The following is a 72,089-nucleotide window of genomic DNA, read 5'->3' as shown; positions in this document are numbered from 1 at the left end:
AAAACGACAACAAGCGTGCATACTCGTCCCTTTTTTGTGTGCATCTTGGAAACACTTCTGTCGAGCCTCTGGGCCATTTTCAGCACGTTTGTGTGTTTGGTTCGTTGTTTGTATTTGCAGCACGTTTTCTAACATGCTGCACGTGCCGACAGATGATAAACATATCCTGTAATTTCTCTGGTTTGTCTTTCCGCATGTTTCCTTCAATTGCTGTGAGGATTTATTCTTTATAAGAGTTGGTTTCTGTTTTTCCAAAAAACCCTTCCCCAAACCAAAATGAGTGCAAACACACGGGCCAGTATTCTTCCCCTGCTGCTCAAACCTCAAGGGACGCAAACAATGACTACCTTTTTAATAATTAAAGATAATAACATCCATGAGCCATGACTTCATCTAATCACCTTTGAATGAAGAACAACGTAGAGAGAAATACAAACGTCTCAGTGCTGTTTTCCTTTTTCCAGTTTTATGAGAATCCTCCAGGCTGCAGTGAAAACATTTTACCTCCCCTGGACTCGTTAATAATGAGTCCTAACTGTTGTTCTGGGTGGATGAGAGGTCACTGTCATTACACTGATGAGGAACTCGCAGTGTTTCCGTTCTTTTTTTTACTGAGTTGGTGCAATTAAACCGGACCCCCTGGATGAATTGCTCATTACGTTCCAGGTTTTGCTCGTGGCGTTTTGGACACAGAGGCACAGATGGTATGTTGAGAGATCCTGTATTTTATTCAGCTACTTTTCAAGGTATTCAGTGTGCAATTAATACCTTGTAAACAAACAGGGACGCTACTGCTTCTCTGTAACGCTACACTCAGCAGCACAGGCCTTATACTTTTCCTTCTTATTGAATACTGTAGGTAGCTAGGCTGCGACATGCTGTCAGTGAGTGAGATAGTTCAGTCGATGAGTTTGTACAGCAAATGTTCCCACGTTATGATGACATGAGGGGCTGTGGCTCAGTGGTAGAGTCCACCTCAGCTCCTGCAGCCACATGTCGACCCAAGTTGCTTCCTCTGCGGCGTATTAAATGTGTATGGATGGATTAGTTATTTCTGATGGACTCAGTGTGTGAATGTGTAGGTGTGACCTGCGCTGCAAAAGTGCTTTGAGTAGATCAGAAGACTAGAAAAGAGCTCAAATCCATTGCACGTTCTGAGTACAAAAATATGCTTATTGGCCAAATTTTTTGGGGGGGCTTTTAGTGGCCTTTTTAACGGAGAGATATGACAGTGGATAGAGCCGGAAAATCAGGGAGAGAGAGTGGGGAAAGGTGAAGGATGTTCACTGTCAGTAACTGAAGAGGCTGCTGAATGATTCTGTATTCAACACAAATTTAAAAATGATTCCATTTCAAATATCATCGATTTTTGGCAACTTGTCAAGAAAACATTGACTCATTCTGTCAACAGAAAACGTCAGTGGGTCGGCATTATGATTCCCCCCAAAACTGATTTGCTGTTTGCAAGTTACCTTTGGGAAATAGTTTATCTGAGACGAGGCTGCAAGGTTGCACAAAATGTGAATCATGTAAGAGCAATTTTTGTTTTTGTTGACATTTTGCAGAATGCTCTACCTTTGTTGTCTTGCTGATTTTACTCTATACCGTCTTAGCTTCTGACTTGTCTTTTCCTTATAGGCTTTAAATGTGCTTTTGATGTTACAGGAGGTTAAACAAACACTCTCAGCTTTATATACGTTTGTCTCCACAGCAGATTTTTCGGTGTCCTCACACAGTTACATCAGCAGCAGTTTGAGCCTGAAGAAGAAAAAAAAGACCTCCTGACACCGCAGACTGCTCAGACGGATCCATAACAATACAGTCACAAAAGCAGGGGATTGATCTTTGTAAACTTTGGAACAATTTACCTGTGCGGATGACGTCTTTGGACTCAATCTGTAGTCAATCATTTCTTCTATTATCGACCTCAGTGCAGAGTTGGCTGCAGAATAAAGGTGAAGTTATGACCTTGGATGTAAGCGGAGAGTCTATTTAACACCTCTGTGACACAGTTTTTGCAGGGCCGTTGTGTAAGAGGGTTGAGCAAGCTTTAAAAAATAAGAAAATTGGTTTATTGGGAAACATTTGCAGCACTAAAAGATCTATAAAAGATTCAGTTTGGTTTGATAATTCGAGGTAGCATGCGTTCATCTTTCTTTTCATGTGATTTTTAGTCTGATTTTGCTCCTTCCCTTTCCCACTCGTTTCTCTGCATTTGAGGTACATCTGTTGCACCACAGGACGCCTCACGTCCTTTCATACTAATCTCAGGGTTCGTATCTGCCTCCTGGTACTTACCTCATCACCTGTTCTGTCACTTCACAGAGGCAGAGGACAAGGTGAGCCCGCTGGGAGACAAAAGCAGACATTGTTCAAACCTGTCCCAGAAACATCCCCACGACACAAAAAGAGGCTCAGCGGCTGACATGCAGAGTCTTTAAAGCTAAGAGTTTACACACAAGCCAGGTGTGGAGGAAGAGTCAGAGCAGGTTAGAGAGTTCAGCTCACGCTTTGAACTTCTCTGTGATGTCAGCGTCTGCAGGAACAGATGCTGACACACAAAGCTGGATGGAGATTTGATTGACAAGTGTCAACCTTCAAACAGTTTCCAAAACTCAGACTGGAGAACTAACCTCCAGGTTGAAAAATATCAGAAGTTTGGGTTGTAGTTTCTCATGGAGGAGTTGGTGGCGGGTCCTGAGGTCCTGAAGTCAACCTGACTTCTGATTGTGCTAGGTATTTATGCTCTCCAACTTCCAGGTCAAAGCCTGGCACGGGGGCGATGGAGCATGCTCAAAACGCTCTGTCCAGTTTTTGGGTCTGATTGAGGTGTATGAGTCAACCACATTTATCAATCTGTGATTGTCCAACTTTGAGAGAAATTTGATTTAGCACTATTTCAGTCAGACAAACATGTTTACATGCATTTTAAAAGTCCAGTTTTAGCCGGACTGACACAATAAATCGACTTTTTCTACCTGCATGTAAACGCATTGACTTAGCAAACATTAGCGTGAGTGCTAAGTGACAAAGACAAAAAACCTCGTTACTCAGAGATGAAATATAAAATCAGTCTGGACAGAGATGTCGGTATTTCAGGCTGTGTAATGAAGGTTAATGTTGTCAAACATGAGCGATGTTCTGCTCCTTTGCATAAACTAAATTCATCTTCTTCATGTGCGTGTGAATCCTTAGAGGAATCTGATCTCTGTTCTTGTGGCTGCAGCGTTTTGATGAGGCAGCACCTTGTACTCTGAACATGCTGTATTGTTTCAGATGTTACACTTATTGTGTGTTTTACTCAGTGTTGTGTGTGTGTATGTGTGTGTGTGTGTGTCTCTGGGGGATTCAGAGGGTCCAGTTCTGTTTCTCACCGCAGGCTCAGAGGTGTGTTCGTTGGCAGGAGCTGATTCTGCTGCGTTGGCGCTCGTGTCTCACAGAGATTTGTCTTTTGTGCTGCGACAGAGCGAGGGAGTGATGGTGTGAGTAATCCTGCACCGTGATGAGTAACGGGTTGAATACAGCGAAGCAGCCTGAGGAGATAAAGGAGGCGACACGGGTACAACAGAAGAGAGGACTCGACCCAGACGAGTCAGCTGTGACATCAGTAGATCGATCAGTCGTTATTTGTCTAGCGCCAATTCCTAACAAATGTTATCCCAAGACACAGCAGGAAAAAAACCTTACTCGTTATTATGTTACAAAAGTGATATGGGATAGAGATGGGATCAGATGCAGGAAGGAGGGGGAGGGGGGGTCCGTAGCAGCAGGCTGTCCCCACCAGTAGAGTCCAGGATGAAGAAATTTAGGACACGTTCAAACAAGAATGGTCGATGACAAGTCCACCCTTTTGTTGCGTTTTGGCCGTTTGTTTCCACAACAACAGCGTTGTGGTGCCTTAAGAAGTTTTGAAAACTGGTTCCAGAGTGCAAACTTTTAAAAATGACACCATTTTCCATCAATGTGTAAAGTGAAAATGGCGCTGTTCCTCTGTAAAGGGAAGCTTTTCCACACGTGCATAGCCATGCCCGAGTAGGTGGACTACAACAAAAATGGCCGACTCCTGAGTTTATCTGTGAATATGTCAACATGCATGACTCCCAGTCCACATATTGAATAATTGACTCGCTTTGCAGTTTAGGGTCACTCTGAGTCACGACCTCGCCTCATCTCCCGTCCACACAAACGTTTGTGCGTTAACCGTCTTGTATGTTTACACCTTAACGCCCTGTAGAAGGAAGAGTTTGTGCACATGTATGTGTTGTTTCATTAGAAAGTCACACCCCAACTACTCGTCCGGCATGTTTACTACAGCACCTTTTGTCATTTTGGTGAATCTGTGTGAACAGCAGGAAAACAATTTTCCAGTGTGGATCATTCTCGTGTAAACGTGGCCTAAGAAGGTTTGAAATTTGCATTCAAATCAAAATTCAACAATTCATCAAGTGTGGTGTGTCTCATGTTCAGGGTCAGATTTTCTGACAAATATGAGCAGAAATGCAAAAAAAATAATCTAGTAAACGGTCAACTCTGCAAATCAAACCGACTTTTAGACGTGGCTGAAGCAGAAAGTTCTCAGAGCAAAGATTTCTCAGGCTCACCCTGAACCGCTGACCGACATGACAGATTCCTCATACACTCACGTCCAAACCCACCCGACCAAGCAACCCCACACCCACACTCTCTTTCTCTCTCTCACACACACACCCTCTCTCTCTTATCTCTCTCTCTCTCTCACACAGACACTCTCACACTTTGTCACACACATATACCTTTTCACCCACACACTCTTTCTTTCTTACTCCCTATCACATACAAGATGACGACAGCAGAAGAAGTCACCTCATGTTTTTATGAGGACAGTCGGTCACAGTCCGGATGCTGAGTTCAGAGTACTCTGTAAAAGAAACAGTTATGTGAATTCCTGCAAACAGGAGGACTCGTGTGAAATCTCAGTTAGGGAAACATCAAAGTATTAAAAAAAAGTTGCAGTAAAAAAAATAAAAACCTGAATGCATTTAGGACCTCTGTTTTTCAATGATTCTTTTGTTATTTCCTGATGAAATGCTCGATATATGTTTGAATCTATCCATTAGAAATCTAAAAAACAACAAACACTGGAAATCCTTATGTCTATTTTAATGTTGAACCAGTACAAAAAAACATTTTGAGTTTGCAATTTTACATACCAATACTCTGTCCCTATGTGCACTTACACTCCAGCCCTGTTTGTGCTGTGCAAAACAGTTGTAACGATTCCAGATTCATAAACTTTGGTATGCTTCTTGTAAAAATCAAAATGCAATTTAGACAATGTGCAGGAGTGTGCATTCAACTATTAATGGATTCATAAGCACTCGTCTTGTGAAATAGATCAATTCTTTTTTTAAGTTTTGGATACTATAGATCATTAAAGTAGAAGAGTTTGTTTTATTTTAAAACAGAACTTTTCGACAACCTCAGTCGGTTCACATGTGGACGCTTGCACAAGTCATGCTCGCATTTTCTGTGCATGATATGAGACTAGATATGAAATAACAAAAATCAAAAACCTTTTTGACGCACACGTCGAGCTGGCGTCTCACCTTTTGTTTTGGATTCTTTATCCGCCGTCTTAACCATAACATACAGCGATAATGCCTCAGGCTGGATGACCTCCCCGTCTCATATTTCCAGTTAAAACTCCATCCTCACCTCTGACCTTGACCCTGTGACTTCTGCAGCTGCAGCCAGGTGGACATCCCCCCCCCGCTCCCCCTCCGCCTGATGTGTGCGTGTAATGAAAGGATCGTTCTGCATGTGTGTCAGTTTGAGTTTACTAGCTCAGGTGATGGAGGTGTGCAGGTCAGGGACAAGCTGTTTGTTTGGACTTTTAGTGTTTTTGTCTGCTGGGAAAAAACAGTAAGCAGCAGTTTACACACTTCCCCTTTAATTAAGCTCTAATTTGTAGCATCTGCATGTTCTCATAAAGTTTGGGGCTGTTATGTAAATTCAGCTTATGAAACACGAGCAGCTTGTTCTTTTCTTCACTCCACGCCCTGACGAGAGGATCGAATGGAGGGCGAGCTATTCCCTGGTGGCAGCGTTTGATAACTAGGATCAGGAGATGTTGATGGATGAGTAACACTGACACACAAAGGTGGAGCTGCTGGCGGGTTGGTGACACCATCTGTCATGTTTTACTGGATGCCACCACAAGCGACTGAGTGACAGGTGATGTTTTACATCTGCATACAAGGCATGAAGCCAAAAAGCACCTCAGGGTTCCCACGCTCTTTAAACAGCTTCAATATTCAACTTCAACATGAGAGTGGAACAAAGCTTCAAGCTGTTTTAAGATTTTACTGAGAATAGTTCTTTAAGAATACATAAATCGACAAGTTTAGATCAGCTGTTTTGTCTTTTTCTTGCGACAGCATCCCTGTATTTTAAAATAATATAGCCCTATAAACCTAATTTCTTTCCTTATAAAAGAGCGCAGTGCATCATGCAAAGATGTTACTCATTAACCTCGTGAATCAGTCTCTAGTCTTCCATGTGAACGGAGGAGTCTCTGAGGTAACCAGGATCTCAAGACGGATTTAAAAGAGTTAGAATACATTGGAGTTGGAGCTAGAGTGCGAAACAAAAATACAACCATCACATGTCATGTAGCCAATAATCCGAGACACCTTCATCTCATGTCCTCATGTTCATTTTTGTGCATCGCTTCCACTTAGTTACAGAAGATGAGACTGGTATCTACATTGACGATTTTAGACTTACTTCTGAAGCGCTGCCCCCTCCCCTTGATCTTCTGAAGCGCTGCCCCCTCCCCTTGATCATACATATGTGGTCATAAATGAACTCCAGGAGGCTGAGCGATTTCATGAGCTCATCTCCACAATCTCTCCTCTCCTCTAAACAGGAGAAAACTGAAAATCTTGAAGGCGAGTCTGTGCAGGAATTTCATTGATGCAAAATGCTTTTTGAATTATCCTTAAATTGCAAAGAAGAAGATACTGAAAAGATGCACAAGTGATGGTGCCATACATACTGTTCTCTGTGAATCCCCCTGAAAGTAGTAAAAGCTTCTTGTGTCAAGGTTAGAGTGAGAAACGTCCTGTCCTCTGGCCTCGTCTGAGCTGGTCTGACAGAGGGATGTAAATTATGTTTTATTTGATATCTAATGTCACGACAGCGTGACAACAGAACAAACTGAGTCCCTTAAGGCTCGGTTTTAAGTGGTCCACAATGATGTATTATTAAAAGCCACAGCCATGAGCTTTTCCTAAAACCACCTAAAAATGTTTTGGTGCCTAAACCTAAAACCGAGAGCAGTCACAGTTTGGTTAAGTTTGGGTACCAAAAGTGCTTCATCGGCACTGGGGAATGATCGTGGAGAGTCAGCAAAAAGTTGCACAGGACTCAGCCCCACATGTTCCTGTGTGTCATGTTCTCCCTACAAACAACATGATCAATAAAGTCGACTTCTGTATATGAGAAAAACAAATCAAACACGGAAGTTTCAGCTGAAAACTCATGTAGTGCATCCTGTTTCTTCCATTCATGCAGGGCCGGGCCGGGCTGCAGGTTCATCAAGTTCACTCAGACGTCCCTCTGCACAGCAACGTTTTCCAGATCCTCCTGGGGGATTCTGAGGCCTTCCCAGGCCAGATGGAATATATAATCCCACCAGCTAGCTCTGAGTCTACCCCCAAGGTCTCTGCACAGTTTGATGTATCCGTCCACAGGTGAGGGTTGGAACATACATCGATTGGTAAATCGAAAGCTTTTCAGACAGGCTCAGATGCCTCTTCACCACATTACTCCTGATAAAGCGTCAGATTTCATCCTACATTATATGAAGTTGTTAATACGTTCTGCTAAATATGTTGGAAAAAAACATGCAGGAGCAGCCACAAAAAGTCTTGAACGTGTTTGACTCTCTGTTCATCTCATTTGAATCACTGTTTCCACATCCTTCTCCTGTTACCTTGGGTGACCTAAAGAGAACAATAAAAGCAGGAATCTTTCTTTACCTGTGTCCAGCGGATCTTTGACAGGAAACCAATTAAATACCCTGATTGGAAATGATGGTTGGCGAGCTGATGTTTCTGCTGTGGAAGTCCCAGAATAAACAGACCATCACTCACTGGCAGTCAGACGACCTCTACAAACATTTGTTTTGAAGTCAGTTTAAACTGGGCTACATCTCTGTTAGCTGACCTCAAGTGGCTCTTACATGTCCCACATATCCTCTAAAATAGTCCCTCGGTCTGGACTCCGCACTGAGGCACAGGTCGGACAGAGAAGAGGGAGCATTCAGACAGACTCTGAGGACACAGAGGGAGAGGATTAGTCCTCCGAGACGTTACGTCCTCAGGTTTACTGGAGGAGCGTCAGGGGAGGAGAGCACAGAGAGGACACCGGCTCGCTTTGATGTTTGAGCGCCGAGCAGCCGTCTGGAAACAGATCATAGAGTTTATGTAACTCTCAGTCACCTCATTTAACTCGGCCTGAGAGGAGAGAGGAGGAGGACGAGGCTGGAGGTGACTGTGAGGACCAGCGGTTAAATACCTCTGGGACTTCTCCTCCAGCTGTTTCACTTTCTTATGCAACATTTGCAAGAAGGCAACAATGCTCTAACTTCAGCTTAGAAGTTGCCCACTTGAGGACTCTAGCCTCTGAACATGAGGAGCACAAACTAACCACTAGGTCACCAGCGCTCCCAAAAAATGACACATTCTTGTGAGTGAAATCAAAAAGCAGGTCTGGGTGGATAATAAACAAGTTGCACACTAGATTTATTATTTTAGCCCTGACCCTGATCTTCCACAAACTAAACCAGGCTGTTTCACTTCTTCTGTGATGAATGCTGTGAAACAAATGTAATAGGGACGGGGACATGGTACAATCCATAGAAGAGACAAGGAAAGGTTAGAATAAAGTTGTTTTACCGACGACACGATCACTGTTCTTTAATTTTTTCATACTTGACTCAGAAATGTGATTTGAAATAGATTTCTCTTTTCAAACAAGATTTTTTTCATTCACACAAAGTAAGATGGGAAATAAGTTTTTATTTTTTTTAGAATAGAGGAGCCAGTGTGAGCAGACGCACTGTGGGTGGAGAGCAAAGCATCATGGGATTTCATCACCACAGTGTTTCACTGTAGCTCTGTTGTGACTAACAATGAAAACTGTTTGTAGAGCAGAGGAGTGGGACAGAGACGAGACGGGGCCTCCAACTCAACTCACATCAGAACTACAGATTTATTCTATCAGTTGACAATTATTAGTGTTAGCGATGGATGAGAATCAACACACACCATGAGCACAAAAGCTTCTGTACATTTCAGCTGCCACAACATAAAGTCTGTCTATACTCCTCAGTCCTAAATGCATGGTTCTCTCTGCCACTTTTTTTGTGGGGCCTCTGGTGCCCGGCAGCCTGCCTGAAGGACTACAGCCCTCACACATGGGGTACCAACCACCAGGCCACCAGTGCCCCGGCACCTGCCAAGTTGATACCTTCTTCTTATCTTCATTACGGCTTTCTTCTCAGCATTTTTGTTTCGGGCTGATGTAAACATGCTAAAGAAAATCGACCCCCAAACGGCATTATTTAGGTGTGTTGGTCCCACTTTGAGAAATTTGTCTTAGTACGATTTCAACAAGGCTAACACCTTTTTTTAACATCCTGTAAATGCACTGAGTATGATTCATATCTCACTCCAAGTCCTACAAACACAGATTAGGAGACTTCTGTTTTTTTGGCTGATTCACTTGAAACAATAAAATACAAGTTTAGCACGACTTACACAAGAAGACATCCATTTGTTTCAGCACCTGGAAATGACTCCACTCGGCTTCAATCCCCTTCAGGAAGAAAAGAACGAGAGACTGGAGGTGTCAAAGTCACAACATCAATCCTGGAGGGCAGGATTTCAGCCGACGCAGATCTTCCTGAACTCCTAACACAGGTTTGGACGAGCAGCTGACGCGGAGATCAGGCAGATGGATCAAGGATCGGCGGCTGTGATTATGATAATCAGCGCCTGTTTGGGTTACAGATCTCCGTCCTTTTTGGGGTGAGGGGACCACACAGCTCGGAGGAAATGCCTCCAGGGGGATACGAGGTTACAGATTTCCTCAGACAAAGATCTGTGTGGTCTGTTCCAAACATTGGATGTATACGTCTGAATATTCTACTTCCTGCTCGTACCGCTCAGTGTTTTGTCTGAGGAGCGTGACAGATGGCGTGTTTTAAAAAAGCAGAAAAGGAAATTTAAAACACTGGATTCTCTTCTCTTACCGATGTGTAGACAATTCAATCCTTCATGTTTTCCAAATGCACCTCTTTTATTTATGTTTTAAGTTGTATATTGTTACTGGAGTGCAGCTGTTGGTCTTTGTTTTTTGGGGAGTTGTTTCACATTTCTAACATTTGTGATGTAACAAATTTAACTTTTTCTAAAGCTGTATTCACACTAAGTGAGGCCAGATCAAACCTTAAAGATTTCATTTTAACCTCATGTTTCGACTATGCACAAAGAAAAAGGTAAGAAAGAAATTAAGTCATAAAAGACGCACCAAGGTCAATTTACAACAGTCAGGACTTTAATCAGATGAGTTATTTTTGCCAAAACAATGTTTCAGCGCTCCAAAGCTGCGTTCACAGATACCAGTGTCACTGAAAACAAGGATAAATCACATCAAAATCGCTGTTTTTATGAGGCCGCGTCCTGGCTGCCCTCATCTTGTATACACAGAGCTCTAATCTGAACCAGCACGAAGTTCTCAGATGCCTTACATAATGCAGATGCTGAGGTGAAGGTCTGTTCTCACCTTGATGCTATGAGACAAGAAGCGGCTCCTGCCAAGACGCTCCCGCCGCCGTAAACAGAAACCTGTAATTAGATTTGAAACTTGATACATGTGTGTCCAACTGAGAATTCAGAACAGTTATACAACGTGAATATTTGAGTTAATGTTGTTAGTATGTCAGGCTGTGATTTATATCATATTTAAAGTTCTGCTCCTTTGGAGGTATTTGCTTTCTGACTGTGAGTGGGATGATGTCAGTCTCATATCAAGGTTAGGCCAAAGATCCAGAGGGCAACGAGCTTGTTGATGCAGCTCCTGTTTTCTAAACAAAACCAACGCACTCCGATGTCCAACGTGCAGTTAACACCCTCAGGGTCAGCTGTTTTTGAACCCTTTTAAAAAGTTTCCCATTTGGAACATGTCCGGGCCCGTCAACTTCGCCTCTTCCTCACTGACCGTTCAAATTCAAGAAGAGGCAGGACTTTTTAATTCCTTTATTTTAAAGACAGGACAGTGGATAGAGGCAGAAATTGGGATGAGAAAGAGAGAGTTGGGAATGACATGCAGGAAAGGGTCCACAGGTTGGATTCAAACCCGGGCCGTCCACTTGGAGGACTCCAGCCTCCATAAAGGGCGCATGCACTAACATCTATAGGCTACCAGCGCCCCGAGGCAGCACTTCTAAAACCGACTTTGTCAACAACATTGACTGAAGAGATTAACTAATTTAACTAACTTAACTAATTTACTAAATCTTGATTAGGTGGTGCTCCAAAATTGAGATTGTGGCCACTGCCAGTGCAAAAACAAAAATCTGAGATTCTCTGGTTTCGCTTCTCAGTTTGTCTCCCCCCGCCCCCTCCTCTCTAGAGTCGATGCTCACACAGGTCGCCATGTGGTGGACACTGAAGCTTCAGTGTTTATCCAGCTCTGCATCAGTCTGTAAAACTTTCTGTGTTCTAACCTCTCTCCATTTTTCAAAAGCATCTCCAATATTGATCCTAGTTTGAGCACGTTTCTGCTCGTGGAGCTTATTAGAAACATGCAGAGGCTTTTTAGGTCGGGTACAATCACTTCTATCTGAACCACTTCTCTTGCCCGCTTCCATCGCTGCAACACCTGTTGGTTTGACCTGATAACTGCTCTCATATCTGGCAAACCGAGGGGCATCCAAAACGGTCGTGTGGGGGTTGCCTTAAAACCGTCTACCTTCTCTGGTCCAAACAAATCCAGAGCATTCAGGAGCAGAATCTAAAGTTAGAAGGAGGACATACTGACTGCTGCATTGTTGTCAGAGAAGCCAGCACTTCAACATAGCATGTTTCCTTAATGTCTGATCATATAGTAAGGTCACTTTATAATTTCACTCACTACACAACTTACTGACTGCTCCTTTAAATAAGTGTGAGGAGAAGGAAAATACACCTAATGCCCTACTTTAAGTTCTTAGTTAAAAATCTCTTTAGCTCGAGCTATCATTCATATCAGTTTCATAACCATTACCTGGGAATGGTTCTGTTTTCATTCCCAAGAGAGCCATCAGAGAGTATTTCTGGAAATCACACTGAACCGGGGCTCGAGCCAGGAAGTCGCCAGAACATCTCGCATGGAAAATTAACTGTGTCTCCTGATGCAGACATGGAAAACTTGCAGGACCATTTAAGGGGTTGTGGTGCGGTGAGGAAAAAAAAAAGGGGGCTACAGAGGTACAAACTATCGGTTCAATCAGCAATGATCTGAGATTCTCGGGTTTCGCTTCTCGGCTTTGTCTTCACTTGAACATTTGAAGGCTTGGATGTGGAAAAGAACAGCAAACAAACCGGTGACAGATTCTAAAACAAAGCGTTCACCAGGAGGGCATTCATACCTGACATAGTGACTCAGTGCGGTGAGGGAAGAATTGAGGACGCCAAGGCAGCTATTTTGGTCTAATCCGCTGGAGAATGTTTGATATGTAGAGCAGATTCCTGTTTGAAGGCTCTCGTGACTGAGGAGAAACTAAATCAAAGCGGGGACATTCCTGTGAAATAAAAACCTTCATGTGCTCTCACTCAAAGTAATACAGAGAAATACATCTCTACCCGTTTGATAACTATCTTGTTTATAAGTTATTGTAACATTCTTGGCGGGTCATGTGCCCTCAAAGCACTTCTGCTGTCCGCTGCACTTTAACTCAACGTCAGCATGTAAAGACTCAAGAACATAAAAGCACCGGGGAAAGTCTGGTATTTCTTGATGTCCAAGAAAAAAAGTCACGTTGGCCGCCACCGGGCCTCTGCGAGGAAATGAAAGAAAGCCTGAATCTCCCTCCAACACAGAAACCAATATGTCAAGATCTGGGAGGAAACGCATGAACATCACACACACTTGTAAACATTTGTTTCAAATTTTCCTCAGACTGGAACACAAGCTCATTCTGCTCTGCACAAAGGCTAGTTTGTTAGCTGGAAGCCTTCGGGCTACGTTAGCCGTGGTTTGTTTTTTGAAGTTAATTTGTTCCAACAAGCGCGGCCTTCTTTGGTCTGTTCTACATATTCCTCCGTTTATTGGTCCCAAAGGAACATTCAAACTGCAAATCAACCTCTTGGAGTTGCATAATTAAACCGAGTTTGGTCCAGAAGTGGTTGATTCAAGTTTCTGAATAAGAGAGAGGCTGTGTAACTTTTACCAAACAAGACTTCAGTCTGTAAGAGACGTGCACGCAGAAAAAGCAACTGCATGAGTGATTGTGATTCAGTACTGCCACTGAGACACATCTAGCTCAATATTTATTATAGCAGATAAGCAAAGTAAGCAAGAGTTCTGCAGACCTTGCAGGCAACTTTTTCATGTTTTGTGGATGTGTAATGCTCTCCTTTAGTCTTCGTTTTCATAGGTGGTCACAAAATGCAGTCCCAGCCACCTGAACTAAGGCTTTTCATCATCTTCAAGTTCCAAAGTAACAAAGTTACAGGCAGGGTTGGTAATTTCCTGCTGATACACTTTTTTTTTTGGTTGAAATTGTCTATAGGTCCTTACCGACATTAATAACTCATGTGCTCTGAAACAGGAACAAAGAGAATCCGTCATCTGTATCAGTTGTAAGCCTGTAAACTTCAACCAATGTCTGCCACGAGGTACCAATCTGATGAACCAATCACGCCTCCCTGTCTCTCTGCTCGTTCCCCACCCCTTGCGTGCTTGAGCCCACACTCAAAGCTTATCACCGATAATGGAGTTTATACAAGTTGGTTTTTTTTTTTTTAGATCTAAATAAAAGCAGTAAAACACCATTGGAAGCTGATCTGATTTCTTGTACCTTTTGGTCCTTCAACATTATAAAATATCAAATTCTATTCTGCAGCAATTCTTTTAAAAAATAGACATGTTGTTGGCCATTGTGAGTAATAAACTTACTTACTGCTGAATGAGACGACGTTGTTTCTACACAATGCAAGAGATGAGCTGAGGTCCCCTTCAGGACCAATGGCGCTCGTGCATGTAAGTGAGGGGGCGTGGCTTTTGAGAGAGCACAGAGGGGAGGGGGTGGGTGCAGACGGAGCACTGAGGGAATGCTACTTTCAAAATCATGCAAGTTTTCCCTGCCTTGATGATGATGTGAACCTTGTTAAAATCCATAAAAGAACCAAACAGGCTAGTTAACCTGGAGGATACAAGCGGGTATGGCGCCTGTCACCTCGTCCTAAATAACTGTGACTCAAGAGGCTCAATTCCTTTTAGGAAAAGCTGTAGCAGCAATTAGCGTCAGCAGCCAGCTAGCTTTTTAATGCTAACGTAGCTAACATTACAACATCAGGACAGGTAACAAACAAACTCACACAAATACAGCTTTTCAAAAGCAGCTTCTGTTTTAGCTCCAGCGTTTGTTTGTTTTTTCTGTACCTACCAGGATGAGAGACAATCTCAACAGGAATCTTATCTCACTGTATATCTTTGTTTACTTCATCCGTAGGAGTGCCAAATGGAGCCGACTTATTCCTCGGTACATAATCAGCTGTGACCTTTTGTAAACATGTCAAATGTGATAGGGGTAGATTATATTTGTTGTTTTCACACAGTGGAAAACATCTGGTTATGCTTTAATCTACCGTTGGCTTTTGTGGAGCTCTTACTTTACCTCAAATATTTCCAACAGTAAAACAGAGAAAAGCTGCCATGACATGTTTATCGTTGCCGTAGTAACACTGGATGTTATGTCAAAGAGCACTACATAAGGTAAGCGCAAGCTGCTACTGAAAGCTGCCGTATTGTTGCTTTATGTGCTGCTAAAAAAAACTATTAAAACTATAAATTATACTCGGATACATTAGCTCGTCTGTAAACATATTGTCTTCCTCAGGTCGGTTTCGCCTAGTCGTCTTCACTACGGTCAAATCAGAGTTTGTATTCATCGAGGGTGGGGTGGTTGGAGTAGCAGAGAGAACTCCCATGATTCACCGCCATCCTCAACGTCATCTTTTGTTGTCGTTTTGATTGAGAGCCCCCTAGTGGCAAAATAAACATACTGTGTTCGAAAGACACTTATTTGTCCAGAAAATAAAAATTGTGTGAAACAGTTTGGATGGTCACAGTGCCAACTACTGGCCTGCCATGTAAACTACAGTGTGTTAAACCATTTCTGCACATCTGTGTGCATGGCAGTTGTTGTAAAAAAACATTGCCTGGTCGCCTGAACACATTGCTCTTTTGGAACCAAAAACGATTACAATCCGAGTGGATAATTGTTGTGTTCAAGGAGTCTCTGCCAACCTAATTTCTTAAACTTTACTGTCATGTGACTGTAACAGTGATCCACTTTTTCAGAGCAGTTGCAAAGGAGTGCAACACCTCGTCTACCATAAAAGTTAAGTTATATTTTGTGAAGTTAGGACATGAAAATTCAACCAGTAACATTCTGATTGGACAAAAGATAATGCAGCCAATGTCATTGATCATAGGTATAACAAATAAAACTTTAATCTTTAGAACCTGACACCTATGACCTGATTTCATCACCCTGTCATCTACTGTCATAAATACTTTATTTCAGGTCATTCAACTCCTGCTCGTATAAAGAATGTTTTAAGGCAGACTTTTTGTTACGTAAGTTTAACACACACAGAAGTCGGTCACAAACCCCCACTGTTTGCCGTGTAAAACATCCCCGAGGCCAATCACCTCCATCATCCCTTTAAAAAAATAAGACATGAATATTTTCAGTGAGCCATTAATTGCTTCCCACCCTCACATGTCCTGTCCTGAGGCAGGAGGAAATCCAGGAGACAAGGTGATATTTGTGTGAGAGAAAAGCACATTGAGCTGACAGATCCTTTTCTGCAAAGTGTGAGTGATGACTGAACGAGCTCCCTGTCTGTCAGGACGAGCAGAAGAGAGACTATTTTGACATAAACACAGAGTTCAGGTTTTGATGAAGGGATTCTCTGAACCGGTTTGACCTCTGAAGTCGCCCCCGGGCACTTCTTTTGCTGGTCAGATTTAGTCTGGAGCTTGTTGTGTTATCGGTTGGGGGGCGTGGATTAGTGCAAACTGATCTTAAAGTTTCATATTCAGGGGGTTTCCAGCATTCGATAAACGGGATGTTGCTGCATTTATAGAAGACACAGAGCAGCTACACAGTAGCCTTCACGTGTCTGCATGTTAATCTCACACACAATCCCTCTGTTATATTATCCACAGTGTATGTGGGGCTGTGTGGCCTTTTTACCATGCATGAGCCGTGAGTGCATGAATTCATCGCCCACATGCTCAACAAAGCCTGTTGTGCTCCTATATGCAGCTGTTTTGCCAGACTGGTTTTGGTAAAAACAGTCGTGCAAATCGCCATTTTTGTCGACCATTTCCTAAACTTGCAAGGCCGGTAATTTTCTGGAAGTTTAGACTGGCCTTTATCCCAACAATTAGCTGCTAAATACCTCTACAAACTGCAAGATTTCCCTGACAAGGAAACAAAAATCAAGTTCCTACTTAATCTGTAGCACAGGACAGAGCCAGATTGTTGACCACATGATTCTGGAAGAGAAAGATAATTTCCACTCTCATGTCGTATAAGATTGATTTTAAGCTAGTCTGATGCTTACCACCTTTGCTTAGCAGACAGAAAACAGCTCTCTCCTGAGGTCAAATAACAAGGCTTCTATCAATTATCTGAAGCTCAATAAGTAGCATGTTATCTCCTGTTTGTCTTATCTGTTGTACTGTCAATCTGAGCTCACTCAAGAAATAAAGTCATTGTAGTGAAAAAGTGAATCCATTGCTTTGATCAATAGTAAAAGTCCATGTAAACAAGGCAGTGTTAGCATGTAACAGCCAATTGTCTTCTGCAATTGGAACAATCACAAAGACATTACTAAACATGTCCACTGATGCTTACCTCCATTTTAAACTCAAATTAAACTTTTAAAAATACTTTCCGTTTTGCATCTTCATAAGATGTTTTAATTGGGGTTGTAAGTACTTACTTTGGAAAACATTTAAACTCAAAATGCTGCTCCTCTAAAAACGGAGAGTTTGCACACATGGGCCTTACGGTTCCAGTCAACAGCCATTCATGTGTCGGTGGATTAACAATGGCAGACTTCCCGAGTCCCATCGTGGAATATGTCGACTGGCATGACTCCAAGTAAACATTTTCTCGAATTGTAATATCTTTGTAGTTAAGAGTCACTTGTAGTAACAACTCCACGTCACCATCCGTCCACAGAAACAGGTGTTAGTCATTTTTTATATGTTTACACCTTACCGCTCTGTGGAAGGAAGAGTATGAGCGCATGTAAGCTCACTAGAAAGTCACAGCGCCAACTACTGTGTATATATATACTACAGCACGTTTAGTCAATTTTGCGGATCAGTTTGCAAGGCGATTGTTGTCTTAACTCTGAACCTTTAGGAAAATGAAAAACGATTCAGTTTTCAGAGGATAGTTCTCGTGGCCTTAAAAAGTGACCCTGCATGATACCCAGCTTTTGGAGTCTTCTATAGTGCATTAAAGATTTATCACTTAAAATAAAACAAGAATATTCACTTGTGAGTATTTCCTAAAATTGTTGAAGTCTAACTTTGAGCAAACAGTGGCAGGTAAAACTGGCTTAAAGGGTATATTGATCTAAACAAAGATGATTTAAATAATTTACCACACTGTGAGGAAAACAAAAGTCAAACAATTACTCTAAATCTAAACGGAAATGAGTCATTCTACAGTCCTGCTTCCTCAGCTCATTGTCACATTAGCTCATGTCCAGCATGAGGAGTCACTTCTACATTTTGGTCAAAGAGGAATCTGAGTCAGACCAGTTGGGGAAGTTTTCTTCTTCCTCTAGTTTATCTGGTCTTTCATGTAGACTCTCTTCCTCTGTCTGCAACCACAGGGTGGCTCAGGCTCAGATTTTAGCTTTCAGGGTGTGTTGTGGAGTTTTTAGCGGAGGCAGATGATGTGGCGGTGACGGATCACTGACAGGAGGCTCAGCTGTCTGCGTCCGTAACTTATTCGCCTTCAGCTCTTTCGCTCGGATGAGCCGCTGAGAGAGGTTTCTGGTACACTGCAGAGGAACTTGATGTGTTTGTGTCTGGGCTGGTTCTCAGCTGGCGTCTTTCTAAAAACAAAGCAGGACGTTTTTCAGCTGCTTGTGTTTCTAATATAAAAGATATAGCCCTGAAAACAGCAACTTCCTTTCAGGAAACAGCAGCTGGTGGAGTGTGTGGCATCTTAAAAATCAACCTCAGCCACTGCATTTGCTCACTGAGTAACACTTTGTTAAAGCTGACACCTCCAAAGCTCCAATCAACCTCTATCTTTATTTGCATGAAAGGCTTACCAATTTAAACGAGGGTCGATTGGTTCTCAGTAAAGTCTTTTTGGTGTTCTCAGTACAAATTATCTTTGCATTTAACTTGCTACCACAATCAAACGAGAAAATGGACAGAGACATAGTATAGAGCCAAAACACCCTTCTAAACTAAACTAACTCAAAAGTAAATTGTCCAGGAGACCCAGAAAACAATAAACAAAAGTCAAGGCATTAAGAGTTAACACAAACAGCTGAGCACCAAGTTATTCCCTGAGAGACTAGCAATGGACACAAACACACACACAAAGTTATTTGTGTGTGTGTTTATGAACACAGACAACAAGCACAAACCACAGGGAGAACCTCGCACTACCTCTGAAGGTGAGATAATGAGTCAGCACAGACTGCTGGAGTCCAGGAGTAGATATAAACTCCCCACACCTGGTTTTAATCAAGACCAATCTGCCACACACTCTGCATTGAGCTGATTCATTTACCAACCTGAAAGAGAAGCTATAAAGTTTGCATTCATAATTATTTACAGAACAGAACATGAATCTACAATGAGCTAAACACTCTGAAACATTTAGAGGAGGCAGAAACGTCGAGCAGAACCAGACTCATTGTGATCAGCTGGATGGATTGAAAAAGTGGAATATAGGGAGGAGCAGAATCCTCTATTTCTAAACAATATTGAAAACTGAAAATCATAAATGCCGTCAGGTTACACTTTTAACTTGAGACTACTCATTACACCACAGGATGTGGAATAGAGAAACACGTCATGCTGCGGCTTTTGGGGACTTAATACAAAACGGGAAGTTTCTCATCTTCTGTGGTTAATCTACAAGATAAATGTGTGACTAATAATCACATTACTTTTAGTACAACGGATGCTATCCCTCTAGTTTATGGTGATATTCAAAAGCAGAGGTCAACAAAGCTATAGACCAGTTTGGGTCCAATTGAGGTGTATACATGCAAAAGTCAATCGACCCCCAACCGTATTATCTGTTAGTCTGACAGGCTACGATTCCAGTTAGTCAGAACATGTTTACATTTCTTTTAAAAGTCCAGTTTTAGTCGCACTGACACAATAAATCAACATTTTCTTCAGCATGTAAAGGTACTGAATGACTGAATCTGTCTGTTAAAAACATCCAGCACACTGGCATGTATACTTTAGCACTTCTTATTTCAGCTTTGATCACTTGTAGATATTGTAGTAGGCTATATTACAATGTTTAAGGCAATCCTGGTGGTTACTAGATGTAAGAAACAAAAATACAGGTTGTTACCGTAGTTGTAAACAAAGTAGTACAGAGGTCGAGCTATGCCCATGATCCCAGTTCAGTATTTCACTGGTCCTGGTTCAGCTTTCATTAAAGTAAATGGGTGTCTGTGAGAGCATGAGCAAATGTTCGGAGAATGCTCTCAGTTTGTGAGAGGCAGACGTGAGGCCATTATTTAATAAAAATCACAACCAGCGTCTGGATTCTGCCAAGCAGACAAATTAAAGGGAAGAAAATCAGCCTCGCTCCCGCAAAGATTTAATGTTTCACGGTAAAAAAAAAACCTCACCGTGATGGCTGAAATGAAGCTGTCTCTTGTTATTTTTCTTTCCCTTCACTTCACCTTGCATCATCACCAAACTGAACACGACTATGAAGGGAGCAGCAGCAGTCCACTCTTGAAACTTTTAAACATTTGAGAGGCCCTTGTGCACCATTTGTCAGATCTTCCAAATGGAAATCACAGAGCTGACAAAGTGAGGTGTTTCCTCAATAAAATCTCTGTCAATAAATACGTTTGGTCAAACAGGGAGCGGGCGGCGATGTCGCAGTTTGAAAAAACAAATCCTTCACTGGAAATGTTTCTCTTGGCACCTACGTGGAAATGAATGTTTGGTTAAGGGTTAAGCACAGTCGTAAATCAGTTGATGTCTCCTCCTGTCTTCATTTGGGACACTCCTCTACTCGGTGTCATGTGAGTCATAGACCAGGTCGATGAGGACCTTCACGCTGAAGTGTCTATTTTATGAATAGTTTTACACTTTGGGAAGAGCTTTTATTTGCTTTATTGTCTTATAACTCTTCATACTGTACATCAGGATCATATTCTGCATTCTGCTATTGCAGCTTGAATGGTGAAGGAGATTTTTCTTCTTGGATGGAACATTTTTCTACATGATCTGCCTTCTTATTTATGTTTTCTACCGAGTCTTACAACTTTCAGTAGCTGCAACTTTGGGTCACATTGACACAATATTTTGCCACTGCTCAAACTTAACATTATTACTAGAAACAAAGTAAAGCTACACTCCAAAAAACATCTGTTGCACTAAAACCTGTATTTCAATGCTGGTCTGTCACCATGTAGCCTAATCATTTAGCATAGCCTGGCTGGTCTACAACAATCTGACCAGTAACACCAGATTGTCCATGCTGGTGTGCTATCAGTTGGCAGGGTTTTGCCATCAACTAACCAGATAGACCAGTATGACCAGGCTTGTTTGAAACCATCTGGCCAGGTGTACCAGCTTGTCCATGCTGGCCTGCCATCAAATGAGCAAGTAGGCTATACTAGCATTGCTATCATGGCTGTGGACGTCTCAACCAGCTAACTGAAGTTGGTTTACCAGCTGATCACCAGTTAAATCAGCTTGGAAAAGCTAGCCCACCAGCTCAATCCAGCAAAACCAGCTGAGCTAATGACCAGCTAAGATTTTAAACTGGTTCTAGCGGGAAGTAAGCCAGCCAGCAGTCAGTTAGCTTATTTAGCATGAAAACTGGCAAAATTGAATATGCAGGCTGTTACATTCAATTTGAATTAAATTAGCAGCAAGTTAGCTTAGCCTAAAGAATGACATCTTAGTTTTAAATGCACACCGGGAGGTTGTGTGCTTCTAAACTAAGAGTAAATTATGCCAGCAATTGATTAATTTAGCCTTGCTTAATCTGCACTACCAACCTGTTAACTGAGGTAAAAATGCAAACTCAAGTTTAGCATAAAAAATGGCAGACTGTTAACTTAGTTAAGCTAAATGTTTAGAACAAAAACTGGTTCACCTCTTAGATGAGTTTAGCCTACCAACTGGCAGTGTGTTAGCTAAAATACAGATGACTGCCTGTTAGCTAAGATTAGCATAGAGATTGAGTTTCCAATAAAAACTGGGAGTTTGCGTTTAGTTCAGCATAAAGACTAGCAACCAGTTTTCTCAGATTAACATTATAATTGATGGCCTGTTAACTTAATTTATCATGAAACTTGGAAACAGAAAGAACCAGATAGCTAGCTTGGTCAAATATGTGTAAAGTACAGATAGCCTACAAGCTAATCAGTGGCTCTCTGATAAAATGTCATGTTTGATTGATAAATACAGTAAACTAATCAGTGGTTAAATCAGTAGTTTGGGGGTTTTATCTCAAAGCAGCGAACTCAGTGCAACTAGCTGGCGTTTGCAAGGAAATCTTCTGTAAATGTCATTGTTGCGTTCGAAGTCAGTGATCCCCAGTATCGCTACATAGGAATTTAGTTATGAGTGCACTGGAGGCCTTTAGTTTATTAATTTATTTGTTTATTTGACATGGACATACAGTAACATTTGTGCTGTAACCTCGCACAAGTCCCAGATGTACTACTCTTAGTGTTTTTAGCAAAATGCTAATTTGCAACACCTGTTCACACTTAATCTTCTCCGTCTTAGGGCAGTAAATTGAAGCCACTTTGCACTCGCCAAAAGCTTTTATTGGCAATGCATGATGGTATATATTGTCTGGATAGTGACCAACGGTTGTACACTACTTTTCACAATGCATTGTGGGATTCAGTTAGGGCACTATATCGAGTATGATCATGCTTAGGCTACTCAGAATTCACAACAAAATGGCATATCTCTATATAGTGAGTATTGTGTGATCTCGAACACAGCCCACAACTTGTTTTTTAAGGGATTTGCTAACAAGATGTTCAGGCCAAATTTGTGAATGAGTATTGAAACACTAATGTTGCTACATTTTAGTCCTTGTGCTAAGCTAAGCCTTGGTTTTAGCCGATATGGCATCCGACTGTTATGAATGTTTTTATCTAAGCTTGTAACACAGTAATTAACTTTATTTCCCGCTATGATGAGCTAATGTTTCGAGTCATAGTGAAGTAAACAAGATCCAAAGCGAAAAGTTCAGTTTCAAATCTTACACAGATCTTTATTGTTCTTTGAATTACATACAGTTCATGGCAAACACGTTGCCCCTTTATCTTTTCTTTTTTTCCCGTCTCTTCAATACAAACATTTTGTTCACTTACAAAAACTCTTCTCTCTTGTCGACTTTTCCTCACATACTTTCTGTCCCATCGTTAACGCTTAACTTGATTTTCACCATCTTTCATCAATCTGTGAGCAAACATTATCACATCAACTTAAACAGGAAGTTAATGGAGTCAAACATTTTGCTCTCTTTCATTTCAAAAACACATCTTATTCCGTCTTTTCTCTTTTCTCTTCAGCCTTCATCAACTTTCTATTAACCCTTCTTTTACATGTTTAACTGTCCTGCCATTCAGGACGAGTAAATACACCCTGCAGCCTCTACGGGCGCATGCAGTGTCCACAACTAAAGCTCCATGCAAGATGCTACACTGAAAAATAATTCATTCTGAAAGTCAGCTTTTCTTAAAACCAACATGGCTCAGTTCAAAATTTTGTTTCAAAATGAAAATCCTCTTCTCCGACACGATTTTAACATCAGATGATCTCCATGATGTGTTTGTTCTAACAGAGAAAAAAACTGAAATCTCTTCAGTTACTGGATTTAAATCAATGCCACCGACTGCAGTGAATGCAATATAATAAAAATAGTGTCCTGATCCTAACATCTGTCATTAAAGGAATGTATAAAAATAATAAGACGTCTTCTGATTACTCTTAAATCTTTATCCTTGGGTAGCACACCTGATCATTTTGGGGGTTCTCGTCTTTCTTTTTCTGCTCCACACATGCTCAAAAGAATTCACCTAAAGGCTAAAACAGTGCTGCTTTATGATACCTACAAAAATACTACAATACATTTTAGAATATAAAAATGTAAAACTTTCATTAGCCCCCACATAAGGTCTAAAATAATGCTTAAATATCAATTGAGTAGTAAACAGGATTGAATGCACCACCTCTATCTTTAAGAAATCAACACACACAGGTGTTTGCTCTTCATTAAGCCTCCCTTTTCAGAGTGGGGGGGAGGCCGTGCACGTCACCAGAATTCTGTCTCTCTGTGGGATGCACTCGGATGGAGGGGTAAGGTAAATAGCTGCCGTAGAGGACAGTAACACAGAACACTGTTGTAATAATACGCACGCCGCAGACACACATAAATACAAGTCCCACGCTTCTCCTCGTTGGTTTTTATGTACAAACAAATGTCCGCTCAGGAGTCCATTTTCTCCTCTAAGCTCAAACCATCGTCTCTTTTCTCTTCCCTAAAGAACACAGAGACTTCTTGTCCTTTTTGGTTTTGTGCGATGTGGGCGAGGAGAGCAGCGGCGACGACGACGTCGAAGATGACAAAGAGGATGACGAGGAGCGGGACGAGGGAGACGTGGAGGTGGGACTTGGGGCGGTGCTGCTACACGGAGAGGTGGGGGCAGATTTAGAGGTCGGCTGCAGGCAGTTCTCATCCGCTTCCTCCATGTGGATGATGGCGGAGACGGAGGAGGGGCGGCGTTTGAAGCCAGTGTCGCTGGCAGGCGGGGAGGGCGTGGAGGGCTCGCTGAGGGGCCGGTGGACGGAGATGGCGCTGCGGAGGCAGTTGAGCCACTGCTGCTTGTGGAAGATGTCGTTGACCTGCAGCGTGTGGGACTGAGCCTGGCTCGGGTCTTGGGAACGCACCCGGAAAATGTTCTTTGCTGTGGAGAAAGAGGAAAAAGTGGAATTAGTTTATGTTTATATTTGACAGGTGGCAATCTTTATTCCTACATCAATCTAGGAACTATCTTATTATCAACTGAAGACAATTCAGATTCCGGGTCAACCAACAATATTTCTGAGGAATACGATTCCCTACATTGACGACTAAAAAGCTTTTTCAACTTTGACGAGCCTCACCTTTGTCTGAGTTGCTGAAAGCGCCTCTGAAGGATCCGCCCATTCTGACGTCTCCATCCTGCAGGTCCTCGAGCACCAGATCCTGCACTGGGATTGGCTGTCGGTAAACCTGGAAGCAGTGGCGCTCGTTCCTTGTGACTGGGCGTGTGAGAACCAGCAGCTCGGTGAACAGGAACACATGCAGCTTCTGGAAGGAAAGGAAAAGAAAACATTAAAACCAGAGCACCGTTGTGTAACATCATAGTCGTATTGTTAAATCATAGTTTTGGTTTGGGCAGCAGCGAGGCAGGAAGTATCATGAGCCTGCCTGGCTGCCTTTTATGGGTGTGTGCTCACCGTGCCGCTCTTGTTTCTCAGTTCTCCGTGACACAGCAGGCTCTTGCACTGCTCGATGCGAGGGTCTCTCTGCCTGTCGTCCAGATACTCCAGCTTGTCGATGTAGTACTGGCACTCAGACTCTCCCTTCTTCATATTGACGTCTGATAGCACGCCCTGGATGATGGTGATCTGAACAAAAAAAAAGGAATCGAAATATTAAATGTCTGCCACTTTTTAAGATCTAAATATTTGTGCCAAACTCATATGTTTCCTTGACTTACCGCTTCCTCCAGACTCGCAGCATCCGGGTGCTCAGCTGGAGTGTGTTTCAGGATCTCTTTCAGCAGCAGAGGGTACTTGACCAGGCGAGAGCGTGGGATGTCCAGAAAGCTCCACAGGTCCAGCTTCCTGCTGAAGGGCGACTCGAGACAGCGCTGCAGGAAGTCCTGCACACGTCGGTCCTGCTTCTTCTGGTCCAGAAGAGCCTTGGCTGCCAGCTGGTTGCTGCAGTAGTCTTTGTAGGCGTTGAGCCTCGGCAGCTGCAGGGGAGAAGGGACACTTGTATTAGTGCTGCTCTTCTTAATGAGAAACCCAGATGAGTTTAAACAGAATCAAAGACAGCTGAAGTCAATAGAAAGCTTACCCAGCTCACGACAATCTCTCCTATCTGCCCTACGGTCCCATCAGGCCCTGTGGCTTTAGAAAGCTGTGCCAGGAGGTCCTCATGCAGCGGGATGTAGGCGTCCAGGTTGCCGAAGATGTGAGTCAGCTCCTCCTCGGACATGATGGAGAGCTTCAGCATCGGGTCATGGTACGCCTGTGAACGGGAGAAGAGCCAAAGCGGTAAGATAACAACATCTCATCAGAGGAGGGGTATGCTAAAAATATCTTAAGCAGAGCTTTAGGGGTACGAGAAAAAGACAGAGGAGTAACTCCTGGCTTTTTATAGTTCCTGGCTTGGCTACATGCAGCCCCTGCCAGACTTTGATTTAATCTGTTTGCTTTATATGTACTCCCTTTGCCTCAGAGATTTAAAAGTACAAACCTTGCGTGCAAGCTGGAGGTCTTCAATCAGGTCCTGTTCTCCACGAGACAGCTCAAATATGGCCTGAAGAGAGAGAGAAGGGGGCAGAGGAGGATACTTTTTTAGCTAAATGCATGAATCAGGAAGTCATTATTACAACCATTAGACTCAATCTAAAAACCTGGCTGCTGCCAAATAGCTGAGATCAGCTCTGGCTGCTCTTGACTTGATTTTCAAACTACATCTCTTATGGGTTTCAACAGTTGGCTAAGATGTCTGACATATGCTGGACAAGTGGGGCAGGAGAGCACTGCTCTGTTGGCTTGTCAGGTGTATGTGAGCTCACACAGACTGGGAAATGAGCCCTGAATGGCTTTTAGCCCCATTTAGACTATTTGACACAAATATTGCACACATGTGTGAAAGCAGCCTAGTAGACAGGTTGAACTTCTCACTGTCTGGGTTCTAACTTTCCACAAACTTCTCTTTGCCACTTTGTGTCCTGAACACTTTTCAGGACACAAAGTGTATTTTACTGTCTTCAGTGCTGTTTCTCACCTCCTGCCGCTTGATCTCTTTGGTGGAGAAAGTTCCCTTCTGGTGGACGTCTAACGTCTCCGACCACAGAGTGCTGTTCCTCCTTTTTGGCGGTGTTGGGGCCGCTGCCTTGCTGCAAGGCTTCTGGGGCCCGCCCGGCGACTTGCCATCCCCCCGGAAGGAGGCCTGATGGTGGGAAAGAGGAAAACCCCAGATGTCAGACGATGTCGCATTTGAAGATGTTTGGTGCAACATGCAGAACAGTGAAGAGGTTTTCCCTTGACCACAGTAGTTCCCATTCTTACCTGGATGGTTTGGCCGAAGCGCCGGACGGCCCCATTCTTCACCGGAGAAATAAGGTTGGCTAGCGACGTCACCCTGCCGAGAGGACGGACACGCTTGTTGCTGGGTTCCTGCAGAAGAGAGAGAGAAAAAGGGATTAGTCAGGCAATTCTTCTCATTGTGTGTTACACAGAACAAATCAATCCGTAACGCCTCAGCAGACCTCAGCAGCAAGTCCAGACTCTCTCGTGTGACTTCCTTGAGATTAAACACATCAAGTCGAGTCATAAATCCTTATTATGGACTGCACTCCCAGTTTTTGAGGGGAGGAAATCGGAGCTGCTGGAGCCGAAGTCGAGCCACAGACAGACAGACTGGCTGGCTGGCTGAGTGGCGGACAGGCAGAGGAAGCAGCTCCAGCAGCTGTTGGCTCCATCATGTGAAGAGTCTCGAGCCAGGACAGCCCACTGAGCACAAAGACCCTCTCTGACTGCTGATCTGGAAGGGGAAAGGGGTCTGGAGGAATGCCAGGAATGCACGAGACCCTGCTCTCAGCTGTTCAACAGCCCCCCCTCCCCTGCTACTATCTGGCCTGACAACAGCCCCAGCGCCACTTGAGAGTGAGAGGATCTGCTCAAACAGTGAGATAAATGCTTCCTGATCTGTGTTCCGCAGAGACAAAGTAGCAGCACTAGCAGGGACAGTGTGTCAGGACAGCTCAGTACAACAGACCACCGCTGTGAGTCCCCCGGGAAAGGAGGCAGTGGTTGTCAACAGACAATGAATCTGTCCCCTTTGAGTGTTTACACAGTGCGGCGTCGCAGGGGGTGCACAGCCATGTTTAGAGCTGCGAGTCGAGACAGGCTCTTCGACAGGCCTCGCGTGAGAGCTGCACCACACCTGGGCCCAGGTGACCCCCCCCCTTCTCTCCTCCCCTCACCCAGCCCTCAGGCAGGGAGAAAGCAGAGCTGCTTGGCCTTGTGCCAACGACAACAGGCTGCAGGAATCAAAGAGCTGCAGATCTGAGGTAATGATTTCAGCCTCTTCAAAAAGTCCACACTACAAGACGGCCGCCGCAGCTGTAATTAGCATTTCCAAAATTTGCATTTAAAAAAAACCTCACACTAATGACTGCTTGCTGTCTAAATCAGTGCGAAAAGCTGCTTGTGTTTTCTACTGACTCAGGCCAAATGAGGGTTTTGCCTTGGCTCAGCAGTTCTGGGAAACAGAGCAGCCATTGAGGCTCCGGGCTCTCTGCGGACACAGCTGTTGAACAGATCCGCTCAGTCTGCTGTGAGCTGATGCTGCTGCGGTCGAGTCACGGTCTGCTGCGGTCCCCGTCTGCACATTGGACCTGAACAGTTAGACAAACAGGCATGAGAACTTTGCAAGCCCTCTGGTGGCCAAAGCAAGCAAAGGCAGCTGCTACATGTCAAGACTCTAATTTGTGACCTTTTTGTATCAGTAGACAACGGAATAAAAGTAGAAATCATAAGTTACAGTAGGGAGGGTGTTTCCCTTCCTGTCAAATAGAATTAGTCCAAAAATAACACAAAGCCAGCGGTCCCACTCTGTGTTTATCAGCTGTACGGTGAAACAGACGGGGGAAAGTTTCTATTCCTGGCTGTTTGACCTGCGAACTCGGTGGAGTAACTGCGAGTCTGGCTCACTTCAGGAAACCAGACGGATCCGGGGTTTGTGGTTTACCATTATCAGGGGAACAATGACCCTGTAGACACACATCAGATGTGATGTGATGTACAGATGTGCTCCTCAAAAACTCCTCTAACCTAAGATTACAAGCTCATAAACATCAGGAACTCCCTTCCTGTGCTTTCCCCTTTGATGTACCCTGCTGTGTGCAGTGAGCGAACACCACAGATGTGTCCCCGCGGCTGCTGCACAGCTTGAGCCTGATAGGAGCTGGGAACGGGGCAGGCAGAGTCGAGGTCACTGATAAGTCACCGCAGGAGGGGGGGAGGGGGGGAGGGGGGGAATGGTCCTGATTGAAGCTGAAACTGTGCAAGATCAGGACACACTTCTCCTTTTCGCTTGTGGCTTACAGTCAATGAAACCGCACTTTCCTGAAATCTCTTCCGAAAGAGAACCAAACCAAGGAAGTCTCAAAAAAGAGGAAGAAAGGAGCTGAGTTTTTTTTAAAGTGCAAAGAGAACACCTGGGTTTGAAACACCTGGGTCCTTTTAAGTGTGTTTGCAGATGAAGGAATGCTCGCGGGCTGCATCACGAATAACCTGGTTTATCTGCAAATATTAAGAGTTCAAAAGCAAAGAAAGCCTTAACAAAAAGGAAGCAGGGGTGTTGACTCAGAGTTTACCCCCTGCTGAACACAGACTCTCCATATCCCACCAAGGCTGAGAGAGCTGCCTGCTGGGATGCATATTTAACATCAGACAGGGGGGAATACACAACTCTAAGGGGGGTGAGATCACTTCTTAGTGTTTTCTAGGTGCAGTTTGATCTCTAATGATTAACTTCTCCAAGTTAAGCAATATCTGAAGCATTGTTTTAAAGTGCCAAGGAACAAAGTTCAAAGTCTCAGGCACACACACCTGAAAACAGTGTGTGCTCAAGTGAGATAAAAACCAGGGTTAGGCACTGATTCACTCACAATCTGACTCAAAGATATTACTTCATCTTAATGAGTTCGAGTCAAACAACCCAAAAAGAAAGAGCTAAACAGAGCAGAAATATCACAGTTGTTTTTTTCGAAGCATCTCACCTCTAAGTCTTTGTTGGCTTGGTTCTGGTAGTCTATCACTTGCAGAGTCCGTTTGATAGGCACCAAGCTACCCAGTTCATCGTAAGCCACCATAGCTTTGAGTAAAAACACAATATCCTTTTTTTTTTTTAATCCTGAAGAGTCAGGTCCGAGTAATCCACACGAGAGAAAAATCAAAAAATGATGATAAAGTAAAGGCTGCGTGAGAGTTGAAAACCCTCTAAATAAATAAATGAAATCCCCCTTCTCTTTCTTCTTCTCCCTTCATGGCACGGGGATCCTCACACACGCTATCTAAACTTTGGTCTGAGCTGCACTGAGGGAGGGAGGGCTTTATAGCAGGAGGCGAGACAGAGGAGGGGGGGGAGGGGGGGGCGGAGCCCAGCCTGAGCTCAGCCCTCCTGTCTGAAGATGAGGAGGTATCAGGTTTACTCAGAAAGAGAGAGAAGCAGCCCGCAGGCTCTGTGAGGTGAAAACAGTAGTGAGAATTTTAAAGATCAGGGGAAGCGCTTTCTGCTAAACGGAGTTTACACAAACAGCTGTGATGAGGGCGAATGAAAGCTGGAAATACACCGAACCATGTCTGACACTGACACAGGTTTATTCTCAGAGAGCTGGAGTACAGCTTCTTTATATAGGTCCCTGTAGACCTCAGATATTTGAGCTGATCCTGTACAAACTCTGCAACTACTAATTGTTTTTGATCCTTTTCATGGTTAGCAGACTCAGACATCTATTCAAATGCCCTCGAGTTATTAAACATTATTTATAGTATTGCTGCAATCTGAAGCTTATTTACATGATTTTTGGGCTTTTTTAAATCTGTTTGTATGTCTTAAATAATCCAGATCTGCAGGTTTAACTACAGTAGTGCTGTTCTCGTTCTATTGTTGTCTTTAAATCAGTGTAACGCCTTCCAAATCGTCTTTTAGCGTTTTTTATTGTTTTAAAAGTTTTATGATTTGTTTTTGTATCATTTTGTTTATAAAAAGACAAAAACAGGTCCTAACAATCATCTGCAGGTTACTCAAATGTACTGAAGTGTGCTTTGTTTCATGCTTTATGTTGTCTTATTCTTGTTTTGAATGGATTGCTGCTCTCGTTTTGGTGTATTCCGTGCTCGCTGTCTGAACACCTGCTCAGGTGCTGCAGGAGTGACGCAGCTCACATCGGTTAAACTCATTTAGAGACTCGCGCGTCAATGTGCTCTGTCCCTCTAACTGTTCATCTCTTTCATCTTCTTACTTTAACTTTGTCTCAACTTTACAAACTTCTGACTATTTATGTAGAAACTGAAGCTCTTGAACTCGTCTTTAAATGAGCTCTGTGATGAGTGTCATTATTCTTTAAATCTACATAACATATGTTTTATATCACACCGGAAATGTGTGAAGGAAACATTTAGTTGTTGCTTAAACGTCGAATAAAGAAATCATTTTGGAATTAAAAAGTAAGAAACATTTTTATATTCCACGTCCTTCATACAGTGTTTGTATCCTTTAACTTTTAAAGACAGCATTACGGTGACGTGTTTGAGCATTTAGAAGAAACATTCACATTTCTTCTGGTATCGGGGGGGTTGACAGGTTGTAGTTTGATGTCAGTCAATAAACAAACGGCGAGGTGTAAGTGTGTCTAAGTGCTCTCTGCTCTTTGGAGAAATACTCTCAGCTTTAAACAGAGCTTTTATCAGTCTCATCAGCTGACGAGGGGGGAGGCCAGCAATTAGAATATCAATAGAGAAACACTGGGCCACATGTTTGAACTGAAACCTGTATATTCAGTGCGACTGGGGGGCTGGGTGCGACTGCCCCCCCCCTCCATATGTTGATTTGACTTATATAAGGAGGGAACGGTTCACCAGTTTCAGTAAAGACGATTAAACAGTCACATCAAAGATCTTCTTCATACATTAACGATTAACAGAACAAAGATCAAACTCACAGATTAATACTTTGAGGAGAGATTAAAATGTTTTCAGGGATGTTTGAAGTAAAAATATGAACGTTAGCTGGTTCAAGCTAACTTAATGTGACGACTTTATTGTGCATAATTAGTCTTTGGGATTTTAACTCTTGGTTTGATAAAGGGGGGGGGGGGCGTGTCTGTGGGCTCTGGCTTCATGATCATGATGAACTTAGCATCAAAGTCTATAATCGACAAATAAATCAGACATAGAAAAGCAAAAAAATAAGTGTCTAATTTTTTCATGTTGGGAACCTCTGTGGTTTTAAAAATACATTTTTTACATATGATGATTTGAACCCACGACCGCTGCAACGAGGACTACCGCCTCTGTACATGGGGCATGCGACATCTAGCGCCCCAAGTATTGGTTTGACATAAGGAGAAATTTAAAGACGGCACTTTGGGACATTTTATCGACTCTAGTCTACAACAGCATCAATCACAAAAAGAAAAAGAAAAGTCTGACACATTTTCAAACGACTGACCACGAGATCAACGGTATAAATAATTAGCAGTTTGATAGTGATGTAAAGATTTCTTAGTTGCAGCTTCAGACGAGAAGACGCACACATGTCCGAGGCGAGCACACCTGAAGACACAGATTCTGCACACCCATGCAGCTGGTGCACAAATGCAGAAAGTGGAGGTGTGAGGTCTGATGGAGGGTTAATGTGGGTCACATTTTGTGTGTGGTGGGCAAATGGACAAGCCTGGCCATGGCTCTGCTTCGTCCTCCTGGGTCAACACAAAGGTGTGAAACAGGACACATGTTTTCATGCTGCTGCTGGGAGTGTGTGCGTGGCAAAACACAGATGCTGATGGGAGGTGTATGCATGTTGACACCTTGTTCTTTGGGATTTGTTGACCGAGCGGTGAGGGGGGATCATCTGCTGCAGACCAACAGGACGCTGAGTCTGGGTTACATCACCCATAAGCCCCCGAAACGAGAGAGTTCAGTCTCAGGAGAAAGAAAGAAAGAAAAAAGAGAGATGAGGATTTGTGTTTGAGACGAAGATAAGACAGCAGAGCGGAGAAGTATGCAGACTGAGGAGTCAGAGTGGATCTTATAAAAGTGAATGTGTCTGTCTGTGCGTGCTTGCAGCAGACAGACACCATGTGAAGTTGGTTTGTTACTCACTCTGCATGGGGAGACCTTGGGCTGAATCATCTGTACGTCTATAAAACCCAAACACAACATGGCTGAGCCTGCCCGGCCGCTCTGCTGCTGGAGCTGCAGCTGGAGCAGAGCTGTGATTTGCACTCCAAAACACACACACAAAAGTACTCGCCATTTGTGCTCACACTGGAGTTTGATGAGTAATGCAGCGAGCCGTGGAGTTTCACCGCTGTCTAACCTGTGCCGTGCCAGGAAGGACTCAGCCTGGAGGCCTGAGCTCAGCATCAGCTCCACATCAGCAGCAGTGAGGACACGACGCTCAGAGAATAACTGCAGCTTAAAGCCGGCAGCTCCGGGGCAGCAGAAACTCTGCAGAGCGCTGCTGAGTGACTTCAAAACAACAGGAGAGGACGGTGGAGGAGCTGCTGCCCTCTGCTGATGGAGGGTCAGCAGCTACAGGAAGGAGGAAGCCTGGACTGAACCTCCAGCAGCAACTGACCTCTCAGATATTTCGCTTTTTTTGTCAACATTTCCTGTATGTCTTTCCTTCTCCTGCTTTTCTGGCATTATTTTGGGGCTTTTTCTCTGCTTATTTTTAAAGGACAGGACAGTGGATAGAGTCAGAAATCAGGAGGAGTTAGGGGAGAATTATATGCGGGAAAAGGGGCCGCAGGTTGGAGTCAAATGCGGACCATCTGCACGGCCTCTGACCACGAGGAGTGCGACCTAACCGCTCGGCCAACCAGTGCCCGCATGAAGCAATAAAAGCAGACACAGAAACAAAGTTAAAGCCACCTAAGCGTAAATCACAATCGCCTTCCAGCTCATACTTAAGAGTCTTTTGTACAAAACAGTGAGTGTTTTAAAAATGATAGAAAAGTAAAGTCTGCAAACTCGATCATATTTACTCTATCAATGTATAAAAAACATGATGCCTCAAAGTCTGCGAGCCAATCCTTGTTTACTGCCTCCAGAGAGACGTCACGCCAATCAGAATCAGTCAGTCAGAAACGGTTTCAACAGCAACGTGAGTTTCTATTGGGCACTTTTCTTTAACGGTTCTTAGGACGGGGCAATAAGTCCGGTTTCTAGGATTTAGCGATAGATTTTCAAATGAGATATAGGGCAAGACAATATCGTTTAAATCTATTTTGTTTACACCCAAAAACTGCCTGCATGAAATAAACAATCAAAACGACCTAATGTGATAAGAAGAGAAGAAAGTTACCCCTGAATCGAGTTCAGAGCCACGGAATAAAAAATGTGTTTTAAAGCAGGAGGCAGACTAAACGAGTACAGGCAGCGTGCTTCAGAGACTTTGGAGCTACGACAGCGGAGTACTGTGACCTCGACCTTGAGAAAACCAGACACAACTGGTCTTCACATCAGGGCCCGAGTGACCTTGATGACGTGTGTGGTTTCACAAGGATTGAAAGATACGTCTGTGCTCGAATCTTTGAATCAGTCCTTAAAAACAATGAGATCCAGGGAGAGAAAAACAAAGTGAAAACTGTGATGAAATGTCACTGTTAAATAAATAAATGAATAAAAGCTTATACTACACCTGACAGGGGGTGTAACACCATCCCCACACTTAAGTATCACCATATAACGCTCTGTGGAGTCATGATAATAAGTAGTTTAAACGCTCCAACACAGAGCGCTTGATGAGCGGCGACGGCTGCTTTCATTACTCCGTGTTTAATTTAGTTGTTGTAATTAATGTTAGTTCAAAGGTAATAAGATCCTTTATTGGTTCTTTTATTGTGGTTAGCAACTTTTTAAATATGTTAATACAGCTACAAGTGTGTGTAAAGCATCATAAACAGATACTAAAGATAGAGTTTAACATTTTTATGAGGATTAAAAATAAACAAAGCTTTTCCTTTGATGCCTCGACTTCTTCAGATTGGTCTTTCTCAGACTTTGTGTGTGTGATTTTAACCACTTTTTAAATAAAAAATTATGCACAATTTTAGTTACTTAATACATACATTTTATACTTGTCTTTCGTGGCGGCCACCATGACAGATGGTTTATTGTTGCCATGGAAACACCAGATGTTACGTCAAAGACCGCTGCATAAGGATGCGTAAGCTGTCACTGAAAGCTGCCGTACTGTTGCCGGAGCATCAATTTACCACAGAATCGATTGAGCGTGACAGGAAGTCAGACACAGAATCTGCAGTAAAACATCCGGTTTATTTTCAGAATAAAACACTCTGTTTGGACGGTTGAGAACAATGACCTTATGTGTGTTTGTTGATGTCTTCATAAGGGTTTCTATACCACATACATCGTATTATCTCGTGCTGTTGCAAGTGAATCTTTTAAGTTACCGCGGGAACTCGTTTTTTTTTTCTGTGCACTCCAGCTGCCCGGTTTTGCTGTGTCTCGACGTTGGTGAAGGGTGGGGGGATTGAGCCAGGTTATCATTTTTCTCACCATCAGTACTTAATGTGGTTTTTTAAATGAACTTTAACTTCTTTGTCTACCTGAGAGATGAGGATTGAATGAAACAAGGATTTAATGTTTGTTTGCATGCTACACACTTTATTTCATGACTATCTGACCTGAGCCGCGTTCATGAAAAGGTCAGCAGGTCTGACCTTGCAAGACGAGCTTCTGTGGCTTTGACATAAGAATGATGTGGGGGCTAATTTGACATGAAACCGACCTGTTTAACTGCCACCATGTTTGCATCATGAGCGGCAGGTCTTAAAGGCTTCATAGCACATAAATCTCAAATTGAGATTCAATTTAAAAGGCCTTAAGGTTTCATACACATCATTAACAAGCTTGTTAAAGTGCTCAATGAGCCACTTTAGGAGTATCAACTTTAATTCTCTGAGTTTAATCTTAAAGAACTGGGCGGTGATACTCGGGTTGTGATGAGGGAATCTAATAAATGTACTCTCTGTTAAGCTAAAAAAAACAAACCACCTTCCCCCCTGAGGGTTTAAAGAAAGTCTATTTCTAAATCAGGCCCCCCGGTTTGGGTGTGACCCAATGATCTGAACCTCTTTTAATCTAGAAAGTTTCTGTTCTGCGGGCAGAGGACTATAAATATCTCCACTCCTCCGATGCTACGATTAAAAGAAGATGAGGAGACCGAACATGTAGTAGACGGTGATGTAATCACTCTGCAGCCCGCTGAAACAATGAACACATCAGAACGCACAAACCAGAATAACGTCCTCGGGTTACTCATAGACGTTTGTGTTTTGTTCTGTAGGTGTGCACACGCCCAGAGTACAACCTGGTTGCTAACAAACAGCGAGGTAACTAAGAGTCGGAGTGAAACCGCCAACGCGTTGTACACTGAATGCTGATCTACAGATAGAGCCTCACCTGAGACACACAAATAAAAAACACAAGATTTCAGGTAGATGTGAAGAGGGGAAGTTTCATTCAGATTATACACACGGGATGTTTTTGTAGTTGCAGCATAGAGGGGACTAGAACAGCTCGCCAGTTAAAGGTACAAAAGGCCCGACAGCAACTATTGCAGTGTTCTGATGTGCAACAAGAGATGGGAAATGTAGGAAAACTCACAATACCATACAGAATGATACAACAGCAATCCTGGGCACGTACAGCTTCCTGTCCGTCTGAAACTCTCATACTTAATGTTACATCACATTGTAGTATGATCCAAAATCATAGCATGCAATTTTGTGTATATGAGAAATACCCGGGTGTTTACTAGATCGGCAAGTATAAATCGGTAGCGTACTGGACATGCTAAAATCTCCCATAATGCATTGCGGCTCTCAGACTGTCCAATAGCAGAGCTTGCTAAGCCAGCCAACTAGCGGTTTAAAATGAAAGTGCTGTGCTGATATACATTTTACAAGTTTCCAAATGATATTAAAATGACTACCTAGCTGTATTAGAAATGAACTTTTGCATACTGTTGATAGCTTGATGCTAGCTCATTGAACGGAGCTCAGACCGGAAGTACACCATGTGACCAGTACTTTAGTATGTTGCTAACAACATGCGAACGGTCGGGTTAGTATGGAGTTTATATATTTTGACTATGTAGTATGTAATTTCAGACACAGCCTGTGTGTTTTGTTTGGCTTTTTTTTTTCCTGATTGCTGATTTTGGATTACGGACACTGGACCTTCTGATGAGACCACCAGTTTGACCTCTGGTCTGTTATAAGACGCCAATGCTGTAAAAAGGACTAAAAGAAACAGGAGCGGAGCTAGTTGTCAATAGTAAACTAGCCGCTAAGCTAACAGCTTGCTGACCAGCTAATGGTGCTAAAACAACTAGTGACACCGGGCTAAATGGGTCCAAAGCAGATCCCGTCGGCCGAGGAAGTTGAAGACATTAAGAAGTTGTTCGACGTCCTCACAGAAAAGGTTTCTGCTGTCAGTCTGCAGCGAAAAAGCATCCTAGACCAGGACCTCTGTGACAGCCTCTCTACTCACTAACTTAACTGGAGATACTTGTACCTACACTACAATTGTTTTTTGAAAAGTATTAATTAAAATACCCGAGCCAAAAGCGAGCATTCCAACCTCAGTTTGCAGAAACTTAGATGAGATATTTTATAACTCATTTCTAATCATTTTCAGATTCTTCCTATGATGCATGATGAAGGAGGATAAAGGTACATTTAGTTTCCAGTGGCTTAATCATGAATTTGTGTTCTTCTGTAAATTATCAGACAAAACTAACTACAAAGACATTTATTATTAGAGCTGTGCATCTTCACTGGTCTTACGATTCGATTCGATTCGATTACAATTATCCAGTCAACGATTCGATTAGATTCGATATCACGATGCATTACGATTCATCCTCAATTTTCTATATTACTGCACATGGCTACTTTTTCATAAACAGAGACAAACAGTCTTATAAATATGAACTCATTTTGTATCATTTAAAAAGTGCTTTAGACAACAATGTCATTATCAATATCTTTACATTGTAAGTTAAAATTAATACATTATAGAGGTAGCCTACAGTATAGGCGATAAGTTTACATTTTTGTGTGTTTAGTTTATTATACGAGTGAAATATGTTTTTAAGTCACTGTGTGTTCTCTTCTCAGGACGTTGTAGCCTTTAGCTGTGAGCTTTGTTCAGGGTTAGTTTTGTTTCTATCCTCTTTAGTTCAGACGAGTTGTGTTAAGTTGCTACGGCTGTAAAGACCCCATTTCCTGTTATGAATGTTTCACATTAAAAGCAGTACAATTTCAGATAGGCCGGGGACTTTTATAGAATGTGTTTATCATTGAGGAGGTGCACTTGCCGTGATTCTCGATGACGCTGTGTCAGGAGTAATATTTACAGTCTATGGTCGGGAGTCAACTGCGTTTACAGCCGCTCACTTTATCACGAGTCACCGCCACAGCCCCCTTCTTTTAGTAATCCTGGACTTAAGACAGCGAGGCATCAGTTTAAACACACCTTTAGCTGTAATGAAGATGCTAATCCGTGCTGCGGTCGGCTAAAGAGACACCGAGTCAAGTCACCGAGCTTTTTTCTAACCCTCGTCAGCATCGATTACGTCCTGTCCCTGCATCGATGCATTAATCTTCTAGTCTGCATCGCGATGCATCGATTAAATGATTCATTTCAACAGCCCTATTTATTATATTAACAAAATAAAGCTTTGAATCCTTTTATTTTGTTTCTTTCCAATATATAATCTGACACATAACTGCATGGTATATCTTTATAAATCTAAATATAAGGTGATTTAAAAAGGCGACCATATTCTAAATTTCATGAACTGATAGTCGATTCCTCGTCTTTTTGCTGGAAACCATTCTTAGAAGTGAGTTTTCAGCCCTGACGCTTGTCGTGCAACATTTTTACCAGAACTATTTTTTTCTGACATCTTCAAATAACAAAGTTTTCAGTGAATGGAAAGTTTAAAACCCAAAGGTTTCACTTTTCCAGCTCTGAGTTTTTCAGAGAATTCAGACTCGAGTTGCAGCTCCGGTGATGAAACCTAAAACATCATGTGCGTCAGTTATAGTAAAGATCATGTAGTGGCAACATCATAAAAAGCACTCGGGCATGATCAGAGGCAGGACGTGGCCTGTGGAGAGCATGTTGCTAACTCTATTAAAACAACACAGACAGACAGACAGACAGAGAGAGAGAGAGAGAGAGAGAGAGAGAGAGAGAGAGCAGGACGTCCAGGACAGTCTGAGGACACAACAATCCGTCAGCTCTGTGGTACAGCTGAATGGATGACACAGGGTCACATGTGATCTAATCCCCCTTCTCCTTAGCCATTGCTATAATATCTAAATACAGTGGCTCCTTTCCTGCACATCATTCCCTACTCACTCTTTCTCATCCTGATTTCTGACCCTATCCACTGTCCTGCCCAATAAAGTCAAAACACTTCTTCAAACTACTTCAAAACTTCTTCTCTGAATCAGTAGTTAGGAGAACTAGATGACAGCACTAAATTGATTCAACAAAACAGACAAACATCGGCTACTGACATCGGTTCATGCCACACTATTTACCGATGTGTGTCAACAGGGCTTATATTGGCCGATACCGACATTAAACCCGTACATCGGTGTATCCCTACTTATTTATATAATACTAGTTATTCACACAATGTGCAATCCCAGGGAATTCATATTTATATTCTGTAATGATTCACAATCAGTCATATGCAGCCCACATGCACTATTTTAAAGTGTAAAAAATCAAGTAGGCACCAAAGTTTCATGACAATCAAACACTGACAAAATTATTCAAGCAACACACATGTTCTTATTTTCCCCGTTTTTAGTCTCACATATGAAAATTGTGATCCATATATCATAATAAATAAAATGTCCTCAGATTGTGACTGGTGGCCAGAGAAGAGAACATGTGAAGACCTTATTTGGCAGTCAGAGAAACCCATTAATTAAGTACTGTAAATGTTTGCAGCCTTTTAATCTAATTAAAATTAATTCCTGCAAAGAGCAGCTTTCTAAGGCTCTGCCTCATAAACACAAAAGCTCCATTTGGAGTCGGAGCCAAAGTTCAGCCGTAAACCAGCAGCCAAATGGTTAACTCTTCTAACTGCTCCTGTAGGCGAACACGGTGTGCGGGGATTAATCTGCACAACAAGAGGCTCAATTAGAAAAATAAAATAAAGTCAGGGCAGAACGCTGGGCGCTGTGCTGATATGAATCAAGGAGCGGCCCCGCGACTCTGCACAGCTCTGTTTGAGCTTTGTTTAGTTTAGAATCACAGCAACTGATCGGACTGGTTACAGAAGTTCAGGCTGTATGTCTCTGCTAATCCTTCTCTTGTGGGCACAGGACAAAAACAGCCTGTATGGGACAAGACGAGAGGCCCTGAGTTCATTATAAACCGTTCAGTACATTTGTGTAACCCTCAGCACAAGACGAGTTTTACACCCAAATATGAGCGCGACGACTAACAGAAAAACATTTTCTGTCTGATAACCGACGTGTCTGGAGGAAATAATAATGAAACTACATTTGGTCTGGTTATAAAGAAAGCACTGAGAGATGTAGGTGTGCTCATTAAAACACACACACCCACGCACAAAGTGAGGTGTATTTTCCAACCGGGCCAGTCCTGCAGCCTCACATCTCTCAAAGAGAAGAAGCTGCTTCTTCGTAACAAACAGCAGACCTCGACTGCCTCCTCTTCCAAAGAAACACATGATGGCTCTATCTAGATGTCTTCCTCTGATATGCTTACTCATTAAGAGTGTATGTAGAAACAGATGAGACACTCAGATAAGAGGCCTAGTTTACATGCTGTGTCTGTTACCATACCAAAGATACAAAGGCCCCAAGTTGCTCAAACTTCTTCTTTAAAACCTGAGCTGCAGTTTCCTCCAGCAAAAAAAAAAACAGCCGAATATTCAGCCGCTACTTCCGCGTTGTTATTTTTACATCAAATCTTGTTATGGTTTAACTTAATTTCACTTAATCACTTAATTTTTAACTTGTCATTGGCAAAAACAAGAACTTTAAGTTTGCGTATTTTGTCATGAATGCCTACAGATTACCTCGCAGGCATCACAGCCTGTTGTGCAGCTGCTAGCTAAAAAAAAAACAACAGGAGCAAATCTAAATCTTTGTGTACCTACACCTGAGGACATCTATTCCTGTTGTATCAGTCGCTGTGTTCATATCACCAACTTTTTCTTCAACACTATGACAAGGGTTAAAAAGACAAATGGGTGCAGCTGAAACAAACTCCAAAAAAATAAGTCGTGTTCTCATGGTTTGAACATCCCCGGTGTCGTTTATATGATCTAACGTGATGCTGTGTCCGGTGATAATGACGTTGATTTACCTTGAAGTCGAAGCTGCAGAGGCTGACGGCGTCGCTGTCATCCTTCTCTTTTCGCTTTCGTTTCTGTGGAAAAATTAAGAAACAGGATGTTAGCTGGAAGATTCAGAGTGCGTGACTGGAACATGTTTGTAAATCATTCAAACATCTCCCACACACAGTTTGAGGAGTTCATGTTTATTCACTTTTTTCCCTCTTTCCTGAAGCCTACAGTAAACAAATGTATGATTAGGCTCCAAATCAGGGTTGCTGCACACTTTATTTTTTTAAATGTACGCCTTTATAAAGACATTTTTAACGCCCAAAAGATACTATTTTATACTATTTCTGCCGTGCTTATAAGCATCTGTGCTTATGTTTGTTGATTTTGACTCAACTTTGATTCTCATTGTCTCAAAGTTTAAAAAAGTTCTTCTGATAATCGTTGTTCTTCCCTGCTGACCATTTCCATGTATTTTAATCTTGAAGCCAATTTTCTTTTAAACTTCCATTTCCCCATTTGTCCTTCTTTGAACCTACATTTCCTGCATCTTTTCAAATCAAAATATTTATAATTAATATTTTTAAAGGTTTCTTTTTGGGATTTTCATGCCATTTTAGAGACAGAAAGAAGAAAGAAATCAGGGAGAGAGAGAGAGAGAGAGAGAGAGAGAGAGAGAGAGAGAGAGAGAGAGAGAGAGAGAGAGAGAGAGAGAGAGAGAGAGAGAGAGAGAGAGAGAGAGTGGGGAAGGAGCCACAGCTCAGATTTGAACCCGGGCCGTCTGCTATCGGGACTCTGCACATAGGACACCAGCGCCCGCAGTTCATGGGCTTGTTCATGTGTATACGTAACACAACGGCTGTACATTCAGTGAATTGTCATGTGAACAAGCAAAGCCACAATAAAGATAATTAAAAATTAATTTAACGCTGACTAGACAGTGTAGAAGTATTAAGACATGCCTGAGTCAAAGTGACATCTAAAGTTTGAGACCTCTAACAAGGCATTTAGGATCCGAGGGAACCCTGTCAATAACTTCATAAAAAAAAAAAGATGGTAATGGTGTCCCCTGGAGAAAATGCTTGTAAACCTCTTCCAGGTTTCTTGGAGAGCACAGTTGTATAATAGAAGCAGCTAACACACTGCATGTATTCTCTTTGCTGTGTGGCTCTAGTACACATCTTTGTCTCGGCGTGAATTTTATCACCCTCAACATGTAGAGCAATTTACGACCTCTCCATTGCCCTGTCGTACTTCAGGCTAATTATGCTCATTGCCTCCGTAGCTCTGTTGTAAAAGTTTCAATAGACACTGCTGGAGGTCCTGCAGGGAACAGGAAAGGTTTAATTAGGCAGCGGGACACTCTAACACCTGCATGTTGACTGTGAGGCGGCAGTCAGTTAGCAGGTGAGAACAGCAGTCTGGCCCGTTGAGGATGAGGACGGTTGTTAAAGCCCTGGAGGCCCCTGGGAGCCCCGGGGTGCCCTCGCTGCGGTCAATTAAGCATGCAGGCCAGACTGCTGCGGGCCAAACTCACAGGACGTCAAGACCTGATTGACCAGCGAGGTGAGGAGGGCCAAAATGGACACATAATGGTCAGGGGTGGCTAATGATGAATGACTAAGCTGAGCGTGTGTGTGTGTGTGTGTGTGTGTGTGTGTGTGTGTGTGTGTGGAAAAATAATACAAGTAACCTGCTCCACCAACATTTGAAACAAGTTTTCGGGAAGGGGGTGTTGTTGACTGTTTGCATTGAAATGACCACGAGCAGAGAGAGTTCGTTTAAAGTTGCATCTCAATAGCTGCTAATGACAACAAAAGATTGCATAAATCACTTTTCCTCAGCAGACTTTCATTCAACGCCCCGGCTGAGCACGGATGACGAGGTCGGCGCTCGATTTAAATGCTTCCTAAGAAATGACCTGACAAGCTAACAGGCTAACAGGAAAGGTCAGTTAAAAGATACGATTTTTAAACTTTAGGGGCTCATCACCTGCTGTCACTTTCGACTAAATGCTATGATAGGATGCTTTAGAATGACAGTGATAAAACTTCATTACACAAAAAGTTATATTACTTTTTACTCAAGTTATACTGGAGGTTCTTCAACTATACAGAAAGTAATTTTAAGGGATTAAATGGGTCACATGGGAAGTGCAGAACTCCTGCATGCGTCACATTTTTGAAAAGTGTTTTCGTGGATTGTAAGAATTCATTAAAACCCCTATACAGCTGGTTGTACACTGTACGATTTAAAAACGATTCAGATCTGATTTTTTAGACGGGCTGAACCAGGCGCTCGGTGTCGGTTGTGCAGTACACACGGACGCAGGATGACGGCCTGATCTCCTGATAGGTCAGATGATTTTCTGGCATTTTGATAATTTGGTTGAACGACTGCTCTTCTTAGCTTCATCCGTCACCGTCCTCGTCCTCTCAGCCTCAGTCATTGTATCAAACCGTGCAGAGACGGGCTAACTGGTGCCGTAAAGTTGTACCAACTTCTCGGAAGAACACCTCGGCTCCGCTGCCGAACTTATATTACTATTGGCAGGCAACCGGGCCGATCTTTGGAAATTGGATTTTTGTTATTAGATCGACTTTAGAACAACTTTTTTAAGGTGGAAAAGTTTCACATTGTTGCTTTAAGTGATGGAATTAAAAACACGTTTTCACCTATTTGACCTCAAAAGATGCTAAAATGCTGTCATTCCTCTTTCCCTTTCTCCTTTACTTTGTAACACGCATGTGTTCGTTTTATTAAAATGTTAAAGTTCGTCTAACGTCAGCAGAAATAACTATTGATCCAGGTGACGTAGGTTGCCTGTTTTGCTAATAAACACTTTGGAAACCCTGCGCTGAGTATCAAATTAATGGCACATCAGAAACGTGTAAAGCTACAGCCAGCACACGATCTGGTCACAGAGGTGAAATCTGAAGGCCGACTCTTGGAGAGCTTCATGTTTTTACCGTATTTTGGCAGAAAATCTACTTTTCACACTCTGCTGATTGAACAGTTTTGTGTATGTGTGTGAGAGAAGGAGTTATAGAGTATATGTGACAAGAATAACAGTAAGACTAGGTTACAAAAACATCTTCTGAAAAGAGAGACTAAGGAAATCCTGAACAGCAGTGTCAGCTGCAGTCTGCCGCTTGCCGTCCCTGAAGTGTGCGTGCAAAGTGTGAAAGCTCCCTCCAAGTTAAACACTGCCTTAAGCTTAAACTTTACACAGAAGGTAAAAAAAAACAAAAAACACACACAACAGCATTGGAGTTATTTCCGTGCAAAGACAGACATGACCGGGGGAGGAGGAGAAAATTAGCCGTCCCGCTCCTGCCACTTCTGGAAACCCCTCCGTCAGCAGCTTGCAGATGGAATAACACTCCAAGCAGCGACTTGTTCAAAAGGTGGGCTGGGTTCAACGTAAATACGGTGACTCAACAAACACGGCCTCCCTCTTAGCTCATTACACCGCCGAGGCTGCAGAAACTGCTGCGACCTGGGACAGGTCAGTCTGTTAGTCATCTACGAAGACAGATTATAGGGTGTTACGTAAAAAGGACGATGATGTGTGCAGACAAAAGAAACAGACTTGAGGAACACGGCACACAAGTTTCAACACCTTCAGACCCACAATAAAGGCTTTTTTTCTTCTTCTCTGTCTTGGAGTACCTGCTTGTTTTTTTCGACCCGCCAGATTCAAACAACTTCATATTGCCATGACATCATAGTTTGCATGTTCAAAGAAAAAATCCTTTGACCTGACAAGCTTCTTGTTCTGACCCAGGACTGGATTAAATAATAAATAACCCAGAAATGTTTAACTAGTAAAGAAGAAGATCAATATTGACTGTACAGAGAGGAAGAGAGATAGAACAGAAACTAGTTGAAGTCGGCTCATCAAACTGACAGTCAATGGGCTCGTCTTGTGCAATGGTGACGCATTAAATAGTGTGTATTCAGTTGAATTTAGAGGGAACATGTTTGTTGCTGGAGGTGGTGGGTGGGGGGCGTTACAACAAGCTGGGTGGAGAAAAACCCAAACCTCCCCCTCCCTTCATTGTTCTGCTTCATCTCAGTCACATGTTAATGACAGTAAAACATGACCTGCTGTGCCGACTGACTACACATGCCCCCAGACTTCTGCAGAGATCTGTAAACATGCTGTTATTAGGGGAAACATTCAGCCACCTCCTGCACACACTCTATTTGTGCATCTCATCTCATCTTGAAAAAAATGTTTTAATCCATTGAAATGGTTACGATTGAAGAAGTTATTGCCCATTGTTAAAAATGTCTACTGCATTTCTCAGACAGTGCAGAGTACTTTGAAGGGCCTCTGTTGTACATCTGCATGCTTTATGTTTTACAGATTTCTTGTTTGAATAAAATAGTTCAAACACAAATAATTCATGCAAAGCAGTGTATGGCCGCCCAGAGTAGAACAGTTGAAGGCTTCTGAACTTTTGCTGAGCTTAAACTGGGGCTGCTTATGGCATGAATCTATCAATAAGATGAGTATCAACTCAACTCAACTGTACTGCAATAATAACCTCTGATATTGTAAGCACAAGGGACGTAAGTATCGCGGCTTGAAGCATCAGTCTGAATAGGGCTAGTGATTATACCTTCCCTATCTGCTATCTAACAGCTAGTCACAATTAGCTTGACCATCATGATTGTTTAATTTGTCGAGTTTGACTGCGTAGGATTACGAGTTTTGAGAGTGGAGACTCTGGTTTTTGGTGAATTCATCTGTTAGTGCGTGGTGTGCTGAGTTGGCCGTCTCGTTGCACACAACACACTGTAAAAACAAATCTGTTAAATCTGTCATGATTTGTCGACATGTGTGGGTTCTGTCACATTTTAAAACTCAAGTGTGTGCCAGGCTTTATCTTCAATCACTTTATTTAAAGATGCATTGGCATGTTTTCCATGATTGTTTTAAATTTGCCCAGGTATGTTGCTTTTACACAAATTCTGAAGTTTCCAACAAATATAAAGTTCTTGCCAAATCTCTCAGGATCCAGAAGGACACTGAATACACCAAAAAAACAACAACTAATCTTTAGAAGGGCTATTTAGTTTTGCAATCAAATTATTTCACATCTAGATGTAACATTTGGTAGCCATGTAGTTTGACTTCTGTTCATGTATAACAACAAACTGCATGTTCTGAATGCTTGGATCTTATGCCTCTATTGAAATTATTCAAAACTGATCAGTTACGGGCAATATCTGCGGCACTGCAACATACATCCATGTGATTGGATTTACAGTCAGAAGCCTGTAAAACATCACAGGGAGCTTGTTAAAACAGGTGGAAAAATGTAATTTTCTCTAACATGTGTTATCAACTATTGATTGGCATGAATCCAAGAGCCTGCACAGCTGCGAAGCAACATCAAAGTGGGACGTATGTGCACGGGGCTGATCCAGTACGAGCAGCACCTTGGATGCATTAAATGTTATCAGGGGTTGGGTGATTTAAATCCCCCCATTCGATGGAATGCTGAGGAATCTTCAGACAGTCTGCGGTTGGAGAAGTCAGCCTTTGTTTGAGTATAAATTGCTGTTGATATGGGCAAGGCCTTACCACAACAATTATCAAAGTTTGCGTGAAAAGGGCTGACGCGCCTCATATTAAATCATCTGATTAAAGCTGGAATGCTTCTTATCAGACGAGACACTCCGGAGGCTGACGTGTCCGTCCGCCTTAACTTGTTGCATGAACAGACTCAGAATCTGACTCTTGCCGCCGTTAATTACCTTCACATTCCAACCAAACGCCAGTTGGGTTTGATGTGCTCCACCTTGGCATTGGGCTTGAAACCTGACACACATTCCCGTCCGTGGCAGAAAGCCCCCAGAGGCCTCGTACCTGATGTAGTCTGAGGGAATGCACCAAGTGCCCGGGGAATGCTCGCCAAGGTTCGCCTCAGGGCCATCGCACGCCTTCCCAACCTCCCCCCCCCCTTCCTCCTTACCACTTCAAACCTGGCTAAACGTTATCCAAAGCCTTGGCAGAACCTTGAAGCTTAAAGTGGCAGGGTTGAGATAAGAGAGGCAACGAGACAAAGACATATCCAGGACTCTTTGATCGCTGGCTGTTTGGTGGATTTATAAACGACAGACAAAAAAAAACGGGGGAGTAAATTGAAAGGGCGAGCTAACGAGGCGCACATGGTTCTGGTGGATGAGCTAAGCGTGCCACGTTTGAGAATCAAAGGCTGGCATGAGATAAAGAGCTGTTGGCTTTCTCTCTAACGCTGCTTTTATTTCCCTTGCTCCGCCGTCAGATCAGCAATGGATTGTGTTTCAGGCAGCTGTAAAAACCCTTGGACTGCCTCCACGCTCGTCATGCCGCTCGCCGTCTAATCTGTTCACTCTCTGTTTCTAATCAGCTCGTCTCATTTAAGGGCCGACTGTAAACCACAAAGCGGGCCAGTCTATTAGAGGCAGCAGAGGTTTGTAGGCCATTATGTTCCTCAGTTAGGGAAGGGAGGGGGAAGAAGAAATCAGAGCAGGCTGGATTTCACGTTATCCAGCGTTTGGTCTCTGGATACATTAGCGGGCCTTGTTCAGTCAGGAAGGAGACACATGACGGCAGTCAGAGCAGCTTCTCAGTAAGGAATTAGATGGAGATACACACTCAGTATTGAGCGCGACCAAAAGAGAAGCAGGCCTGGAATTTAGAGCAGATATTATAGCTCTCTCTCTGATGATAGCACTCCTTACACTAAGCTATGAAGATCAAAGCAGGTGATTGCTGAAGGTTGAATACAGCGGCCACATTCACATCTTAAAAACAGGTCAGAGAAACAAGCTTTTGGACGGGGAGTACTCTCCTAAACGCAATTACTTTCAAACCAGCTCTTCACTTGTAGCCAAGATACGATACTTATCGGGATATACTTTGAATTTGGAAAATGACCACTTCCTACACAGAAAACAGCTGTTATTTATCGTTGAGTATAACAGCGGCGGCATATTAAGGATCCTACAACTTTGAACACTTCAATTCATGTCCTCAGAGGTCCTAGAAATACATTAAAATATTTTAATCCCAGAGCTAGGGCTTTGCCGTTATTGTGAACAACACCATAGGTCAATTGTCTTTCAAAACTGTCATCACAGCTTTGCAGCCACATCGATTCTGTAACATCTGCATGGACACATGTATTTACAAGGAGCACATGACGCTATTTTGCTATTTCGATTTTCGGAGCAAAGCCCTACTAGAGAACTAGTCTGAAGTTAAGAAAACACCCAGAAAACCACCAGCTGCACAAGACAATTAAAACATTGACATTAAGAGGTTCAAATTTTGACTTGTCATTGCACCTCAATCTTTGCACACAAGAACAACGTAACAGCGGACACCTTCCCTCTGTTTCTGATTACCTGCAGAGCATACAAAAGAGACTTTTTTTTGTTCCTGTACACTCTGATTTCTTGCAAATGTAAAATCTAATTTTTTTAGCTTTAAATACTAAGTTGTATTAGACAATTTGATGCTATATTTTTAGAGCCCGCTGTATAAATAAAGAGGCTACAATATATACATATTGCCCATTGGATTGGCGTTATATGCAATTTGCTCTAAAATGTTCTCCAGAACTAGCCGTTCTCGAGTGTTTTAAACTCTCATTTTGTGTTAAATATCAAGTGTAAACCAGTTCAAAGTCCATCGTCTGGATATTTAATCTGGGTAACAGTGACTGTAGGCCAACAAAGAAGCAGCTTCAGCGCCGTGACAAAGAACAGAGCCGCCGTTTCCCAGACTGTGTTGAAAACTGTGAGGCAAGATTTAAAGCTCCAACACATCGTTATGACGGGAAGGGGTGCTACAGAAGACACGACAGGGGTGAACCAGGAGCGCTCTCTGAGACGACGGCAAACGGTAAAAGTAAACGTGTAGACGAAATGCAAACATCAAACAAGAGCTGTGTATTGTGTTTAAACGAGGCAGAAATCCAAGGCATGCTCTCACGTTTTGTCTGCCCTGTGGACCACCATGCACATTTCTCTTTCTCTTTAAAGTAGCTGTAGGTGAGTTTGATTAACCTCTGTGGGATTCCTGAACATATTCAGTTAAAATGCCAAGCTTTTCCACAGTTCTATGAACACTTTAGGACCAAAGTGGACACCAGAGAACAAAACGCTATGAATGTTGTTGTTGCTTTCACATTTGCACAAAACTCTTGAAAAACTCCTGAAGTTTTTATGCCCAATACCTCATAACTTGTAAAGTTAGAAAACTTGACGTTGCAGTATCTATTTTTTCTGCAATAAATGGTGAGTTATGAAAACACAAACCACAAAAATCTCAAAACATACTTGCATTGTTCCTTATGCATGAAAAATCGACTCTTTCCTAATAAACCTTTTATGAGTGAAAGTGTGTGATGCTGCTTTGTTTATTCATGTCCGAAATTCCTGTTCTTTATGCTGGATGAGCAATGTGTGACAAACATGTCATAGTCAGGCCTCTGAGCGTCCCAGGAATGACTTCACGATCCCTCTGTGTTCTCATGAAGGGGATGAACTTGTAATATAATATCAGACTGACTTTTCTTCTGGATTAGTCATGTAAAATGAGAACCATGAGAGTTTAAACTTTTGTATCGAGCAGCAAACAAGCTGAAGCATGATGCGTTTGAGGTCATTTGCCTCATTTGACACCTAACCTCCTGTAATGTGACTATAAGAACATGCACACATTGTGCTTCTGATGCTGAAACAACATATCCTGCAGATCTACGCAGACATACGCAATTCAGGGTTATTGAGATATCTTTCAATAACCTTGGTGGAGAGATGTCTGGATCTGGTGCAGTTAGAGATTCTTTGGGCAGAAGTGTTGAGGTGTAGCTCTGTGTTGGAGTGTGTGGTCAGTTGTACACCAAACTTTGGGCCTTGCCTTTGAACTCCTTCATGTTGAAAATGATTCAGAGAGACTGAAACTGAAGCTCTGTGATATCTTTCTAATAAATTGCTGCTGATGAGAAAAAGTATTGGCAGGATTTTTTTCTCTTCAATGTGATTGCTTGATGTTCTATACACGCCTTCTTCATAAAATGAAGTTGGATGTGCGAACACCTCCTTTAAACTATTTGTTATCCGTAACAAAAGTGGATTTTTGCAAAGGCAAACATTTGTGGTTTATCTCACTAAGATTGAAGTTTTCTTCATTATAGTATTTTCAGGAATCTGAATTTTTCAAATACAACATTTTTAAATAAATCCAGTACACCCTGAGGATGTATAGTACCACCTTTTGAGAAACACAAGAACTTCTGTGATCTGCAAACTGGAAAATACGAAGCCTTTACTCACCAGACTGAAGTCCCATTGAGGTCCTGGTGTCAGGAAGGAGAAGGAGCTCCCTCTTCTTATTGACCTGAGCAAAAACAACAGCAGAAAGGAACGTCACCTTTTAGAAGTAAAGCACGCCTAGCTGCAAAAGCCAACATCTTCAGGGCCTGTTGCATGCTGTAACAATGAGTGTGATGCATTCCCGGTTATGTAATTAAAAAAGATAATCCAGCAAGATCCACCTCTGTGACTCAACTGTGACGATATGTAAGAAGCACCAGATTTATTTAAGCCATTGTGGAGTCCACTCTGACCTAAAGTCCCGGCCAGAGTGTGAGTAAAGCAGATGACAAAGCGTTCATTAATGGGAAACTGTGAGTCAGGGACCAGTTGTCCTGAGAAAACATCCACCACCACCTCCAGTTACCTACCACAGCCTCAGCATGCTGCAGCCTCGGAGTCCTCCACCTCAGGCCAGGACTGACAGATAAAGATCCTCCAGGTCAGACAGGAAAGATCCTCAAAGACACCTCATGAGACTCTAAACTGACACAAGACCCCCTGAGATATTTGAAGGAGGAGTTCTATCCCTAACACCTTCCTTCCTCCCAGAGGTTTGGCATCGGCCCAAAACTCTTTTTGTTGGGATTTTCTCTTAGGTGACAGCTTTGCCCTTTTTTGGGAGTCTGCGGTGGGATTGTCCGGACTGAACACTCCCCCCTAAAAACCAGCCGTGCACACTATTAATCCCTCTCATGTCAAACAACTTATCTTGAACCTGTGTGATTATTAAGGGCCCGGAAAAGGCCACACGGAGGACAATTACACAACACATCCCGCTCAGTGAACGGATGGTTACACAGCCAGAGGAAAAACATCAAAGCAGCTGCTCAGATCTGCCTTGTACCAACAATAAATTGGGTTTTTATTGAAGCACTATTTCACATTGATGAAATCCTCTCACTAAAAGTGTGTCTCCAGACTGCCTTACAAGGATAAGTTACTGTGCCACTTATGAAACCAAATCATCGGGTTATTAAAGTCACGCACTGACTGCCGAGAGAGGGGACGATATTCTATTAAAAAACAGTTATGTGGATGGTTAGGGAGCCTGGAACTTTTAAAAACTGGACACAGCTTTGATTTAATTTAAAGCATTAGTTTTATAACATGCTAATTCTTATGACTTCAAATATGACGGCTTCACAATCGATTAAAATATGATTTGAATTACAATGAGGCCAACTAAGTGCTACAGACTCACAAGTGCTGCAATGTTCAGATGAATGCAACAAGCCTGACCAATATGTAGGTCAACCAAATTTATTAGGCCGACATTGGTCTAAGATATATTGGAATCTGAAGCTATACGTAGATTTACTTTCTGAATGTTCCCTGAATTAAAAACCATTTTAACAAAACAAAGAAATCTAAAAATCAATGCTCTAGAAATGGCGTCATCATATTATATGTTTGCAGGTTGAAAAACATCCCTGATCATCGTTATGATGGCTGTTTGGGATGATTTGAGCTTGAATGAAAACGGACCTCTCCTTCATCGATTCTGGACCAATAAGACGATGTCCTGTACATGTTTAATACGTGTTTTCTGACCAAACAAACTCACCCTGCTTTCTTTTAACAGTCAGATGTGTCACTCAACAAGACGCTTTGTAAAGTAAAGTCTACAAACAGAAGTAGAATAATCTATTTTAAAAGAGTCCATCAAAAATGGCAAACTCCTGCACGGCAGGCACTGTAAAGCCTTTTTCACAATCGCACAGTTGGAGGGTTGGGGCCATATGAGTCATACTGCAATGAAATATCTTTGAAAATAATCATGATATGATTCTTTTCTCATTTCCTCGCAGCTCTTTAGACACCAACATTTGAACTCAGAGGAAAATGCAAACAAAAGCTGAAATGTTGAGACAATTTGGAGGATGTTTAAAGGAACTTTCACGTAACTTTACAGTGCATCACACTCAGCAGACGCCACAGCACGATGAATCAAGCCCCCTGCATCGCTCAGCTTGCATAACACAATTACACAATCATGCATCATCATAAATGGTGTCAGAACAGTGGATAATATCACAGATTTAATGTCTTTGGGGGGGGCCTCAGGCTCAGATGGAGGGACTTAAAAAGGCATCAGCATCCGGAGAATGCCGAGCTGCCCAGAAACACTTGTTGTGTTCGTGTGACGGGGTCAGTGCTGCTCGTAAGGCCGAGTCATTCCAGTCATACTGCCGCGCTGCTACTGTTGCTCCAGTTGGCGTTTCTCCAGTGACAGAGCAACTGTCCATCTACAGGCAGCTGCAGCATCCCAGCACCCTAATCTCTGCTCGCATGCCTCGTAACACTGAGTGGAACGGTGCTGAAAGGATTCGGTGATTATTCTAGTCCATTTGGAGAAAATAATGAGTTAACTAGTTTGAAGATTTACTAACTGTTAGAAGGTTTTTTCAGAGACAATGTCAAATATTTCAGATTCTAAACTGTAAGAATGTACTCATTTTCCTCTTTTAAATATTATAAACTCATTCTCCTTTGGTCTTGGATTGTTGGCAGATAAAACATCTGGAGACATCAGAAAATATAGAATTTAGTTGGGGCTAAATTACAATGATTGTAGTATTATTTGTGTGTGTGTGTGTGGAAAGACAGGACAGTGGGTAGAGTCAGAAATCAGGCAGATAGGGACAGTGGGGATTGACATGCGTGGAAAAGGGCCACAAATTGGATTTGAACTCAGGGCCGCCCATGCTAAACTCTACGAGTCGAGGGGAGAAAATGAGAGCGGGAGTGAAACATGCGCACAAGTAACTGAAGTCAGAGATCCCACAGAGACCACCCACGTTAGAAATGTATGCACGGATGCTACTGTAAGGTGTTCGAGATAAACAGCATGTGCTGCAGGAACAACAACAACAGCAGCTAAAGAGAGGAAAAAGTGGAGCTCTGTGGGTGTCCTGAAAACGAGCCAGGGGTCAGAGGTCACTGCAGGTGTTGTTCAGACTTTACTGTCTTACTCGACATTCATCTACAGCACAGTGTGTCCTTAACCACCCAGGGTTCACTTAATTAGTAAGTCTTTATTCTGCTAGAGGAGGAGCAATGTTTTGTTGGATGGTTAAGAAATAACGGATCCAAACTCTGGCCTGGGAACGCCTCAGAATCCCCGAGGAGGAGCTAGAAACCTTTGCTCCGGAGAGGGGCGTCTAGGTGGCTTACTGCGCTTTCTGCAAACGCACCGCAACCTCGGAATAGAGGAAGAAAATGGATGCTTGGATTGATTAACTGCTGATTAACCGAATACAATAGTCTGAAAGAGTCAAACAATGTGATTTTGAATTTGTTTTTTATTTTCTATCTCACATTGATTGATGTATTTTTTTTTAAATCACCCGCCCCCTTTAACTTTTTGTAGCATCTATGGTGAAAGAATCACATTTTTCATTTTGAAAATTCCAGCTAATGTTACAGAAAAACATTTGTAAGATTGCCTTTTTTATTTCAAACTTTTATTTTGTGCAATTTAAAACAAAGCACGAGTCAGCATTCGTACCGACTCCAAGGTAACACTTTCAATTAAGGTCACAATATTCACCATGCAAACTTTTAGTTGATGACCAGAGCTATTGACTATAGTTATGTAGCATAAGGTACTAACAAGCACTTAATAATGACTAATAAGCAGCTAGTATGCTACTAATTAGCATGCTAATAAGCAACTAGTTAATGATGAATATTGTGAACCTTAATTTAAAGTGTCACTGCTTCCATCTAAGATGACAGAGAAAGGAAAAACCCTGAACATGAACACTAAATGATCTCATTCTGTGGCTCTCTTTCATACAAGTTTACAGTGATGGACGCGTACAGTTTCAGTGTCTACTTCAGGAGGTAACCACTGATTCACGTCATCATTTTAAAGAATTCCACATGTTTGATGACGGTTACAAGTTGAAATAATTTTTCAGTTGTTATACTGACTGCTGTCATTAAAAGAAACACACATGAACACCATGAGTCCTTTATGTGTCTGTGCCCCCCCCCCCCACCTTTTTGTGTTTTCATGAAAAAAAATTAAAGGAATCTTTTTCAGTTATCTCAAAATTTTTCTCATTTTGTCAAATAAATCGTGAAAGAATCGTATCGTGAACCCAGTATCGTGAAATGATCGTGAGTTGAGTGAATCGTTACATCCCTACTGAACATGAAGACTAAATGATCTCATTCTGTGGTTCTCTTTCATACACGTTTATAGTGATGGACGCGTACAATTTCAGTGTCTACTTCAGGAGGTAACCACTGATTTACGTCATCATTTTAAAGAATTCCACATGTTGGATGACGTGCACTTCAGTAAATCATCACTAGATATAAAAAGTGTGCTTTTGATGCTCCTTGTTGGTGGTATTTTGAATATGTGGTTATGGATGACCAAGCAGGAAGTAACGTTCACCATGTTGTAAATCTGGACTCTCCCTACATAAAAGCCATAAATAATGATGACTTATCAATACAGCAGGAAACCAGAGAACACAATGTGTCAACTACACAGTAAGTGTAAGGTTGAGGTAAACATCATTGTTTCTGAGAGACACATCAGAGTGCGTTGAAGCTTCTGTGATGCAAATTCTGAGTTGGATGATTCCCAAGAAAGACAGAATCTATGAGCAACATAACTGTGAACTTTCTTTATTACCATTTAAATACCTTTTAGTCTTTAGCACGCAAGAGTTTAGCAAGAGTCCCACACCTACTTTTTTAGTTCCAGTGCTGATCAAAAATGTTTCCAATGTTGCCTAATATTGACCAGTACTCCATTCTTTCTTCAGTTACGATCCCGAAAATCATAAGCCTCTAAAAAGATTGATTTGCTTCTTCTCCAAAAACAGAAGCCAAAACACAAATTTGCATCCTGTCGCTCGCCCTCAGCAGTCAGCACCACTTAACTTTGACAGCAAGCCACCAATGTCTTGGTACGGTTTGATTAAATGTCTGAGGAAGAGGATGGTGATGGATAAAGCTTAGAAGAGAAAAAGAGTGCCCAGAAACCAAGCAGTGACCAGGCAAGAAACCAAAGAAATATTGGACATGCTCTTGGACGTTGGGGAGAACTTGGCGAAACAGTAGCCTTCAAGTCTGACGCAAAGCTGGTTATGTTAATGAACAGTTTTTCGAAAGTGGCACTCAGAGACCTTCAGTGGGCGCCAAAGGGCACTAAACCAGTGCATAGATGAGGTGAATGTCAACGCCTGTACCCTTACCATAAGTGTAACACAAGTCTCTGAAAACGCACCATGTAGGTAGTATTTTGGATGCTGGTAAGTAATCAGAGGAGCAGGTCTGTTAGCTGTCTGACTGTAAAGCTGAGCTGAGCTTCCAGACAGGCAGACGCTCATTGTGCTTCGTGTCGCTGAAAAAATGACAAGCATTAGCCCAGAAGCCAGGCAGGGACACACACGATTCATCCAGACTGTTACATCATCAGGGCTTCAGCTGAAGGTGTAGCCAGTTTCTCACACTCGTGTAGAAAGGCATGCTGGGAATCTCACAGGAGACAAGAGCCTGTAGCAATTAAACATAACCGCTCTTCCGCTCATTGAGCTAATATCTCTGTGCTGAAAATAAACAAATGAGCTGCAGAGAGAATGGTGCCAGAGACAATGTGGATATTTTCAAGAGTAGAAGGAGGATAGAGGTAGTTAGATAGAGCATCTCAAAAAGGTCACAAGTTGATCACTAAATAAATGTAAAAAAATCCATCCAAAATGGAGAGAGATATTAAAGACGGATACTACTTCTTGCTGCACTTTGTATGCATATAAGTAGACAAGAGAGAAAGCTTTACGGGTGTTGAGACCAAAGCACTGCTAGGACAGAAAAAAAAAACACAAATCTCTCAGTTACTTACTTAATCTGGATTCATATTTCAATGGGGGGGGGGGAGGAATTTCAGGGAATGAGAGGAATTCCAGGTAAACATAAGGCTAACAATTAATTAGTCATCTACATCAGATGTCACAACTTTTAGTCATATCTCGCCCTGAGTGTCCAATGTACAACAGTGGGTAATGAAGAGAGCCACACCTCTTCCTTTTGCCACATCCTATCTGTGTGAGAGGGGCTTCCGCAATTGCACCAATAAATACAGATGAAAGCTAGTTGTTTAAAATGTTCTAAGAGTGTCAGTCTGACAGCTGCATCCCAGCCTTGAGAAGATCTGTAGCACAGAAGAAGCTACAGTCATTGAAATTATAGCAAGCCTGGAAGATTAGGTCTTAAACAAAGATTTTTATAATTTTTTTAGGGAGTTGTTCATCTTCAGAGAGATGGGTTTAAGAAAAAGATAAATTTAAAGCAATATCTGTTGTGCAACTTAAACATTGTGAAGTTTCATGTTGCAGTATAACTTATAACTGTTTCCTCTGTAATTTGTTTTCATTTTGTCATGACTTAAGCTACCTTTCTGTACTTTTTGCAAACAATGTTTGAGATAAATTCTAAAAAGTATAGCAATCTGTTAGCAAAGATGTGACTGACCGAGTGATAAGTCTATGACGATATGTTTATGTGTGTGTATGATGAGGGGTGGGGTGGCTTGAAAATATTTTCATCTGCCAAAGTGGGTTCTGGCAGAAAAACTTTGGGAACCCCTGGTTTATACCCTGTGGTATCCCGCTCCGTGTGAAATGATGATGCAGCTCATCAGTACAATGACTGCAAAGCACATGCAGTGTTTTCTTACTTTAGACTAGATGACTTGTCTGATTTTCGTTCAAATTTTAATTGCGAGGGACATTAGTCGCCAGGAACATCCCTAATTCTCAGACCTTCATAAACTATTTGACTTGTGATTAAGGTAAAACAGACTTCATGTCCAGCACTGGCCTGGGTGTTTTGAATGAGATCATAACATACGTCAACAGTTGAGTATCTTTTCAAAGAGAGAGAAACTAAACCTCTTGTGATTCGTTTAAGTTCCCTGTGAACACGTGAGGAAGAGCTTCTTACCCCCGTCTTTAAAAAAACAGTTACTTGTCATGAATCTCATTTTGATTTTCTTACCTTCTCTGTGTGCAACTTACAGAATATGAACGGGTTTAAATGACGTCTTAGCAAATAATCAGGGTATATGCTATATATTTATTGTCTTTCTATAGAAAATTAGTCACTAAAACTTGAGATATCTAATGTCATGTTTCCCACACATTCGCTGTTTTGAAAGTCGATACCCCCTGCGTGTGTAACTTTGTCATGAATACCTGATTGATGTCACCACACACATTCATCCCAGCCTCCAGCCAGGGGACAAAGGTCCTTTCTAGTCCTGAACCTGCTCTCATGTGTGGAGGGAAGTGTGGCTAATGAGTCAGTGCTTTAGCGTCTCAGCTAGCCCTGCCTTTATTTACTAAATGCCAGAGAACCTACACAGACATCTTAACTGTAGATGGATAACTCTGAAACTGAACTATCCCAACACTGACCCCTCCTGTGTTAGCATTTCTGTCCTTATCTTGACTACTTATACTATAGGAGACACATGACAACAGTTACATAACTAAGGGATAATGCATGGCTTTGAGATTTCATAATAAGGAGTTCAAGAACAACATGTAAGGCAGACCCATCCAATTAGTTCAGTGTCCAATAAATTTTATCTACAGGTTTGACATTAAAACATTGAATCTGCACGCAGAGTCTAGATTTTCACCATGTTTCTCTATATGCAGAAATACACGTGTGCACAAACCAAGAAATGTCAGAGTGAGAGTGCTGCCAACAGCTAGCGCCTCCTGAGCTAGTAGCAGGGGTTCTGTGCCTCGCTCAAGGGGCCCCTCGGCAGTGCTCAGGCACCTCTCCAAGTCCCTCTAAACTGAGCTACTGCCGCCAAAAAAGTGCTGCTAACAATCTATTATACCAAACATTTCATCTTGAGCCACAAAACTGCTTAAGGCGGTGTCACTGTCACGACAGCCAATCAGAGTTTAGATTCCCTGACTGCCTGAAATGCCAGAAATAATCAAGTCAACCTCCGTTCAACAGACCTGAAAAACCTTTTGTATCATGACGTTATTTCTGCAAACATAAGGCCTGTTAATGCCAAACAAAATCACAAGGGTTTGTACTGCTGAATGTATAACTGAAGGAAGCCAACAGTGAGGCAAGCCACCTTTGTATCTTTTAATCTACTGTTGAACTGAGACTCACAAGAAACAGGCTTTACTGCTGGGGGATGTGATGGACCAAGAAACGACAGAATATGAAACTCAAATGCCACACAGCACAGTTCTTAGCTGGAAGTCTTTCCACGCTATCCACTGGCTACACCAGAATTACTGAATTTGCCTCCGTTCCCAGAGGAACAGTATCAGAAGATAATAAATGATTCCCGATGGGTTCCAAGATTGAGGAAAACTTAAAGGGCCTTACCCAGCTCACTAGGCTGGTGACTAGAGGTTAGTACGCCGACCTCATGTACAGACTAGAGGCTATAACCCTCAAAGGCGGCCTGGGTTTAAATCCTGTGGTATTGAAACAGATATCGATATCTCATAAATGTTAATTAAAGATAAACTGTTTTCAGCTAAACTTTAAAGGAATAAATACACACCATGCAACCAGAGTATGGTATAAAAACTGCCATTTAAGATAAAGAGCTGATAATAAAATCTGAATACTTCTGTTATATTAAGCTTTACATGAAGAGAAGTTTATTGAGCCCATACCTTTTTTACGAGGCACAAACCCAACCATGAGAACATTCATATCACCCAGTCTCAGACCATTCAACGTGAGTTTTTAACCACGGTACTTTACATGGACAATGACCTTCCAATACCGAGTTCAAGAGCTTTGGAACAGCTTTGTTGTACACTGTTGGCTGAATTCTGCACGTGTTTGGCAGCATGAAAAATTCCACTGCCAGTCGAGTATTTTTTATGCCAATCTCACTTGGGAAATCAAACCTTATTTTCTCTCACTCAAAGCTCGTGTTTTTTCTTCCATAAACCCTCGTTATGGAGGTCAAATGTTGGGTGATGTTTTTCCATGTTTGTCTGCAGAGCTGGATTTGCACAGGTCTGCGTTTGGGCAAAACTGGCACATGACATCGAAAGATTTTCAAAACAGTCCCGTACAATCGCTCTCAGGGGTTTTTCGTCTTAAAACATACTGATTACTGTTATTGTAGGTTGGCTGCATGTCTGACGACCGGATAAAGCTCATTGTATAGATAATTATGAGCTCTTGGACACAATTCAACTTCAGTGTTTGTGTTTTCTTCATCCAGAATAGAAATGTATGAAAACAATTCTGTTTTCTGCTGATCTCTGAAGTTATAAACAAATCAAAAGGCAAGGACACGAGTATGTTCACGATCATGAGAACGGCCAAGGGAGTTTTACCCCAGAAATAGATATTCACTATTAGATTGGCTGGTATTAGGTTTCAAGCGGTCAAAAAGCTCCAGCATGAAGATGTATATTGTTCAAGGGGACACATTGTCAGAAAGCTAAGGACCCGAGGGCCCGACAAGCAAGTATAGTGCACGAAAGCCGTTTTTATCCATTGACAACACAAGCTTGTGATATGCTGTGACTCGAACACAGGACCAAAAGGTGCTCTGTCAAAAGGGAGAGCTTTGCTATTTTTAACACTTTACTGTGGCATCAATGACAATCATTCACAAGTCCCTCCTGTTTATAAATACATTTATTTTTTAATTGTAAAAGTAACTGCTCTGCGGGCCAGTCTGATGTCATCCACGGGTTGGAGCTGGCCGCCAGATCAACTTTATTAAAAAATTTAGGCCGACGAGTTTCGGCTTGTCGCCTTCTTGATGACCTCGATGAAGGCCACAAGCCGAAACTCGTAGGTCTAATTTGTTAATAAAGTTGATCTTCATACTACAAGAGTTGCTGGAGCTTTTTGACCTCTTCTAGCCTTTCACTCGTCATGCACCTTGGTAGATGGTGAAGCTGTGTGGAAAATCCCACTCTGCTTCTTAGGGATTTGGGATTAGGTTTCAAACACAATATTACATCAATCAAATCCTACTGTACCGAATATTTTCGAGCAGAGATTGTTTTCACAGGGATTTTCCAAAGTTCTCCTCTTTTCAATCTGGCTAAAAAAAAAAAATCTGACACACCAACATAAAATAGTTATTTATAAATTAATAAATCTTCCTCTTTGCCTGGATGTAATCACCTCGGGAAAAACTTAAATGTAAGCGAGAGGGGACCTTAAGTACAGTTCTAGTATTTACCAACGCAAACCAACATTGAGCCTGAAGCTAATATAACAATGGAGACTTATCAAGTAGTAATCTTCCAGAGTACCAGCCCATCAATGGGATCGGTGTTCATCCATCCAATGATTACTGATTCAATATCATCAATGCATCGATCCATATCTTCATGACTAGCATCATGCCTTTACTCGTGAATTTCTTCTGCAGGCTCCTTCATTGAATTAATGTAAAATGTATTCTGATATGTGATGTGATATTTATAATTAAAGCATTTTGAACAGAATAACATTTCATGTAATATTGTGATGAAATTGTCGATTACATAATTACATTTGAGTACCCTAACCCTGGCTTTGACTAGAGACTGTTCTTGTGCAGAATGCAGGGAAATTAACAAACAATAACCATGTTATGCACATTTCAGCGGAACTTTTCTGCTCGCAACCCCCAAAATAAAGCTGCTTGAGACTGGGGAGCCCCACTGTCTCTGGAGGGGGTTAAAGCATTTTACTTTGCGCACAGCTGGGCACATATACCAGTTGGACTATTTATACACATTAGAACACAAAGGAACACAATAGACTAAAAGCCTTAGAATCAGAAAACAATTCATCTCCGTATAAAGACTGTACATCGGAGTGAGCATACCATGTTTAATAAAGCACAAAGGTGAAGTGTGTTTGTTTCTGTGTGTGTGTTGTATTTGTAAAGAGCAACAGACAGCTACACTGATGCAGCCATTTGCAAACTTGCATTTAAATGATTTTTTTTACACTCCTGGCAACTTTCATTTCAGCATAAATCTCACTTCATGAAAATTGTTTTATTTTAAATTGTACTACTTCTGTAAATGTTTACAGGAAGGTGCAATACGCAGAACCTCTGCAATAGTAGGCTTACCTGCTCAACATTAATAAAATACTCATCCGGAAATAATGCCATAATGTGTGCATGTGTAAATATGGTTGTGTGGACAAGTATGCACTGAATTACATTTTTCGTTCTGTACTCAGTAATCCTTGTAAATAGAAATCAGGTGGAGACGAGGGAAATGTTCTCCAAGGGGGCAACAAAGTGTAATTTATATATATTCACAATAATGGGTCATCCCTCCTCCTCATAATGGCTCGCTGTCTGAACAACTGCCTTTAGAGTCTAAAGATAATTAAACTTACATAAAAATGACTTCTTAGGAAGAAAATGTGTTTATCTGTACATTGTTTTACAACACATCTTGACATAAACTGATATACAACATATTAACACACATTAGTGCTTCTGTACATCAAAACAATATTAATTTAAAAGGGTATAGTAAGCTTGTTGTGACAATACAAATAGAAGGAAGGATCATTACACCTCGTTTTTAATCGAAAGAATAAATATTAGTTTAAAAGCATTTGTGTATACAGTTAATTTGAGAGTAAATGTTTCACTGAATATATCTAAAGTAAATGTATGACGCACACAACTGGAGACATAAACAGGAAATAAACTACAGCTGGTTTAAAGAGAGCAGAGTGACGGTCCTCTGCTGACCTCTAGCGGCGCTTTGACGCAACAGCACACATTGACATCCATTAAAACGTGGTATAAAACAGACAAAACAGATTCGAAAGTACCTGATAATCTGTTAGACACAACAAGCTAAGTGGTATTTACTTTTTTCTAAGTTAAAACCTTCATTTGAGGAAATTAAATAACGATGCTGTGTGCTAGCTGTGTCAGGCTAAAACATGCTAGCTCCCGTTAGCTCGTATTTATGTTTGAGATTTGAAAGTCTGGATTAACGGAGGGCGCTGACGGGTTGAAAGGTGTGTTTTCAGATAGTTTACGGTGTTTTTGTTGGAGTATGAACGTTACAGATGGACTAACCTTCTCAGACTCCTTCTGTTATTCCCGAGGGACGAAGACTCTTCTTCATCAGCGGAACTCTTCCTCTTTAAGTCTCTGCTGCTCGCTTGTTTTCTCGGTCTATCTACAGTTTCCTCTACAAATGGAGCCTGGACTTCAGCTGTTTCACCCATTTAAAATGTAGGGGGAGTTGTTTTTTTACTCAATATATGAATGGGTTGAAGAAAAAAAAACAATAACAAATGCTACTACAGCAGCATGGACTCGTCACAAATTTTGAATATGGCGGAAATGGAAAACATCGACCAATGAGAGGGGAGAACAGCGGAAGTAGTTGCTAAGTGGGCGGGACCAGAGCAGATAAACATACAACACATTAACATGTAGTGAGAAATGACTACTTTTGGGGTAACAGAATATCTTAATATTATTACTATACTATTTTTTTGACCACACTTTTACTAATTGGCTTCATGAATTTGAAAATTCACGATTTTTAAAATCTTTATACGTGTATATGTGGGGGGTTCGATCCCCTGCTTCTGCAGCCACATGTCCGATGCGTCCTTGGGCGAGACACTTAACCCCAAGTTGCTCCCGTGCTTCATTGTCAGCGTATGAATGGGATTAGTTACATCAGATGGTCACTTTACACAGCAACCTCTACCATCAGTGTGTGATAGGTGTGACCTGAGTGGTGTAAAAGCACTTTGAGTCGTCAGAAGACAAGAAATATACAAGCTCAAGTCCACTTCCAATTTTTGCAACAACTGTTTTGCTATAACAATGAAAATATTTGAAAACGTCCCTAAAAAAGTTAAGAGGACACCCTTTAAACCTTTATACTTTGTGTGAAGCAAAATTCAATGAATAGGCGATGCATTTATTACACGCCAAAAGTGAAGCATTTTATTCCAAGAAGTTCTGAATTCTCCAACTTATAAGTCTAAATCTTACAATTGGCTTTAAATTTAAAGAAAAAAAACAGTTAATCATTTACCAAAAAGAAAAAGAAGACAGACACAAATAGAAAGGTGGGTTTGTGTGCCTTAAGATCGCTCTTACATAAATGATTTATTGATGCTATACTGGGCTGGATAGAAGTCATCAACGGATGAATCATCAAACAGTCATTAAATCCCACTATAGGAGAAATTTGCATCTTGTAGGTTTAAATCAATTATCTGATAAACAAACTTGAATCAGAATCAGAAATTCGGTTGTTACTGTTGCTAATGAATACAAACAACAGTAAATAGACTTGAGCTTGTAAAGCGCTTTTCTAGTCTTCCAACTACTCAAAGCACTTTTACACCACATGTCACACCCACCCATTCACACCCATTCACACCCTTTCACACACTGATGGTAGTGATCACTATGTATCCATCAGAAGTAACTAATTCCAGTCATACGCCACCACTGAAGCATGTCTTAAGTGTCTTGCCCAAGGACACATCAGACATGTTGCTCAGCTGGGGATCAAACCCTCAACCTTCTGGTTGAGGGTTTGAAAAAAAAAAAAAAATAATAATAATAATAATAATAAAATAAGCAATAAGTACCAAGTAGGACTATCATAAGATATGTACAAAGATTAAAAAAACAATATTTACAATTATGAATGCACACAATGAGCTGTGTTAAACAGATATTGCACAGTGTAATTGATAAGGCTTAATATGAACAAAAAAAATGATTAACAATAAAAGTACGAGTCTCAATAAAAGATAAACAAGGAAAAGAGTGTACATTAAAGTTGCTGCTTCGATATCTCTGAAAGGGACGGACAATAATGAAATGCATCCCTAGGTATGTGCATTCATATATTTTTCATTCATGTGGTTATACTTAACATTCTGCATAGTTCAGATTCACTATCAAATTTTTTTTTATGCTGGCCAAAATGTGCACCTGACTGCAACATAAAGCAGTAGATCCTGCCTGTGCTGTAAAGTAACGACACAAATGATGTTTTCAACTGACACAATCTATAAGATCAATCATCCTCTTCCTGTTTATGAGTAAGACATCACTGTTTGATGTTCAGCACTTGAAATTGCCTTTTGTGTTTATATTAATGTGTCTTATTAACCGTCGTTGCTGTTGTTGAGTTTTAAAGGATGTGTTATAGTTCAAGCTGTCACTGCATATTTCCCTTCAGTATCAGCATCCTTGGCTGTTATGTAACCGCTTATATCACCCCATAGTAACAGTGACATCGCCCTCTTTAAGATTAACACCACGGGCCACAGCTGATCAACAACAGACAACACATGAACTGATAACTTGAGTTTTCTTCTTCACTGCATCTTCTTCCCTCGGGTGTTCAATCCAAAGAAAGGTCTTCTGTTATCATGATGCAACCTCAAAATAACACGCGTATTTCTTCTCTGCTGGTCAGGATCACCATAATGTTTTTCTGTGTAAAACATTTCATGCACTGCAGGAGGGAAAATTCACTTAAACATTAACATTTGGTATATATGCATATTTCTCGTCATTGTATTCATTTTAAAAGGTTTTATCTTTCGCCTATAGAACATGTTAAAGGGCTCTCCAGTGACCTCTATCAGCCTCTAGTGGTCGTCAGTGGGAACTGCAGCAACATTAAGTGGTTACCAGAAGAGTAAATTATTCAATTAATATTCTTTTGCAAAAGGTTAAGTTTGATTGCAATCAATTTCTATTAAATGTGTCTCATTAACAGTGGTTGTAAACAAGGTACTACTGACATGATTTCTTGCATGCAAGCAGAATGAAATGGTGAGATTGTATCTGTGCAAGAAAAGGAGCGATGAGGAATTCCCAAACATCAACAGTGCATGTAAAGTTTTAACGAGAGCCGAGGAATCTCCTCGCTGTGAGGCAACAACGCTAACCACTGCACCACTGTGCAGCCCTGAGTCATTGTTGAATAATAATTAAAAACAGGCTGTTGCAGATTTGGGAAGCCCAGGATATTTTTTTCTAGTTGCTTACCTACCTTAGATCAGAGATGACATACAGATGAGAATCCTAAAAACCCATTAAGGAAGATTAGGGTTTTTATCAATAAATTGTAAAAGTTTAACAAAGACATCAATGGGCGCCCTCCAAGCTCTTGATGGATCTCTTTCTGCAGGAGTCAAGAGCAAATCTGTTGCTCCCATCTGCTGAGGACTCCCGAATGCATTGATCCACAGTTTTATAACCGATTTCAAATGGTGCTAGAAGGCAGCAGCTGGCTCTAAGCACCAGGAGAAATCAGTTATCTGTTGGTGGAGAAAGAGGACGAGGAGGAGGAGAACGTATACCAGCTGCTCACTCACTGCCGGAGCTGTCCTCCTGTCCCCAAGAACACTGATTTCAAATGGTGCTAGACAACAGGAACACACATCTAAACCACCACGTGAAACCAGCTTCTGGGGGAAGATGGGTTTGGTGCTGGATCACAGCTGCAGCATGAGGTGAACCTGTTATTCTGAACTTATATTACTGAAATATTCTTTTTATTTATTAAAGGCAGAGTCTGCAGCTTTTGTAATGCTACTCAATCTTCACTTCTGGGCCTCTGTACTTGTGTGGTGTTGACTGTGTCTGCAGAGACCCCGCCCTCTGCCTTGATCTTGATGTTGTGGTTGACTCGGGATGTTTTTGGCGGGGAGCTGGTGTGTTTCCTCAAGCCAATGACAGCACACAGGCGAGTTTAGGAGTGGATACAACAATCTTAGTAAGTCGAAACGCAGAGTGCATGAAGCTCGTTTCAAGATGAGGTTGAACCTTGTGCAGGCTTTCACCTGCAGACGCAGATTTGGTTTACTTCCTGTTGGACAGGCAGGTGACAAACACAGACGGTTAGCTTGTGCTAGCTTGCAGTGTAGGTTCAAGCAGAAAATGTAAACACTACATCCTGCAGTGATTAATAAACCCAGAGCAGCTGACACCAGTGAAATTCTGAGATAAAAATGTGCTTTTTTGGTTTTTGTGATTTTGCCCAACTGGGGGCCCAACAGGTAATTATCACCCTGGTTTCCCTTAGCAACCACTACAATCACATTCACTCTGTAAATAACACAGAAAAAACCACAACGTCATCTCTAGACACACACTGCCCATCACTGCTGTTCAAGTTAGTTTAGTTGTACTCCTTCTCTGACATCCTCCCTGCAGTATTTCACTGAGAGTGTCACCAGGGATTCTTGCTTTCTGTCTCAAACATGGACGGGGTTGTCATGGCAGCGCGGCGACGTGGACGGCTGGTACGATGAAAGTCTGCCTCCAGCAGCACCGGGGACTTTAAACAGAACAGACGTCAGAAGGAACCAGGCTGACAAACTGCACATGACAGCTACGCCTATGTTAGAGATAGTGCCTGTGGGTTTTGCTGTCAGAGACACAAACAGACGTGTTGTTATTTCAGACAAACACAAAGAATATAATGATACTTACTTACAGCTTCCTTTTTTCAGTCACTGGTCCTGCAGGGAAGACGACACAAGCATGCCATGTTAAACACCTGTAAATGAATGCATCAGTATTCATTAGTTCACAGAACAAACAAAGCTCATTTTGCAAGTGACACTGAATGCAACTGATGGGACAGGAACTGCACCTGAAAATGCACAATAACACACACACCACCATTCCCACAAATACACAAGGAATGTCCAGTTTAAACACTTTAAACAAGAAGGTGCCTTTATAGTCCATCAGGCTTATTTCCATATTTACTAACAGGGAAGGGGGTGGGGGGGCTACTTTATTGTAGTTGCAGGTCACAGTCGAGTTAACGCCATGTTGTCATTTCATAATAAGTCACACAAATCTCACCAGCTTATGATACTAATCGAGATGACATGTTGGGAGTATTTTATGTGACAAATCTTAAAATAAGTCTGACTCCTCAAGCAGAAGCAGAGAAATGTTGCGACACCGAGCTGGCCTTTCCCCCCGTTTGCTGAAAGAAAAATCTGCTTTTTAACCTTCACACCGGGTTGGACTTCTGATTAAATTGGCCGCATTGCTTGTGAGACCTCACGCCTCTGTTTCCTCTGTGAGCTCGTCCGGCTGGAGGAATGTGCAAACTGTGTGTTTGGTGTCTCGTGTCACAGCACAAAGACCTCTCCGTACGCTGTGGTTTGTGGGAAAACGGCGCCCAGCGATTATGTAACCGGCCCAGGGGCAGGTCGTCATGACAACAAGGCTTACAGTAAAGGCTTCATTGTCCCCGTGGCTCTTACAGGTGTTTGAAAAAAAAAAAAAAAAAAGTGCCAGAGGAGTGTTAGATGACCTGTGACGATGAGGTTTAAGTAGGGGCAACTACTGACACATCCAGGTGGGAAAATCTTTTCTTTGTTTGGGGTTTTTGTTTTTAAGCCCCGCCCGTCTATGTGTTGGCATGGTGAGGGGGGTGTGGGGGAGCAGCGGAGAGAGAGGAAGCTGCACGGCATCACATATCCAAACCAATGAAGCAGACACCACCCCACACTGAGATGCACTTAAAGTCATGACATAATATTGAGCCAAGCTGTCACATGTAGTTTAGCACACGGCCTGAGCCCTGTGATTCTGCTCCCTGCCACAAGAGGGCGACATGACATTTCAAAAAAGCTCCCATACCGCCTTGTGAAAAAAACACAGTTACTATGGTGATGAAGCTGTCTGTGTTGGAGCCACAAAGGGGAAGCTTTCATCTCTTCTGCCCTCCGTTAAGAGAGGTCAGGGTCAACAGCAGAGAGAAACAACCTGGCGCAGATATCAAGGGATAAGTCCACACAACCCAGCAGACAGAAGAGAGGAGATAAAGTTTAGATGGAGCACAAATTATTGGAACATTTCATTTCATAGTAATATCCGACACGGGTGTAATAAGCACTTTTACAGCACATTTAATTACTCTGCCCGCAGATTAAACTCTGAAGATCCCTTCGACACTCATCACTCTCTAAGAGAGTTGGTCTTCTGCAGCAAAGAGCAGAGAGTGATAAACACGTTTATATTCATTTTTAATCAATCTTACGTTTATTGCACATTTGCCACCCTATCAAACATCTATGCTGTACTGCACAAAAGGATCTGACCACTAGTCAGCTTAACTAGTAAGAGATGGCAGAATACCGACTTAAAACTGCATGTGCATGCTGTGTGCCGATATGCTAATGTGATATGCATTTCGATGCATGTTGGGTTTTTTGTTATTTTCAGTTTTTCAGGAACAATACATGTAGGTAATGTTACATCTAATTTCAGTGCAACTGATGCAGTGGATGTCGGAATTCTAGCCATAAACGATTATGTCAATTGAACTCAGGAACTCTGTCTTTGTCCAGCATGCTCGGAATCAGGAGCATGCCAAGAATCCCTTTTCTTGGCTGATTGAGGCGTATACATCAGACCGCAATATCTAGGCGTGTTAGTCCGACTCTGAGAAATTAAAACATAAAATCACACACTGGGACATCAACAATGTCAAAGTACAACGGCAGAATGACCGCAGAGATTCCTTATGGGGCTGTGGCTGAATTTCTGTGTAAAAAAAGGTAAGCTTTTAGTGCTTCATTTTTGTCCTTACATCAACCTCCTAACGTTACTGCAATTGCCTTAGATGACCCAAATGTCCCCGTGCCAGGGTTCCTCTGACCCTAAAAGCTTTGAATAATAAAAAGTGATCACAGTTTGTTTAAAGGCTTTAGAGAGTCAATGTGAACTAAAAGAAAATAGAAACAGTATGAGCTTAAACAACAGCAGCCCCTCTGCAGTATGAATGCAGGAGCGAGAGAGGGACACACACACACACACACACACACACACACACACACACACACACACACACACACACACACACACACACACACACACACACACACACACACACACACACACACACACACACACACACACACACACACACACACACACACACCCCTCCTTTTTGCTCTCTGGGGAGAAAGGCTTCCTTGTGGAGGTGAGGCGAGCGCTTGTTGTCGGCTCTCACTCCGGCTTCCTGTTCTATTCTCTCCCAGGAAGTGACACGCAGAGACAGAGGCTCCCACACACACAGATACACACCACTGGCATTGAAGGCAGACCCTGGCTCCCACGGGTGACGGTGATGTCATCCTCCCTGTCGATGCGTCTGTCCGTCCGCGCTGCCTCTGTGCCTGGAAGCAAGAGAGGTAGAAGTGACGTTAAATGATGACGATTGCAAGTTTATATAAGATTTATTTTTTTGTCCCTTGGTTCCAGTTTTGCTGAGTCATGGCACACACAAAAAAAAAATCCAACAGCGCTGATAATTGAGTTCCTTTCATAACGAGCCATTTTTTAGGGTCGAAGACGTGTCCTCTCTGAATCATCGTGTTATCCAAAAGCTTTAGATTTATGGGCATTAAACTGTTAGGGATGGATAAGTGGATGAAGGAGTGGATGGAGGGATGAAAAGGGGAGTGTAGGAGCAGCATTAATCGAATAAATACACAGGATGTTCACGCCATTTAGCGACAACTATGAGTCACACGGTCTGAAGCACCTGTGACAGACTGCATCACCGCACACCTCCAGGTGAGAAATGAATCTGAATGTAGGAGAGAGTGAGTGCGTGTGGGAGGAGAGCTGGACAAATTGGATGTTTTGTTGTCCAAGCATGACGAGTTTCATTGACGGACAAGATAAACGACTTTTTCCCTGCAGTTTTTGAGGCCACATCACCTCAAAGATGTGGTGTTATTGAAAGGTTTGAAAAGATTACAGCTTCATTGTCCGTCCTCTTTAGGAAATGACATGTGGGCAGCATCCTTGACTTGAACTGAAACTAAAAGAAGTCGTGATTTCAACTGAGCGCAGATTTGCGTCATTGGACGTTTGTAGAATTATTCATATTTACACAAAATACACTTTCCTCCGCTTATTCACTCAGGGTCAGAAGCTCAGATGCTTTTATAATGTGGTTCCACTGCGTTCAAGGTTTACAATGATGAAGGGAACCTGACACGTTTTTATTGTTTCACTGCTTTTGACAGAGCACGAGCAGAGAAGAACAGTGAAAAGTCCAAGTGATGTTCGGCCATATTTTCAAGTCAAAACCAAAAATGTAAAAACCCATGAACAACAAATGCCAATGTTAGTATTTACCCTCATCTTAGGGTGACCATGTTTTCAAACCTCCAAATCTGGACACTTTTAAAAAGAAAAGAAAAGTAGAAAAAACTGCAGTGAGGTCGCAGACGTCTGTGCCGCCAGGAACCGGACGAGGTTCCCACAAGTTTACATGTATCAAGCAACAGATCGGTGACCTGCACTGTTCACACAAGGTGGTAGGGAAAGCTGCCCTCCTGAGCAGCAGTTTAAGTTGGTTGTCATTGCCTCATTGAAGTAAATGGTAACAATGCTACTTCCAGCCCGTACCCACTGTTCGTGTTTGCAAAGTCGCTATTTCCACCGTGGGCAACTGAAAATGGTAACTTGCAATGTGTGCAAAAAAAGCAGCATATTCATTGCCTAGTACTTTTCAAAGGACACAGTAACGCTCCCGACGCTCTTTGGGAAACTCTGACTTCATTTCCGGCATGACAGCCTGTTGTTACGCAGCAGGTCCTGTCAGTATGATAAGCTAGGCTAGCTAAGCAACAGCCGCAACCCTGAGATTGACTGACACGTGTACAGACAAATCTTGAACTTTGACTAGTCTTGCTTTAGTTATGTTTTCCGATTGATTAACAACAGCAACAGCCTTGACAATTACATTGATTGGCATATAGACAAATCAGTGTTGGAAGCATGGTGTATTGTTTTTGGTGGGATATAACAGGGACTGTTCAAAACTAGGACTTGAAAACGGGATGGTCCGGGTCAAATCAGGAGGTATGGTACCCTACCTCATCCTACCAAACATTTCTGTATGTTAGCACAACTCCACAGGATGGAAAAGGCATAAATTGCTGGTTGCGTTAGCGAGGATAGTTGAATGCTAACCTTAGCATTTGTGGCTTACCTCTTTTAATGGTTTAAAAATGTGTTTTTAATAACTAATTAGAAACCAAGAACTAAGTCACTTCAGCAAACATAAGCATTAAACCAAGTAGTAGTCACATTTGTTAGCCTACAATAGGGTTTGCTTGGGATTTACACTATCCATGATATAACACTGCAGCGTGTTAGCTAGGTTGTTGGTTAGCAAACTGCTGATATAGCTGCTGTCAAGTTAACATGTAAAGACAATGGTTAAAAAAAGGCATTCCGTTTGAAACACTCATATTAAAAGCTAACCAGTTAGCATGAGGCTTTCTAGGCCCAAGATCATAAACCTTAATTTAACACGACTTTTCCCCCCCAAGTGAATTTTTGTTGTTATTTAATTCTGGTATTAGATTTGAGGGGAATCATAAAGACAGTGCTATCAAATGTGTTTAGTAATATTAAACTATTTCTCAAGAACAGGAGGTGCTTGTGTACCTTTCGTCTTTGTCACCAATGAATATCACTTGTTATTGTTTCCTGAAGGAGGTATGGGCTGCAGTTAGCTGGAATGAATCTCTTCAATTGTCCCTCTAAGGGAGAGGAAAGCCTTGGTTGTTTGTACAGTAATAAAAACCATTAATCATCCTCTGCTTTTGTAACTCCTCTGAATGCTCCCAGTGGACTGTTCTGCCTGCAGGCAGCCATGTCAGACAGAGCCAGTACCTCAGGGCCGCTGTCCTGATA

At 42.1% G+C, this 72,089-nt stretch overlaps 1 protein-coding gene across 2 annotated transcripts; it reads right to left on the bottom strand.

Annotated features, from left to right (window-relative positions):
- Nucleotides 1–22,772: 22,772 nt before the first annotated feature.
- On the bottom strand, nucleotides 22,773–62,968 carry net1 (neuroepithelial cell transforming 1). 2 transcript variants are annotated; one of them, XM_020634792.3, is made up of 11 exons: nucleotides 62,430–62,968; nucleotides 50,309–50,372; nucleotides 40,993–41,055; nucleotides 26,878–26,985; nucleotides 26,594–26,758; nucleotides 26,057–26,119; nucleotides 25,655–25,828; nucleotides 25,293–25,550; nucleotides 25,030–25,200; nucleotides 24,694–24,880; nucleotides 22,773–24,494 (listed from the first exon to the last, which is right to left on the bottom strand). In XM_020634792.3, exons 1-11 carry the CDS (start codon nucleotides 62,579–62,581, stop codon nucleotides 24,043–24,045), a joined length of 1,857 nt encoding a protein of 618 aa, XP_020490448.1. In that variant the 5' UTR covers nucleotides 62,582–62,968; the 3' UTR covers nucleotides 22,773–24,042. The 2 variants fall into 2 exon arrangements, with proteins under 2 accessions (XP_020490448.1, XP_020490450.1); XM_020634794.3 differs by lacking the exons at nucleotides 40,993–41,055; nucleotides 50,309–50,372; nucleotides 62,430–62,968 and adding an exon at nucleotides 29,595–29,896.
- Between the last annotated feature and the right edge of the window lie 9,121 nt (nucleotides 62,969–72,089).

The sequence above is a fragment of the Labrus bergylta genome, chromosome 23 (assembly GCF_963930695.1).
Source record: "Labrus bergylta chromosome 23, fLabBer1.1, whole genome shotgun sequence".
Lineage (NCBI taxonomy): Eukaryota > Metazoa > Chordata > Actinopteri > Labriformes > Labridae > Labrus > Labrus bergylta.
This window is presented reverse-complemented; position numbering and strand designations above follow the sequence as displayed.

What these genes read in the sequence shown, in the direction of transcription:
- net1 (XM_020634792.3), bottom strand. Translation starts at nt 62,581, where the DNA reads ATGGGTGAAACAGCTGAAGTCCAGGCTCCATTTGTAGAGGAAACTGTA. An exon ending in CTCAATGGGACTTCAGTCTG is followed by an intron (nt 41,056 to 50,308) that starts GTGAGTAAAGGC and finishes ATTTTTCCACAG; the next exon opens with AAACGAAAGCGAAAAGAGAA. An exon ending in TGAGAAACAAGAGCGGCACG is followed by an intron (nt 24,881 to 25,029) that starts GTGAGCACACAC and finishes CTTTCCTTCCAG; the next exon opens with AAGCTGCATGTGTTCCTGTT.